We start from the raw sequence: 72,089 nt of genomic DNA, 5'->3' as shown, positions 1-72,089 counted from the left end.
CTTCAGTCCTCAAGGGGGCGCTCTATGGAGAAGTGGAGGCTCCAATGTGGACCAAAGAGTTCCAGTGTGGAGGCAATGAGTCTGCTCTTCTGGACTGTAGAAGCTCAGGCTCAGCTAGAAACACCTGCTCACCTGGAAAAGCTGTTGGACTCACCTGCTCAGGTAGAAGAGGAGCTGGAGCTCTGATTAGTTCGTTTCTGTTCTGATGAAACTCACTTTATTATTTTACTGATGACTCTCTTTTTTATGTTCAGAGTCTGTCAGGTTGGTGGGAGGAGGCAGTCGCTGTGCAGGAACACTGGAGCTGAAATATCAGGGAGACTGGAGACCAGCGATTGGCTCTGGCTGGACCCTGAAGGAAGCAGCTGATGTCTGCAGAGGACTGGACTGTGGCTCTGCTGTTTCTGTAGAACAGAGAGAGTCATCAGACAGACCTGTATGGGATATGTGGTCTTACTGTGTTCAGTCTGGATCTGCTCTGAGGGACTGCATAACATCAGGGTCCTCTTCCTACATCCTGGATCTCACCTGTTCAGGTAATCCTATCAGTGACATCATGAGTGACATACACTAAACAAAATTATAACTCAACACTTTTATTTTTGCCCCCATTTATCATGAGTTGAACTCAAAGATCTAAGACTTTCTCTATGTACACAAAAGGCCTATTTCTCTCAAAAATTGTTCACAAATCTGTCAAAATCTGTGATAGTGAGCACTTCTCCTTTGCCGAGATAATCCATCCACCTCACAGGTGTGGCATATCAAGATGCTGATCAAACAGCATGGATATTACACAGGTGTGCCTTAGGCATGCTGACTGCAGGAATGTCCACCAGAGCTGTTGCCCGTGAATTGAATGTTCATTTCTCTACCATAAGCTGTCTCCAAAGGTGTTTCAGAGAATTTGGCAGTACATCCAACCGGCCTCACAACCAGAGACCAAGTGTAACCACACCAGCCCAGGACCTCCACATCCAGCATCTTCACCTCCAAGATCGTCTGAGACCAGCCACCCGGACAGCTGCTGCAACAATTGGTTTGCATAACCAAAGAATTTCTGCACAAACTGTCAGGAACGGTCTCAGGGAAGCTCATCTGTATACTCGTCGTCCTCAATGGGGTCTCAACCTGACTGCAGTTCATTGTCGTAACTGACTTGAGTGGGTAAATGCTCACATTTAATGACGTCTGGCACTTTGGAGAGGTGTTCTCATCACGGACGAATCCCGGTTTTCACTGTACAGGGCAGATGGCAGACAGCGTGTATGGCGTCGTGTGGGTGAGCGGTTTGCTGATGTCAAGGTTGTGGATTGAGTGGCCCATGGTGGCAGTGGGGTTATGGTATGGACAGGCATGTGTTATGGACAACGAACACTGGGGCATTTTATTGATGGCATTTTGAATGCACAGAGATATTGTGACGAGATCCTGAGGCCCATTGTTGCGCCATTCATCCACGACCATCACCTCATGTTGCAGCATGATAATGCACGGCCCCATGTTGCAAGGATCTGTACACAATTCCTGGAAGCTGAAAACATCCCAGTTTTTGCATGGCCAGCATACTCACCGGACATGTCACCCATTGAGCATGTTTGGGATGCTCTGGTCCTGCCAATATCCAGCAACTTCGCACAACCATTGAAGAGGAGTGGACCAACATCGCACAGTCCACAATCAACAACCTGATCAACTCTATGCGAAGGAGATGTGTTGCACTGCGTGAGGCAAATGGTGGTCACACCAGATACTGACTGGTTTGCGGACGCCCCCCAGACCCTCCCAATACGGTGAAACTGCACATTTTCACGTGGCCTTTTATTGTGGCCAGCATATGGCACACCTGTGCAATACCCATGCTGTCTGATCAGCATCTTGATATGCCCCACCTGTGAGGTGGATGGATGATTATATATTATACTCACAAACACAGATTTTAACAGATTTGTGAACAATATTTGAGAAAAATAGGCCTTTTGCATTCATAGAGAAAGTCTCAGATCTTTGAGTTCAGCTCATGATGAAAACAAGTGATGCTTTTATAATTTTGTTTAGTGTAATATGACAGTAATGTACTTGTGCTGACACACACACACACACACACACACACACACACACACACACACACAGAGAGACTGAGATTCCTGTGAGACTCTATCAATGTAAAATCGTTTGAATCCTCAATTTTAAACTTAACCCTAATACAAACTAAGTTGAACAGTCTACACCAGCAATCATTATTCTGGGTCTACTGGTTCACTAGATCAGATCTTCACATTGCCATGACAACCGATATTGAAAGTGTCTTATAATGGAGATGAAACTGTTTCTCAGACAAGTGTAAAGCAGTAGCTCTGTCTCTTCAAAGTTGAATATTTTCAATTTAAATTAGAATTTTTCCCCATTCACGTCACCCGGTGTAAATTCACTTCTATTTGCGTCTTTGCATTGACACTGTATGCAGTCTACTCATGGGAATAATTGTATTTGTGTTTGGTGGGAATTCACCATTAAGGACTCACTAGCATTGAACACAAAGGGAAAAAAAAAAATGCTGTTATGTCTCTCCAGGCCTGCAGGGGGCAGAAGCCGGGCATTGAGCTGGATGATAACCTGGGTGTTCCTGCAGCTGGAGGAGGGCCGACTGAAGAGGAAGGTGCTCAGGGAGCAGAGTAGGACCTCCAAGGAGCTCCTCTCACATGGATTTCACAGCTGACTGACAACCATCAGCTCAGTCGAGGATTTTACATTTTTATACTCATGTCTGAAATTATTATATAACATTATATCTGTATTACTCTGAAGATGAAAAGACCAAAAACAACAACATGTTACCCTGTCTCTCAATACTTTCTGACTTCCTGTCTGTGGCTCTCAGCTCCAACCCTGTTTGTTCCTACTGAAGACGTAAATCTTAAAAAACCTCACAAATATAGTTTCATTAGAAAACTAGACTTGAAAGCAGGAATACTGAGATCCAAATACCACCAACCATCAAAACCAAAGACACACTGACCCAGGCTGGCTGGGAATTTGGGAGTGTTGGTAATTGTGGAACAATGTTGGCCAAGTAATGTTAAATATTAAATTAAAATAAAAGTGAAATGAAGTCAAATCCACTTAATCTGGTGTTACAATACTCGATCAAATTAAGTGACATTTGAACAATTGAATCCTGAGATAAGAGGAAAAACTTCAGGACGACCTGCTGTCGTATTTGTAGATCTGGAGCACAGCCAGGGTTGGTGCAACAAATCTGCTTCCCTTTTTCTGAATCTGTTTAAAAAGATTGCAGTGAATGATGTAAGTCATGTAGTTAGCAGACAAAGTACAATGTCAGAAAGTCAGCAGCTGTTTGACACCAATGTCGCCTTGTTAGTGAGATGTGAACTTTATAACTTTATTTAGATCACTGTAATGATGTATCACTGCCATCTACTATGTTAAAAAATAAATAAAAGCAGTTTCATAAACATTTGCTTATTTCATATGAATTTTGCTTACTTTTTGTTGGAGAAAGAAGGTAAAAGCAGTTTATTAAACTACAAAACTGTAAATTAACTGATTTTAGTGCTTCACAAGAATTTCTTGGTTTTTTTCTCTTAGTTGGGAAAATGTTTGATTTGTGTGTAGTACGTTGATCAGTAGTCAGGTGGTTTGATTTCATGATTCAAATGGATTCATTCTATTTGGTCAGAGTTTTGAATCCCAGTTTTAAGTAAGTTCCTTTCTATTCATAAAATTGGGGGGTCTAGGGACGAATAAAATTTTGTTTTTGTAGTGTATTGTGCTTTCAGTCAAAGTTTAAATTCCCTTTATTAAATTTTAAAGTTAAATTAAATACTTATTTGTTTGGATGTTTGTAACTAAAAATTTTTTTGAAAATAAATTAAGAATTTTTAAAAAAAAAATTTAAACTTGGTTTCTGTAATACATGATTTTTTGATTTAAAGAATAAAATTGAGTTTTGAGGTTTGTAGGTTTAGATAAAAATTGAATTTTATATAATTGAATTTTATCTAAAGTTTTTTTAAAAAATCTTTAAATTTTTTTTTATGTATAAATTTTTTTTAAAAAAAGTTTTGTTTTTTTTTTTGAATTTGTGTGTTATTCTTTTTTTTTAAAAATTAATTTTTTGTTTTTATTAAAAAATAAATTTTGTAATTAATAAATATTTAATTTAATAATTAAATAATAATTAGTTAAACTATTTACTTTTTTGTTAGAGGCCAAAAAATATTAATTATGTGGTAAAAATAAAATTTTTTTGTTTATTATTATATTGTATGGTTTTTTTTTTCGTTTCTAAATTTTTTTTTTTTTATTATTTTTCTTATTATTTTGGATGTTTTAAAATTTTTTTTTTTTTATAATAATTATTTAATTTCTACTTTTTTTTTCTCCCCCCCCCAAATGGTAATTGTTTATTTTCATTAAAATTTTTTTTATTAAAACTTTTTTTAGTTAATTTTTCATTTTTAAATAATTTTTTTTTTAACTTTTTTTACAAAAATTAATATTTTTATTTTAATTGTTTTTTGTAATTTTTTATGTTATTTGGGGTTTTTTTTTTTTACTTATAAATGTTCCTTTAGTGTATTTCCTTAAATGGAATTTTTTTTTTTTTCCCCCCTATTCTTAACTATACCGGTCCTTCCCCCTCTCTATTTAGGAATTTACCTTTTCTTTACACCAATTAATTTTTTTATATTTAAATTTGAGTCGTGGTTTTTAATATGTTTGTGAGTATTTTATTTTGTTGTTTGGTGAATTTGATTAGGAGAGGAGTTTCCGGCCCCCCTTCTAATCTTCTTCTTACCTCTATAAACTTTTTTGGTGTTCGTCCCCCAGTTTCTTATTTTTACCACGTACGTGGCGTTTTAAAAAGGTATGTGGTAGGTTTTTTTAAAAAATGTTTGAATTTTTTAAAAGCCAACTGTTTTTTTTCTCTAAAAAAGATTCAGAAGAAAATTTGGTTAACTTTTTGTTTTTTTTAGCTCTTTTAATAATTTTACCAAATTTCTCCCCACCCTTTAAATGAGGAAGAAAATTATAATTGTGTTGGTTGTGTAATAATAAATATTTTTTTTTTTTTTTCAATATTTATTTTTTTATGGGTTAAAAGATGTTGATATTTAAAATTTTATTTTTATTGTTTTTTTTTAATATGGCCCCGGTTTTTTGTTTGAAAAAACAACCCTACATTTAAATCAAAAACATTATCTATTACTAAATTATTTTTTTTATTAGTTTATTCTTATTTATTTTTTTTTTTTTAAAAGATATAAAATTTTTTATTAAAAAAATTTTTTTTTATTTATTTACCATCATTTTTTAGGGCTTAATATTAGGGAAAAAAAAATTTTATCCTATATATACTTTTTTTTTCTCTATTATGATGTTTATCCCCCCAAACAATGCTTCTTTTAAAAAACACTCTATTTTTTGTTATTAAAATACTCTTTTTTAAAATCTTCCCTCAAAACATATTTCGTTAATATTATGTAAACTTTTTTTTTTAATTGATATCTTTATTTCTGGTTCCCCAAAGATGGTTTTTTTTTGGCCCCCTCTCCCCCCCCCCCCGCCCTAATTGCCCCCCAGTTGTTCGCCCTCACCCTGGGTGGGAACGACCACGAATGGTGTGTAATGTGCGTTGGCCTTTGTGTAGTTTGAGGTTTCATCCCCCCACTCCCCCGGCCTTCCCGGTCCTTGCCGCCCCCCCGCGGCCCCCAAAAGACAAACCCCCCCCCCCGCTTGGTTTTGGCCCCCCCCCCGGGGTTTTAAAACCGGGGGGGGCAAACAAACGGGTTGGGGGGGGATCTGTCGGATTGTTGTAAAAAGGGGGGTAAGCGGGGGGGACTTAGTTGTGGGGTTACCGTGAATTTAAAATAGAGGGGTTTATATGGGGGGTTATTTTTAGTATTTTATATTTTTTCCCGCCGCCCCGCCAAGGTTTAAAGAAAGGGGGGTTGTGTTTTTCTTTAAAAAGGCGTTGAGAGGAGGGGGTTTTTGGGGGGAGCCGAAAGGATGTTGTGTTATGGGTGTTTTTTTGGGAATTTGTGGGTGTTTAAGGTCCTTTGGGGGGCCCCCCCCCCACGTCCCCCTTCAAAAGGGGGCGGGCTGGCGGGGGTAGGGTTCCTTTAGGTGCGGGTAGGGGTCGGGGGGGGGGGGGTTGGGTTATTTCTTTTTTTGGGGTAGCTTTTAGGGGGGGGTCAGCCACGTGGTGGGGGGGGGGCCAGGGCCGGTGGGGTGGGGGAAGGTGGGGGGCCCCCGGTGGGGGGGGGCGCCCCCCTCCTGTTTGTACGCTTGGGGGGGGGGGGGGGGGGTGTTTTTTTATAACTGGGAGGGGGGGTCTGGTTATGTGGGCCTCTCCTCTGTTAGGGGGCCCGGGTTGGGGCGGGTTGGGGAGGGGCCTAGGGGGGGGTTTTAAACGCCCCCGGGGGAGGGGGGTAGGCCCGGGAACGCCCCCCCCCCCCAACCCGGGATTAAGGGCCCGCCGGCGGGGGGCCGCCGCCCCTTTGAAACGGCGTGGTGTTTTGGGGGCCGGAAAACGGCCCCGAGGATAAGGGCCCCCGGGGGCGCCCCCGCATTCCCGGCAGCCCCCCCCCCCAACCCCCTTCCACAACCGGGCCCGTGTAAGGGTGGGGCGGTGGGGGTTGTACCCCGGCCCACCCCCGCTAACCGTGGTGTACCGTTTCAGGTGCGGTTTTTGGGCGGCGGTGCCCGCCCCCAGCCCCGCCCCCCCCCCCCCCAACAACACTTGGTTTTTGTTGTTAATAAAGTTTGAGGGGGGGGGGTTGCCGCCTACCAACCCGGCCCACCCCCCCCCCGGGGGCCAACCCTCTTTAGTCTTGGGTTTTTCCCTTGGCCCCATGGTAAACCTGGATGCCGACCCCCCCCCCCCTCCCTGGGGGGCGTTATGGGCCTCTCCGGGCCCCGCCTGCCCCCCCGCTGAACGGGGGCGGGGTGTTTTGGGGGGCGCCAACGCTGGGAGGCTGGGGGCCCCGGGCCCCCTGGACCCCCCTCTTGGCCTCGGCGCCCACCCCCCGGTTCTCCCCGGGGGGAGGGGGGGGGTCCCCCGGGGGCGGGGGGGTCCCGGGGGGACCGCGGGGGGGGGGGGTGGGGGGGAGTGGGGGATGGCCCGCCCCCGCCTAGCCAGAATCTTTCCCGCCCCGGGGGTGTTTGTGCACCCCCCGTAGGGGGGGGGGGGGGGGCCCCCCCCCACCCGGCCGTCGGGGGTTGAAGCGGTGTGTTTTAAGTTGTTTGTTTTGGGGGTTGGGGGCCGCCCCCCCCCCCCCCCCCCCACCCCCCCCCCCCGCCCCGGCCTCTTGCCCCCCCCCAGGTGGTTAGGTTTGTTTTGTCGTTTTTTTTTCTTCTCTGCTTGGTTTGGGCGTGGTTGTGTGGACCCGGGCTTTTTTCCCCTCCCAACGCGGGTTCTTTTAGGGCCCCCCCCCTGTCTCCCGACATACCCGCCCCGCCAGGGTATTTTCTTTTTATTTTTTTCCTCTATTGCCCTTTACCCCGGGTTCCTTCTGTTACCAAAATAGTTGGATTGAAGGGAGGGGGGTGGGTAACCCCGCTTTACCCCCCCCCCAAAAATATATTTTCCCCTCCATGATTGGTTAAAAACCCCCCCCCCCCCTACTCCCGGCGGGGCCCCCTCTGCCCCTATAAGAGGGGGGGGTTGGGATTGTTTCTTTCGTTTTACTTTCGGCTCAAAAAAAAAAAACCCTATTGTATAGTTATTCCAAAAAACCAACCCGTAACCGGCGGGTGTTTAAATATATTTTTTTTAAAATACAACCTTTAACTTTTTTGTCTTTTTGTGGGGCAACCCCGCCCTACATTATGTTATGTTCAACGAGACCTAAAATTAACCTCCTCTTTTTTTTTATTTTTTTTTTTTTTAATAGGGTAAGTAAAGTATCCTTTCTTCAAACTGGGGTAGTTGACTAAACCCCTCCTACGGTTTTAGGTTAACTTTTATTTCGTTTTTTTTTGTTTTTTTTTTGTTTTTGTATTTTTTTTAAAAAGGTTGAGTATTTTTTTATAAAAATTTGTTCTTTCAGGTTAATCTATTATAATAATAAAATTTAAATTTTTTTTTATGTTTTTTTTTTTTTTTTAATTATTAAAATTAATTTAAAAATTTGTATTTTTATAATATATTTTTTTCTAAAAGTAAATTTTTATTTTTTAATTTAAATTTTTTTTTTTTATTCTGATTGTTATTTTATCTTAATTTTATAATTTAAAATTTATTTTTGTTTATTTTATATTTTTTAGTTTATAAAAATATTTATTTTTAATTTGTTTTGAATTATTATATACAATGTAATTCTTTATGGGGGTACGAGGCAAAGTATATTTTTTTTTTTTATTTTATTTCCTTTATTTTTTTTTATTTATATATTAAATCGATTTAGGTTAAATTTAAACAATTTCAAAAGCCAAATTTAACCGCAAAATTTTCTCCTTTTTTTTCCCCCTCTTTTAATCTTTTTTTTTTATATTTGTAAGGTTGTAAAAGTTTGATTTTTACATTTTTCTTCATCCCCTTATTCCCTTCATTTTTTTTAAATTTATAGTCTTTTTTTTTTAATGTTTTTATTTAAATTTTTAATATTTCCTTTGTTTTAATATTATTTAATAAAATTATATTTAATTTTTTTTAGGGATTTGTTTTTTGTTGTAGAATATTTAATTGTTTTTAAATGTGTTGAAGAAGAAATTATAACAACTATTAACCAACTACATTTTTTTATTTTTATTTTTTTTTAAGTTCTCTATTGTGTTTTTTTTAATTTTAATTTTTTATTAAAATATTCAATATTTATATTTTGAAAGAGGGTAAAAAATTTTTTTTTTTTTTTATTTATTTTTTTTTGTGTTTTTTGTTTATTTATTAAGTTTTTTTTTTTTTATTTAACTCTAAAGTTTTTTTGGTTGTTGGGGGAGAAGGTATTGGTTTTTAGAAATTTATAAATTTGTAATGTTTTCTCCAATAATTTTTTTTTTATGAATTTTATTGTTATGTTTTGGGTTTAAAAATTTAATTGTTTTGGTATGTTTTATTTTAATTTTCAACCTTTATTTACTTCTAGTTTTTTTTGATTTATATTGTATAGGGTTCAAATATTTAAAATTTATCTTTAGAAATCTTGTGATGTTTTAAATTTATTTCTTCTAGCTTTTTTTTTCTTTTTTTTTTGTTTAAATTGGGTTTGTTTTTTTTTCATGAGTTCTTGGTCAAATTTTTAATTAGCTTTGATATTTAGTTTTTTTTTTTTATCTCCTAATTTTTTTTTATTGGGTTGATGTGTTTTTTATTTGTTAAAGAAGTTTTTTTTATTATTTTAAAGGATAAAAAAACATTTTTTTAATAACTTCCTCCTCTTATAAATGTTTTTTATTTTTTGTCCCATGGTACCCTTCTTTTTTTTTTTTTTTAAATGTGTTTTTTTATATTTGTATATATTTTTTATTTTTATTAAATCTATTTTTTTTGTTATGGCGGTTGGGGGCCCTTTAAGGATTTGGTTAAACTTAATTTTTATATTTTTTTGTGTTTTTTTTTTAAGGGAGTGGGGGGCAGGGGTAGTCCCCCGGGGAGGGAGGGGGGAGGCAAGGGCAAGGCCGGTAAAGGGGTTTGGCCGAGGGGGTGGGGGTAGGGGAGGCCGGCCCGAGAAAGGCGGGGGGAGGAGCGGGCAAAGGGCAGGGAAAGGGATGGGGTGGAAAGGGTTTGGGGGGGTGGTAGGTTGGGGGGATTAGGAAGGGGGGGGGCATGGAATAGGTTCTTCCTTGGTTCCGTGTGTGGTAAAGGCCAGGAAAAAACCTTAATAGGAGGGATTTGGAATTGCGCCCTTCGGGTAATGTTAATTTCCCCCAACCCGGGTACTTCTTTACCCCCCCCGGGACCTTGAGGGGGGGGGGGTTGAGTGCCCTTCTTATCCGAGTGGGGGGGCCGGGCCCGTGGGCCTTGAGGAGGAGAGGGGGAGGGGACAGGGAGAAAAAAGGGGCCCCCGGTTTTTGGGCTTCTTTGGGGGGGGGAAAGGGGGGAGGGGGGGAAGATGGGCCGGGGCATGGTCCCGTTGTTTCGGGGGATATGAGTGTGGAAAAGGGAGGGAACGGAAGGTTTTTATTGATGGCTTTTACGAACCCCGGGAGTTGTTGTTTGGGTTCCCCCTGGAAAGGTGTGTTTTAAAGGGGTTTGGTTCCCCTGGGCGGAGAGGATTAATGTGGGTAATAAGGGAGGGGGGGTAATATTGCGGTCCCCTGGGGGGAGGATGAGGGGGGTTGGAGGGCCCGGGTGTAGTATTGGTGCTTGGTTCCGGGGGGCCCCCGGGAGGTTTGTTTGGCGGGGACTGGGGAGTTGGGGGGGGTGGGGGGCCCCCCGGAACCTTGTGTTTGAATTTAAAGGGGGCCCGGGGTTGGGGGGAAGGTAGAAGGAAAGGGGGGCCAACCCAGGAAGGCAGGGGGGGGGGGGGGGGTGTGTGTGGGGAGGTGCTTGGGCCCCGCGGGGGGTCCGGGGGGGGTGGTTGTGGTGTTGAGTGGTGGTGTTGTTGTGGGGGGGTGGAGGGGTTCCCGTTGGCTTCTTCGGTTTTAAGCCCTCCTGGTGTTTTTTAGGTTTTGTGTTTTGAGGGTTCGGGGTTATGTCCAGGGCTCCCAATATGGGGGGGGCCCGTGGGTTGTGGGGGTTGGGTGGGTTTTCTAGTTTTTTTTTTTTGGATTGTTTTTTTTTTTTTTTTTTTAAAAAATTTTAATTTTTTTTTTTTCTTTTTCTAAATTTTATTTTTTTTTTTTTTTTTTTTTTTTTTTTTATTTTTTTTTTTTTTTTTTTTTTTTTTTTTTTTTTTAAAATTTTTTATTTATATTTTTTTTTTTTTTTTTTTTTTTTTTTTTTTTTTTTTTTTTTTAAGTTTTTTTTTTTTTTTTTTTTTGTTTTTTTTTTTTTTTTATTTTTTTTTTTTTTTTTAACCCCTTTTTCCCAGGTTTTGGGTATGTGGGGGTTTTTCTCGCGTTTTTTTTTTCTTTAGTTTTTTTTTTCTTTTTTTCCTTTTTTTGGGGGTTGGGCATTAATAAGTTTTTTTTTTTTTTTTTTGGGTTTTTTTTTTTTTTTTTTTTTTTTTGGGGGGGGGGGGGGGAGGGGGGGGGGGGGGGGGGGGGGGGGGGGGGTGGGGGGGAATTCAAAGGAAAGCCCAAGGGGTTGGGTTGGGGGGGGGGGGGTGGGCAAGCCCCAATTATTGTTAAACTCCCCTACCCAAAAGAATATAAACCATTACTTATCGCCGGTAGAATTAACGCAAATATTTTAATGATTTTTTTTTATTTTTAATGGGGGTATAACGTTTCTTTTCCCCCCGGTTTTTTTTTTGAGTTTTTGTATTTTTTTTTTTTTTTTTTTTGTGGGGGAGAAAGTGTCCTTCTTCGTTTAGTTTTTTTTTTTTGAGTTGGGTTTTTGGTCCGTTTTTTTTTTTGTGTTTGTGGTGTTTTGTTTTTTGTGGTTGTTTTGTTGGGTTTTTTGATTTTTTTTGGGGTTTTGTTTAGTAAAAGTTTTGGAGGAAAGAATATTTTCTTTTCCACCTTCTTTTTTATATTAAGTTGTTTTTTTAAATAAAATTTTTTATATAAAATTTTTTGAAATATTTTTATAATCTTTTACCCCCCCTTCTTCATATAAAAAAAATATTTTTTTATGTTTGGAAAAACCCCCTTTTTTTGAATTATTTTGGTTTTATTTAAACAAAGGCAAGCCCTTTATTTATTTTACTAGGTTACCTGGTTCATATCCCCATCTCCTGCTTTCTTGCCTTTAAACCCACAAAACCACCAACCCCCCCTTTTTTTTCCTACCGTTTTTAACCAATTCCCTTTCCTTCCCTTTTGCCCTTAAAAATTTTTATAATTTTTCGGATTTTTTTTTTATTAATTTTTTAAAGAAACTTTTTTTTTTTGTTGATTCTTCTTAACGTTGAGAAGTTCCCCAATAATTAAACCAAAAAAAACACCACCATTTTTTAATCATATTTTTCTTAAAGGCCCCCAAAAAATCTCAGTTAAAAAGGTAGAAGGTTAGGGCCGCCCCCCCCGCCTCCAGGCCCCCCGGGGGTCCCCCCGCGCCAAGGGGGGAATGGGGAAGGTCAAAAACCCCCTTCTTAATACTGTGTTTTGGTCCCCTTCCAGTTTTTTTATTAACGAACAAAAATCTTCTTTAAATTAAATTTTTTTTTAAATTTTTTTTATTTTTTTTTTTTTTTTTATTTTTTTTTAATATAAAGTTTTTTTTTTTTTTTTTTTTTTTTTTTTTTTTTTTTTTTTTTTTTTTTTTTAACGAATTTTTTTTTTTTTTTTTTTTTTTTTTTTTAAAAAAAAAAAACCTTTTTTTTTTTTTTTTTTTTGGCTTTTATTAAAAAAAATAAAATTTAAAAAAATTTCTTTTAATTTTTTTTTTTTTTTTTTTTCCCCCAAATATTTATTTAAAATTTTTTTATTTTTTTTTTTTTTTTTTTTATATTATTTTTATTTTTTTTTTTTTTTTTTTATTTATTTTTTTTTTTTTTTTTTTTTTTTTTTTTTTTATTTTTAAATTTTTTTTTTTATTTTTTTTTTAATTTTAGTTTTACCATAATTTTTTTTTAAACATGGTTTTTTTTTTTTTTTTCAATAAATAATTTTTTTTTTAATTTTTTTTTAAAAAAATTTTTTTAATATTTTTAATTTTTTTATTATTTTTTTTTTTTTTTTTTTTTAAATATTTTTCCTTAAACTTTTTTTGGCACCTCCCCCCTTTTTATACCTTATTGGTTTTCCCTTATTTTTTTTTAACTTAAAACCAACCCAACTCTTCCTTATTAATCTGCTGTTAGCCCCCGTGGTGGGGCACCCCACCGCCCCCGGAACCGAAACCCTTCCTTTTTATAGTTTCTTACCCAGGACCCGGGAAAGGGGGGCAGTTTTTTTGTTAGGGGGGCCCCCGCCCGAAGAGTGGAAAAGGGGCCCGAGGAAGGGTACCAAATTTTTTTATAAAAAGGAACCTGTTTTTTATTTTTAATAGGCGAATGTGGTAAAGTTTTTTTTTAAATTTAAAAAAATTATTTTTTTTATTAAAAAACCCCAAACCAATTTTTTGGTTTTTTTAATTAATTTTTAAAAAAAAATTTCTTTTTTAATTAATAAAACCCTAATCAAAATTAGGTTATAAAACCCCTTTGGCAATATCTTCTAACCCCCCTCTTTCCTTAAATTCTTTTTAAAACTAAAGTTATACCCCCCCCAAATTAAATTTATTTAAACTCTCTTTGCCAAAAAAAATTTTTAAACCAAAGCCTTTATAATTTTTCGTGTTTTTATTTTTTTTTTTATTAGTTATTTTAAGGTTTTAAAAATTAAATTTTGGTGGGTTTTGGGTGTGTTGTTGCTGGTTAAACCCCAGTTTTTCCCCCCTTGTTAGCAAAGGGGGAGGGGGGACTTTGGGGGTGTAGTTGCGTTAAAAACCCCCTTTTTCGCCTTTTTTTTTGTTGGGGAAACTTAGGCCCACAAACATCTTAAAAAACCCTTCTCTATCCCCGGTCTTGCACCCAAAACTCTTTTTTTCCCCGGTGCTTTTAAAAAAAAAAAACCTTCTAAGTTAATTTTTTTTTTTTTTTTTTATTTTTTTATTTTTAAAAAAAAACCCTTAAAAAGTTTTTTTTTTTTTTCGGTGTCCAAGGGTGTTGTGTAAGGTATTTTAAAGATTTTTTTATTTTTTTGTTTGGGAAAAAGGAAGGGGTATGAGGTAATAGGGAATATGTTTGTTTTTTTCTTTTTCAACCCCCACAGAGAACCCCCTCGTACGGGGTTTTCCTTCCCCCTTGGTTTTGGTTTTTTTGGGTGTTTTTCGGGGTGGGTCGTCCCTTGGTCTTTCTTTTTTAGGGGGGGGGAAGCCCCTCCCACAACAAGGAGGGAAAGCCCTGTTGGGTGGGAAGCCCCGGCCAAAAAAGAAGAAGCTTTAATTAGAAAAAAAATTAGGAGAAAAAGGTTTTGTTTTTTTTTTTTTTAAAAAAATTTTTTTATCTAAAAATTTCCTCTTAATTTTTTTTTTTTTTTTTTTTTTTTAAAATTTTTTTTAAAAAAAAAAAAAAATCTTTTTAGATTTTAAAAAAATTTTTTTTATTATTAAAATCCTTTTACTTTTTTTTTACGTTTTTTTCTTTCTTTTTTTCTTTTTTTTTTTCCCTCCCTTTTTCCCCCCCTCTCTCTCTTCCTTCCTTTTTTCTCCCCCCCCCCCCTTTCTTTCTCTTTTTCTTTTTTTTCCCCCCCACCCCACCTCTTTTCGTTCTCTTTCTGGGTTTGTCCTTCCAATGGGGTTTTTTTTGGCTTTTTTTTTAATTTTTTTTTTTTTTTTTTTTTTTTTAAAGTTTCTTTATTTTTTTTTTTTTTTTTTTTTTAATTATATTATTTTAAGTTAAGTTTTATTTTTTTTTGGTTCTTTTTAACTTTTTTGACTCCCCACCCTTTTTTCTCCCTTCTTCTTCTTTTTTTTTCCCCAATTTTTTTTTTTTTTTTTTTTTTTTTTTTACTATTTTTTTTTTTTTTGTTTTTTTTTTTTAATATTAAATGGTTTTTTTTTTATTTTTTTTTTATTAATTTTATAAAAAATTTTTTAATATTTTTTTTTTTTTAAATTTTTTTTTTTTTATATATAAAATTTTTTTTTTTATTTGATTTATATTTTTATTTTAATAATTAAATATTTTTCCCACCAACCTTCTTGTTGGCTTTTTTAAAAATTTTTTAAAATTGGTTATAGGTTTTTTTAAAAAATGTTTTTAATTTAATAAACCTTTTTTAAAAAAAAAAATTTTTAATTTTAGGTTTAAATTAAAATTAAAGGGCCGGAAGCGGGGGGGGTTTTTTTTTTTTAAGGGCCGGAAAGAAGGTTTTCTTCTGTTTTTTTTTGGGCCCGGGGTGCGGGGCTCCTTTGGGGGTCTCCCCCCCCCCCCAAAGGGTGTTTTTGTAACCCCCCAACCCCCCAAGGGTTAGTTCCTGGAAGGAGGAAGGAAGGGTTTTAGAAGGGGGGGGGGGGGGTGGAAGAAATTTTATTATTTTTTTTTTTTTTAAAAAATCATATTTTTTTTTTTTTTTTTAAAAAATTTTATTTTTTATTTTTGGAGGTATTTTTTTTTTTTTAAATTTTTTAATTTTTTTATTAAATTTTAAAAAAAATATTTTTTAAAAATAAATAAATAAATATATAAAATATAAATAAAAATAAAAAAAAAAATTAAAAAAAAAATTAAAATTTATATGTAATTTATAATATTATAATATTTTATATTTTTTTTATTATAAAATTTTTTTCAATGTTTTTAATTAAAAAAAGTATATTATTTTTTCTCCTTCCCACATTTAAAATAATATTACCCCCCCCCCCTTTTAAAAAATATGTTAGGGTTTTTTCTTTTGGTATAACTTTTCGTTTGGTTGGTGGGGTTTGCGGCCAACCCTCTCTTGGTTTTTTTCTATCCCTCCCCTCTGGTCCCCTTCCCCCCCCTTTTTCCCTCATCCTTTCTTCCCCCCTTCCTTTCGCAACCCTTTTTTCCCCTTTTTTAAAGGGGGGTGTTTTTTTTTTTATTTTTTTTTTTATATATTCTTTTTTATAATTATTAAAAAAACCCCTGAAAGTTTTTAAAAAAAAAATTTTTTAAAGTTTTTTTAAAAATTTTGTTTTTATTGAATTTTTAAGTTATGTTTTTTTAAAATTTTTAATATTTTTTTTTTTTTTTTTTTTTTTTTTTTTTTTTTTAAATTTTTTTTTTATTTTATTTTTTTTTTTTAATTTTTTTTTTTTTTTTTTTTTTTTTTTTTTTTTATTTTTATTTTTTTTTTTTTTGATTTTTTTTAAGTTTATTAATTTAAAAATATTATATAATTTAAAAATTATTTTTATTTAAATTTTATTTTTTTTATTTTTTATTTTTTATTTATTTTTAATAAAAATTAAAATTTTTTATTTTTTTTAAAAATAAATTAAATAATTAGTAATTTTAGGCTTTTTTTTTTTATTTTTTATTTTTTTTTATATCTTAAAAAAAAAAAACCCCCCCCCCCCCCCCCCCCGGTGGGCAACCCCCCCCCAAAAATTTTTTTTTTTACAACAAAAAAAAACCCCACCAGGAGATAAAAAAAAATTATATTTTTTAGGTTTGGCCTTAAGAAAAGGAAGGGACGGCCCGGCGCGCAACCCAAGCGCAACCAAAAATTTTTTTTTGTTTATATAAATGTTTGTTTGGTTCCCTCGGCCACTTCCCACTCTATATATTTTATATTTTTTTTATAAAAATTTTATTTATTCTAAACCTCCTTAATTAAAAAATTTTTTTTTTTTCCAAAACCCTAAAACTATTTATTTTTTTTCCTTTTTCCCTTCCCTATTAATTTGGGTTTTTTATAAATGTTGTAAAAGTTTTAAACCCTCTTTTTTTTTTTTTCCTCCTCCCCCCCCCCGTTGGGGGGTGGTTGTTTTTGTTTTTTTTTTTTTTTTTTTTTTTTTTTTTTTTTTTTTTTTTTTTTTTTTGTGTTTTTGTGTTTTGTTTTTTTTGGTGGGGGGGGGGGGGCCCCCCCCTGGGTGTGGGGGGGGGGCCCGCCGCCGCCGGGACCGGGGCAAATCCCTGTCCCGCTTTCCCCCTCCCCATTGTTCTTGTTCTTATTGGTATGGCCTTCGGCTGGCCCCGCCCCGAGGGAGATAAAAAGTTATTGTTTTTTTTTTTTTTTTTCTTTTTTCCCCCCCCCTGTTTTTTTTAACTTAGAATCTCAAAATAAAAAATTTTTTTTTTAACCCCTTTCCTGACTTAGCCGTTTGTTAAAAACCCCAAAAGAATTTAAAATTTATAATATTTTAAGGGTTAAGTGTTTTTTGTTTTTTGTGGTTATAAGGGTAAAGCGCCTAATGTTAAAAAGAAAGGAGGGGAGGTGAAGTTAGTTCTACTAGTCCACCTAGTTTTTATATTTTAATTTTTAATTGAATCTACCCACTATTCCCTCGTTTCCTGGAGGGGGGTTTTGTGCGAGGGGGCCCCCGTGGGTTTGGGCCCAGGGCCGTTAGGTTTTGTTTTTATATTCTCGTTTGGTTTACGTTCTAACAAAAACAACCCCAAACCATTGGTTTCGTTATGCTTATTTTTACTCAAAGGGCTTTGTTTAAGATAAAAAAAAATAAAAAATATAAATTAAATTGTGTATAGATAAAAGAAAGAAAAGGGGGCGGGGGGTATGTGCTAAAAGGGGTTTTGGGTGTGGGGGATAAGGAAAACGACCAAACTTGGGCAAAAAAAAAACAGGAAAAAAACCCCCCCCCCCCCCCCCCCAGAGCATTAATCACTCCATATAAATGCTGCAGTTCAGGAATTATCAACAGGTCAGACCCTTATGATGGAGAATTACTGACATTTGTGTTATTCAGTTTTCTTCTTGACAATATGAAAGTATTTGAGTGCATTTAGTATTTACATTTTTCAAAATAAATGAAAAACATGTTACTGTCTACATTTGGTACAAGGTACATACCAAACTGTGAATTTTGTGTATTGTTAGACCTCTACTTGATGCAATGATCAGAGTCACAAAAGAGACACAAAAGGCTTTATACAACTGTTTTCACATTTGCTATTTCTATTGTTTACAACTTCCAGAACACATGAATTGTACAGTTTTTATTCAACCAGGAGTGCTTTGTTACTTTGTTGCACCTGGACATTTTATTCAAACAAACTGTAATCATAATTTTTTTCTGGAATCAGACTGTCCAAAATGAAAGCAGCAAAAAGTGTGTGTGCACATGCATGCTCACCATAAACGTATTTATTGTCAAGCTTGTTGACTGCATCCCTGGACCACGGTAGCTCACCATCACAGCCATCTGGCATACCATTGTGACCAATGCCAACTATCTTATTCTCCTTGTTCACTATACATGCCCCCACCTGCAGAGAGGGAGAGGAGTTCCACATTTCTTTCAGCTGTAAATCTTTAAAAATATCAAACAATCCAGTACAATGGTACCAAACTTGTTTCCTTAAGGGACCCATTACATACATACTTAAAATGCTTCTTTTTTATGACAAATTCAGTGTTTTCTTAACATTGTTCCATTAGTTCTTTGGCTGTTGAGTACATACTGCAAAATAACAATTGAATTTTCTTTTCTTCACATAAATGAACAAAATGCAGAACAGCCTGGAGACTGCAGGGGTTAACCAACTAAACATTTACTCAGCTCCAAACTTATGGACACAATGTCAGATAACCAACAAATATTTCTACATCTGTCCCCAGTCTCAGACGACAGAAAAGCTGTGTGGTTAAAGTTTATGTTTGATTGCAACGTGTGTGCATTTTACTATAGACTGCTACGGAGCAATCACAGGCTAACAAGGGAGGTTCAAGCTCAGTGATGGATTGATAACATTACTTTTGATACATGATTTTTGTGGACATGCAGCACTTTATACTGCTTTAGCTTTATTGCGTAAATAGAACATCTTGGTTGTCTAAGCCCTACTAATAATATACCCATGCAAACACACACACACACACGCACACACGCACACACACCTGTGTGCTTGGGTCTTGCTCCTTTTGGCTGACAGACAGGCTAAAGCCATAAAATAGTCTGGGTCTCTCAGGTAGTCCTCTCTCCCCTCGGTTGTGCCACTACAGAGAAACACAGAAAAAGACAGAAAGAGGATGAAAAGTTTTGTGAGCCAAGAGAAAAAATAATTATTTGTTTAATATTTCCTTTGCTTTCATTTACTGAAATCACAGCTCATGTGTGAGCAGTAATCCCTTCTGTTTACACATCTATCCAGACTCTTTTTTCCACTTGTATTACCTGATCTACATACACAGTAAACTGGTAATCATTTGCAACAAGATTATTACCATAAACACCACAGAATACCACAGTCATCTTTTGAGAAGAACCCTAAAGTGCATAATCTTCAGTAAAAGAAATATGCTGATCTTTGGCGATGCAGTCGCGACGTTTTAAAGCTGTGCCTGGTGGAAGTAAGAGTTTGGGTCTGTGTTTTTGTCAGCTCAACCAAGAGCCATGTAGCCATGCTACTATTTTATCATACATGATTTTTGGAATTTCCCCATTGTGGGACAAATAAAGCAATATCTATCTATCGAATATCTATGAAGAAAACAGAGGCCGAAACTTCACTGTCGAGTTCAAGGGCAAAAAGAAAAACGGGAGCTCCGCAACAGGTATCCATTCAAAACAGGTACACAAGTTCAACAAACAACACACGTTGTTAGGTGTTGTCTGTTGTTCACATTCAGTACCATAGTTATCCCCACTGGGACAGACTGCCAAAACAATTATGACCCTGATCATTTACAGTCCTGGTTTGGGGTTTTGAAAATATGTTGATTCAGTTTGTGTTATGTTAAATGTGGACAAAAAGCTCAAACTACTGACCTGTTTGGACCAAGACTCTCTGGCTGATTTTCTGCCATAGTCTTCCAGATATTGGATTTCTTCTGTTGGAGCTGATCTCAGTGGCTGTATGAGCTTGATGTGAGAGTCAGCCTGTTTTTATTGGCAGAGCGCAAAGACTTCTGAAGTCAAATAGGGGTGGGTGGAGCCAATACATCAAACATCATGGTTCAATGTTTTATCCTCTTTATGTGTGGGCTGACCATCTGAACATCCTGCTGTGGACAGGTTTTACTTGTTTCCTTATTTATAGTCAGCACTGTGTCGTGCAGCATGACAGTCCAGAGCCACGTCTAGATAGACAGATAGATAGATAGATAGACTTTATTAATCCCCAAAGGGAAATTGGGTCGTCATAGCAGCAGGTACATTAAAATACAATAAAATACAACAATAGAATAAAATACTTGGATAGAAAAGATGAAAAAAACATAAATAGGTAGGTAAGGTGCAAAGAGTTGTAGTTGCAAGATGGTGGTAATAGTACTGATGACATGATGGTCGTGTTATTGTTAATAACAGTATATAATAATAACAGTGTATAATGATAATATTAATAATATTTATAAAAATAATATGTATATATAATATGATGACTGAATAGATATACATGTATACACATAGTCTCCAATCCTGACAAAAAGTTTGTCTGAGGTGAGCTGATTTCATTGCAAGCAAGTACTTTCATTCATGAGCTTTTATGAGGAGGGAAACCACATGACTTCTTCTGGGGAGTCTCAAAGTAAATGGTAAATGGACCTGTACTTGTATAGCGCCTTCCTAGTTTTCCAACCACTCAAAGTGCTTTAACACTACGTGACACATTCACCCATTCACACACACATTCTCTCAGTGATGGCAAAGCCCATCAAACAGAAACTAACTCATTCATACAATCGGATCGAACCAACAACCTTCCAAATAGTGGATGGCCCACTCTTCCTCTGAGCCACAGCTGCCTAAAAGTACATTCAACAAATGTGTAAAATGACATATAATCAATGTATATGTTATATATGCTGTATATGTTGTTGTTGTACGTAATGGACTACATTCTTAAATTGTTTAAAACTGTAAACTGATAATCCCTAGGTATAATGTTCGGACTTGGACCAGAATCCTTACAAAAGTACGCCACGTACCACCGCCAAATTGAAGAAGTGGCTGATATCGAGAAGACCTACCAATGGCTGGAAAAGGCTGGACTCAGAGACAGCACAGAGGCACTGATCATGGCAGCACAAGAACAGGCCCTAGGCACAAGAGCCATAGAGGCCAAGATCTACAAGAGTAGCTCTGACCCAAGGTACAGACGATGCAAAGATGCCCCTGAGACAGTCCAGCACATAGTAGCAGGGTGTAAGATGCTAGCCGGGTCAGCGTACATGGAGAGACACAACCAAGTGGCTGGAATAGTGTACAGGAACATCTGTACCCAGTATGGAATAGAAGTACCAAAATCCCGATGGGCCGCGCCACAGAAGGTGGCTGAGAACAGCAGGGCCAAGGTGCTGTGGGACTTCAGCTTCCAGACTGACAAACAGGTCCTGGCCAACCAACCAGACATAGTGGTGGTAGACAAGGAGCAGAAGAAAGTGGTGGTGATAGATGTGGCCATACCAGCAGATGCCATCTGAAAGAAAGAACACGAAAAGGTTGAAAGGTACCAAGGGTTGAAAGAACAGCTGAAGCAGATGTGGAAGGTCAAGACGAGCATGATCCCCGTGGTAGTAGGAGCACTCGGGGCAGTGACCCTCAAACTGGGGGAGTGGCTCCAACATATCCCAGGAACAACATCAGAAGCCTCAGTCCAGAAGAGCGCAGTCCTAGGAACAGCTAAGATACTGCGCAGAACCCTCAAACTCCCAGGCCTCTGGTAGAGGACCCGAGCTTAAAGATGACACAGATACCACCCCAAGAGGGTGAGAGGGAAGTTTATATATATATATATATATATATATATATATATATAGCAGACCACAGCAACCTCCCAGAACAAGAACCAGTAACCATCTCAATAGCAGACATCCAAGAAAGAGTGTCAAAGATAAAAAGCTGGACAGCACCAGGCCCCGATATGATGATGCCTACTGGCTGAAGAAGCTAACGGCACTCCATGAATGCCTAGCAGAACAGATGAACCAGCTGCTAAGGGATGGGTCTTTCTTCTTTCTCTTCTTCTTTCGGTCACGACCCATCTCTCATGACCACAGGTGAGGGTAGGAACAAAGATTGACCGGTAGATCGAGAGTTTCGCCTTTCGGCTCAACTCTCTTTTCGTGACAACAGTGCGATACAGGGACCGCAATACCACCCTGCTGCCCCGATTCTCCGGCCAATCTCCTGCTCCATTCTACCCTCACTGTGAACAAAACCCTGAGGTACTTGAACTCCCTTCACTTGGGGTAAGGACTCACTCCCTACCCGGAGTAGACAATCCACCGGTTTCCTGCTGAGAACCATGGCCTCCGATTTAGAGGTGCTGATCCTCATCCCAGCCGCTTGACACTCAGCTGTGAACCGATCCAGTGAGTGCTGAAGGTCACAGGCCGATGATGCCATCAGGACTACATAATCCGCAAAAAGCAACAATGCAATCCTCAGCCCACCGAACTGCAACTGCTCCTCCCCACGACTACGCCTGATATCCTGTCCATGAAAGTCACAAACAGGATTGGTGACAAAGCGCAGCCCTGGTGGAGGCCAACACCCACTGGCAACGAGTCCGACTTACGACCAAGAATCCGGACACAACTCTCGCTTTGGAAACACAGGGCTTGGATGGCCCTGAGAAGTGACCCCCTCACCCCATACTCCCGCAGCACTTCCCACAGGATATCCTGAGGAACCCGGTCATATGCCTTCTCCAAATCCACAAAGCACATGTAGACCGGATGGGCATACTCCCAGGCCCCTTCCAAGACACCTGAGAGAGTAAAGAGTTGGTCTGTTGTTCCACAACCAGGACGAAACCCGCACTGTTCTTCTTCAATCAGAGGTACGACAATCATCCGGACCCTCCTTTCCAGCACCTTAGAGTAAACTTTCCCAGGGAGGCTGAGTAGTGTGATGCCTCTGTAATTTGCATACACCCTCTGGTCCCCCTTTTTAAATAGGGGAACCACCACCCCAGTCCGCCACTCCTTCGGTGCTGTCCCTGACTTCCACGCAATGTTGAAAAGGCGTGTCAACCAAGACAGCCCCTCAACACCCATAGCCTTCAGCATTTCTGGACGAATCTCATCAGTCCCCGGGGCTTTGCCACTGTGGAGTTGTTTGACTACCTCAGTGACTTCCCGCAGGGAAATTGATGTGGATCCCCTATCACACTCCAGCTCTGCCTCTATCACAGAGGGCGGGTTTGTTGGTCTAGTCGGGTTCAGGAGTTCCCCAAAGTGTTCCTTCAACCGCCCAATTACCTCCTCAGTTGAGGTCAGCAGTGTCCCATCCCCACTCTACACAGCTTGAATGGTTTCCCGCTTCCCCCTCCTGAGGTGTCGGACGGTTTTCCAGAAGTGCCTGGGTGCCGTCTGAAAGTCCTTCTCCATGACTTCTACAAACCCCTCCCACACCCGCTGTTTTGCTTCCCCTCACAGCTGCAGCTGCAGTCCTTTGGGCCTGCCGGTACCCTGCAACTGCCTCAGGAGTCCCCCTGGGGATAACATATCCCAGAAGGCTTCCTTCTTCAGTTGGACGGTTTCCCGGACCACCGGTGTCCACCACCGTGTTCGAGGGTTACCGCCCCTTGAGGCACCCAAAACCTTAAGAACACAGCTCACAGCCGCAGCTTCAGCAATAGAAGCTTTGAACATCAACCACTCCGGTTCGATGTCCCCCCGCCTCCACAGGAATGTAGGAGAAGTTCCCCCGGAGGTGGGAGTTGAAAGTCTCTCGGACAGGGGCCTCCTCCAGACGTTCCTAGTTCACCCGTACTACACGTTTGGGTTTACCAGGTCTGTCCAGTGGCTTCCCCTGCCACCTGACCCAACTCACCACCAGATGGTGATGAGTTGATAGCTCCGCCCCTCTCTTTACCCGAGTGTCCAATACATGTGGCCTCAGGTCTGATGATACAATCACAAAATCGATCATAGACCTTTGGCCTAGGGTGCTCTGGTACCACGTACACTTATGAGCATCCCTATGTACGAACATGGTGTTCGTTATGGACAATCCATGACTAGCACAGAAGTCCAGCAACAAAACACCACTCTGGTTTAAATCAGGGAGGCCGTTCCTCCCAATCACGCCCCTCCAAGTATCTCCATCATTGCCCACATGTGCGTTGAAGTCTCCCAGGAGAACGACGGAGTCCCCTACTGGAGCCCTATACAGGACTTCATTCAGGGTCTCCAAGAAGGCAGGATATTCTGCACTGCTGTTTGGTGCATAAGCACAAACAGCGGTCATAGTTCCACCCCCCACAGATTGTAGGCGTAGGGAGGCGACCCCCTCTTCCGCCGGGGTGAACTCCAACGTAGAGGTGCTCAGCTGGGGGCTAGTTAGTATCCCCACACCAGCCCGGCACCTCACACCTTGGGCAACTCCAGAGAAGAATAAAGTCCAACCCCTATCCAGGAGTAAGGATCCAGAGTCTCGACTGTGCGTAGAAGTAAGCCCCACCAGGTCTAATCGATAGCGCTCCACCTCCCACACCAGTTCCGGCTGCTTCCCCCCAGCAAAGTGACATTCCACGTCCTCAAAGCCAGCTTTTGCTGCCCGGGTCTGGTCTGTCTAGGCCCCCCTTCCTTTACTGCCACCCATTTGGCATCGTACCAGACCCCAATGATTTCTCCCGTGAGTGGTGGGCCCCCAGAACTCAATGGGAATGTGGAAGACAAACCCTAGAGGCCGACTCAAAGCCAATTGCCCAGGTCAACATCAAATGCGGCATATACCAAGTAGATGTGCTATCACCACTGCTGTTCTGCATAGACCTGAACCCTCTCAGTCAGATCATTACAAAGAGTGGTTACGGGTACCAATTCCGAGGTGGAGCAACAATTAGCCACCTGCTCTACATGGATGACATCAAGCTGTTGGGACAATGTTAAAGAGTTCGGTCTAGACCTGCTCTATTTGAAAAGTGTCCTGAGATAACTTCTGTTATGAATTGGCGCTATACAAATAAAATTGAATTGAATTGAATTGAAGCTGTACGCCAGGAATGAGCGAGAAATCGACTCACTGATAACTGAAAAGTAACAAGGGTTGAAAGAACAGCTGGAGCAGATGTGGAAGGTCAAGGCGAGCGTGGTCCTCATGGTAGTAGGAGCACTCGGGGTAGTGACCCCCAAACTGTGGGAGTGGCTCCAACAGATCCCAGGAACAACATCAGAAGCCTCAGTCCAGAAGAGCGCAGTCCTAGGAACAGCTAAGATACTGCGCAGAACCCTCAAACTCCCAGGCCTCTGGCAGAGAACCCGAGCTTAAGGATGACACAGATACCACCCCAAGAGGGTGAGAGGGAAGTTTTATAAGTGATAAGTAAGAAGTGTCACTGTCAGTATACTGTACAGGAGGGGCAGAACATGGGAAGATTGTCACTATTTATTTGATATGGGATATTAATGAGGGTGGGTCTTAAAGGTTGGACTTAATATGGCAAGTAAGTAAAGTAAATTTAATTTATAAAGCACATTTAAACACAGCATAAACTGACCAAAGTGCTGTACAGTGGATAACTAAAAAGACAAATAATACAGAAAAAACACATTCCACCAATAGTCATAGCACATGCAGAAGCCCTTTATTTGAGGATCTCAGGGACCTTTGAACAGAGTGGGGCTGTACAAGGTCAGTGATGTATATTGGGGCCAGCCCATTAAGTGCCTTAAAAACAAATAATACAACTTTGAATCTGAATCCTAAAAAGAACTGGGAGCCAGAACTGGGATGAACTGATGCCCTGACTTGGCATTGAAGAAACATTTGCATGTCTCCATGCCAACTGGACTGGTTGTCATACACACATAGCTTTCCAGATTTCCATGGATATTTGTCTACCAAATTAAGCATTCTCCTTCAGGGGGTCACAGAGTAGCAGGTCACAGAGGACAGCTTGTCCCATGAAACCAGTTCAGTTTGTGCTCTCTTTGAGCCCGCTGGCCTCATAAAGCCGTATTCTGAAGATCCTTGATAACCACAAAGCCATTAGGCTCTTCCAGCTAAAGATTTTGCAATCCAGCTATGAGAATGAGCACTTGAAAATAGCCAGTCAGAAGCCACATAGACAGATGACACTACTTTATAGATGAGGATTTAAAACAAAAAAACCTTCTATGAGAAAATGAAACATACCCATGATTATAATATTCCATTTCTGCCAATAGATCCTCTTAAATTTTACACAGTGGAGCTTTAAGTATATTTTACTAATTATGTTTATTAGGGACCGAGCCAGTTCACTGAACTGGAAGGTCTCTATTGTTTTTGCTATGTTTATTATTAGGGACCGAGCCAGTATGAACTGGAAGGTCTCTATTGTTTTTCCTTCGTTTATTATTATTATTATTATTATTATTATTATTATTATTATTTTTAGGATCTTTGAGCGCATTTTTCACCCCCTAATCATTTAAAATATTGGCATTTTATTTGGCACATTTGTCAAGCCTCATTTAAATTGGAGATTCTATGCGTCACATGCAGGTCAGCCACTAGGAAGGCCACTAGGTGGCGCTGTTTGTAGGCCAATTTCGTTACGCTAATAACTCCCGCATAGTTTGTCTCACATTCAAAAACCTTATATCCACGCGTTCGGTGAATGGAGCTGAACCTCCCCATATAGGCCACGCCCACTTCCGCCTAGATTTTTTTTTTTCTAGAGCGCAAAATGTCCATAAATCACTTTTTCGTGTTCCTCCTACACACTTTGTGTGATGCGCACAAAACTTTGCACGTTTCATCTGTGGACCGTCCTGACAACAAAAGTAATTTGAACATTTTGATATTTTAAAAAAATAAGGAAGTTATAACATTAGCACTTCCTGTTGATTTTTCATCAAAAAAGGAAGTGGGGTATTTCTCCACATTGGTATGTCGGATTTACACCAACCTTGGGTCAATAGTTCCAAATGTCTTCATTATGCATCGTGCACAATTTCAGGTCATCACCACTAGGTGGCGCTCTTTAAAATGAAGGAGTTTATATCTCTACAACGGTATGTGTGATTAAGATGAAACTTGGTACGCTGCTTCCCCATGGCTCCCTGAGGCTCACCTAAAAAGGACAAAAAAAATACGCCACTAGGTGGTGCTCTTTAGGCATGGTAAATCACTCGTAATAGTTATGAATATGAAATTCACAGGGCATGTGTAGAGTGGTGCCTGAAGCTCACATACAAAAAATCCTGTTTGTCCTGCTTGTAGCGCCCCCTACAGGATAAAAACACATCAGCCCCAGCGCCACGTTTCACCGATATGTACGAAACTCAATAGGCATGTATAATGTGCCGAGGCGTACAAAAAAGCCTCTTGGACCCATATCCCATATCCCACAGGAAGTCGGCTATTTCAATTTAAAATTTTCACTCTTGGCAGCCATTTTGTGGTCATTTTGACTCTTTGGGCTTGTATGTGAACGAATTCCTCCTAGGGAATTTATCGGATCTGCTTCAAAATTGGTCAGTACAGTCAAAACATGGTGCTGAATGAACGCTGCTCATTTTGTGACTGTACGTTGAAGGGCGTGTCCGTGGAGTGCCCTCAAAGTTGGCCACTTTGAACAAATGTCACACTGTGATGTCATTTTTGGCATTTCAGGGCTTCTATTTGAACTAACTCCTCATACAGGTGTTATTGGATCTACTTCAAAATTGGTCTGTACAGATAGAAAATGTAGCTGATTAAAATTTGTGCTATTTGTGCTAGTATGTTAAAGGGTGTGTCCGTGGCGTCCCGTCAAATTCAGCCACGTTGAATTTAGCAGCCATTTTCTGCGATTTTTTGCATTGTATTTGAACTCCTCCTCCTAGGGAATTCATCTAATCTACTTCAAAATTAGTCTGTACAGATAGAAAATGTTGCTGATTAAAAGTTGTCCTATTTGTGCGCCCCCCCTCCCCCAACAGTTTCAACAGGCCAGGTACACAGAGCACTGAGGAGGATTAATCCCCGGAAGGCAGGAGGACCAGACCACATAAAATGCCACACTCTGAACAGTTGACAGGAGCCACATCAATGAACCACCTTGTCATCTTACACCTGTACTTCTGTTTACAAGTGCGCTCTTGCACAACTGTTTTGCACATCCCATGGTATTCATTGCACACTGCACATCAGACACTTTTAAAATTGTAATACTTATTGTAATATTGTGTTTTTTGTTACTTATTGTATTCTACTATTGTACTTAATGCGTCTGTATCAGGGTGGATAGCACAGCAAAGAAATAATTTCATTGCACAGAGGAAAACTGAGAATGAGGCCTTCATGTCTACAGAGCCCACCATGTTGCACTGCCATGAGAGGGAGAAGTAAAATGCAACAATATTAAAAGCTAAAAGTTTACTGTACAGAAATAACCCTAACAGTAACATAACATAATATTGCATAAAGAAAACTAAAACTAAACTATCAAAATGCATGCGGTATGTGTATATATATATATATATATTATCACAAATGCAAAACACCGTGCAGCCTGAGCAGAGTCTCCGTGGACCTTCACATTAACCGTCCTCTGGCTTGTTTGTTTTACTTTGTGTTGACTGGCTGAAAGTAGCGGGTATCCCATCTGTTACAGATGGGATTTATGGCTCTTTGAAGGGAGCCGGATCTTGAGAAGCCGTTCAAAAGACTGGCTCATTTTTATATTTATTCATTTTTAAGAAGCTAGCCTAGGGGTAACCTGTTTATCTGGGAAATAATCACTGGGAGGAATGATAGGGTAAGGTTTGGATCAGAATCATTAAAACTTAGACATATTGGTGGGATATCTGAGTTTGAATTATTTTGAAATATTGATTACATTTTCAATTGACATATAATTTTGACAGATTTGCTTTGCCGTTTTTTTCGTCCAAAAAGTGCATCCAAATCGGCTCATTGTAGCTGCAGTACTGACACTCCGCACACACTATGTCGGACAACTCAGATGAAATCATGCGACATTTGCATATCAAATTAGCACCACACGTGTACTCTGATGCGCTCCTCCCCTTGTACTGCATGCTCTCTGTCTCAGTGGAGTAGCAAAGGAGGAGCTTGTGTGCGCAATGCTGTGTGCGTGACAGCGATAAAAAAAAAGAAAAACGGCTCTCAACTCGGGTCCCATCGTTCATGTTAAAGAGCTGTTCAATAGATTCGGTTCGTTCGTGAACATCACAACTCTACCGTCTGTCCAAATGAGCATGTGCAGAGTCAAACACACGCTACACTTTTAGATTAAATTTTACTCAGTGTTTTCAGGTTTATGTGCAGTAATGATAAATCATTTAAATAGCATGAGTAAATCTGTAATAAAAGTTACTACTCTTACACAGTTCATCTATTATATGAATAAAATTCAAATATTTAGTTAAGAAATTCTAGTTCTCACTGAATCTTAATTTTACAATGTAAAAATGATGACTGTTAATTTAATATATGTTACTATACCAAAAAGTCAGTTTTTTAAGTGTACACTTGGCTACTTCGATCACGAAAGGTGACACTACTCTATAGGGTATATAGGCTACAGTATAGTATGGTGTTGAGTATAGTATATAGTTTATATACAGTATACTGTATATAATATAGTTCAGAGAATATTATAGATCCAAGACAAAACTGACAGAAGGGCAAGACTGAGAAAAAGGAACAAATCTGTCGTCTAGTTCAGCCCCACAGACAGCTTCCTTGATGTATCAAAACACAGCACAGGCTGCTGATATTTCAGAGCCATGGTCGGGGCCATAGATTGTAGCTTGCACAAACCGATAAAGGATCAATGTGTCCACCTGACTAGACTAATATATTCAATCAAACAATTCTTTCTCCTATTTGGGGATAGATAGTGGGAAAAGATGAGAATGACTAACAAGGGGGGTGCATTTTTAGCATTTTTCAGCATCCCCCATATTCCCTTGAAAGTCTCCAACTGTCTATGTGTCTTTCCTTTACAAACTTGCCCACACCACTGCGCACTATTCCAGTTGAGTTTTGAATGCATTTCATCTAATGTATTTGGATATTTCTGCACAGTGGAGTTCCTAAACAGTATGGGAATGACATTATACTTGATATGGTTGGAGAGCTGAGACTCTTGTGTATCCAATGAGCGCAATTGTATTCATGTGTGATGATGAAGCAATAGTAGCCATTTCATTGTAGTGAGAACATTTTTTGAAACTTGACTTCACTTTATAAAATGAGCTATTGTGACCTCTAGGATAATCAAAGCCTCATGAAACTGTACAATCACAAATTACAGACAAGTCTGGTTACCCAGCTTCATTTTACTGTTATTCAGTATTAACCAGGGGGCTCTCAGCAAGTCTATGAGTTAAGTTTAATTTTGTCATTTGATACTCAAAAGTTGTCTCTTGACAGAAGAGGGGGAAAAAATAGATTGCTGTCTGTAAATGTATAATTTTGTAATGTTGCGTGCAATTAGAAGCATGTTCACAGAGTGACCAACTGGCAAAGGATGCTTGTGAGTTCTTTAAACAAGCCAGATAGAAGATGTTAGAACATATTTTAACTGTCATAATTTCTCCACATACAAGTGTAGATTTCTATGAATACAATTGGAAAATTCTGGGCTGATGCAAATATTTAAAATATGCCTTGATTATCCTTGAGCAAGATACTGAACCCCAAATTGCTCCCAATGCTGTGTCATCGGTGTACGAATGTGTAAAATGGAATGGGATCATGTAGGCTGACTTCATGCGTGAAAATCATCTGATTGCTGATGCATTTATGTTTTTCTTCAAGAGCTCCTAGTTTCTCTTCCTCTTCGATAAAGCTCGGGTTGTAATTTCTTCAAGAGAACTGAAGCCAATAAAGTTTAATGGCTAAAGATAAAGCAGTTTTTGAATTACTCTGCTCAAAAATATTGTTGAATTGGACTGAAGTCGCTCATGTCACTGGAATCAAGACTGTTTTTTTTGTTTTCAGAAGAGGATTCACCAAGGCCACATGATCACAACATGGCAGCACATCAAAAACTACTTGCTTATTCCTTAGCCCATTGCTGACCCTTCCACCAAATTTCATTAAAATCTGAATTTTTTATATTTGTATATATTGTCTATTTTTATTGATTCTATTTTTATCGGAAGTGGAAGGCCAGCGGAGCTCTGAGGGAAGTGGAGGAGTGCTTACAACATGCAGACATCATGGGCACGGTGACCCAGGGGAGGCTGGGCCTAGGAGTCATCACCCGAGCAAGCTGGAAGGAGGCAAGGGCAAAGGACCGGAAAGGGATGGTGTAGAAGGAGATTCGGGCTGTGGAGGAAGAGAGCAGACAAGCCAGGGCAGTAGCCATGAAACAGCAAGGCAGCTGGACTCGGTGGGAAAGTGTCCGAGGAAGATCCCTCAGTTGGAAGGACATTTGGAACATGGAGGGCCGTCGGATAAAGTTCCTCCTCAGCTCCGTGTACGATGTACTGCCAACACCAACAAACCTCCAAAGATGGAGACTGACAGAAGATCCTTCCTGTGCGCAGTGCAAGAGACCAGCAAACCTGGAGCACATTCTGTCGTCCTGTCGGGCAGGCCTGACCGAGGGGAGGTTCAGGTGGCGCCATGATCAGGTGCTGGGGCAACTGGCCGATGGACTGGAGAAGGAGAGGAAGCGGAAAAGAACCAAGGCCCAAGACAAAGGCCCCCGCTTCATTGGCTTCCTCAGGCCTGGGGAAAAGGCAGGCAAGGAGGACAGATGTTCAGGGATCCTTGGTAAAGCAGTGGACTGGGAGATGAGAGTTGACCTCGGAAGGCAACTCAAGTTTCCAGAGGAGATTGCTGTCACCAGCCTCCGACCAGATATTGTGCTCTGGTCCCAAGTAACAAGGCAGGTGGCCCTAATAGAGCTGACGGTACCCTGGGAGGAAAGGATTGAGGAGGCACATGAATGCAAGCTGGGGAAGTATCAGTCCCTCATCTCCGAGAGCGAGCAGAGGGGTTGGAGAGCCTCGAATCTACCAGTGGAGGTGGGTTGCAGGGGGTTCCCGGGACAGTCACTTTGGAGAGCACTGGGGATGCTTGGGGTCAAAGGGGCAACCCGCAAGAACCTGGTGAACAACTTTTAAAAGCAGGCAGAGACAGCATCCAGATGGCTGTGGCTAAAGAGAAGCAAGCGGTGGCTAAACCAGGCTGGCAGAGAGGGTGTGGGTCAGAGCTGAGTGGTGAGGTCCTGAATGGCCGAGGGAGCAGGTCCAGGACGCTGGTTCTGCTGTCAAGCCCCACTGAGGTGTTGTGGGATAGTTGATGAGACACCGGTGAAGTCAACAGGTCCGAATCATGCAGCTCTGCTCTCAGTTGAAGACGTTTGAGGGGAGCGACTTCTGTGCTGGCCACCCCACATAGGGAGCAGGACGTGGCTCCTGCCAAGTGCGGTGGCTGCGATAGACCCTATCGTTTAAAGACATATTTTCATTTGTTTGTTTAACAATGTTTAATTGTTATGTACCATCTTGCCAAGACAAATTCCTTGTATGTGAACATACTTGGCTGTAAACCTAATTCTGATTCTGATTTGTAGCTGTCCTATTACCCCGTCTAGTAACTGTAAGTATGTCATTTAAATTGAAGTAACATCCTAAAACACATTTTCAAGAATAATGGTAAATGTTGAATGGACTGTACTTATATAGCGCCTTTCTAGTCTTTCGACCACTACATGCCCAGTGATGGGAATAACGGCGTTACTAACGGCGTTACTTTTTTCAGCAAAGACTTTTTTACTGTTTTTCCTTGGTTAGTGGGCAGTGCAAGAGACAAGTGCATAAATGCTGACGATTGGCTGAGGTTGAGTAAAATTTCATGGTAAGCCAATCAGAGGTAGAGTTGGGCGGGCGGGCGTACGAAAGCACGCATAGTCGGACACACAACAAACAACACAAGTGAGTCAGTCAACAAGAGACCGGTATGGCTAGCCCAAATAATCTAAAAGTAGCCTTCTCTAAATGGAAGTATAGCCATTACTTTTCCCTCCAAGAATTAAAGGAACTAATGTAATGGTGAAATGCACATTATGCACTGGGCAAAAGTGCCTATCCACGTCGGTGTCAGTTTTCAGTTAGATTGAAAGCACCTCATATTGTTACTGTTTGTGAGGGAAGGACTAATGCTAGCTCGTTTAGGTTTATACAGCAGAGATGCGGTGTCGGTCAGGACACAGGAATGAGGACAGGATGTCTTCTTTGCCAGCAGATCTGATGACTGCAGTGATTTATTGAACACTCAATGTTGTCACAGTTCTGGAAATAATAATAATAATCACATTATACACCTTCATCTCCATAATAACAAATGTGCTTACATGAGCAGAAAAATACAGACATATGTGCAACAATAATAATGACATTTACACCAACAGAAATACACATTAACCATAATAATAGGTTAACTGGTCCAATAGCTCCATCTACTGGCTGAACTGGGTGTTAAATAAACAATGGCACATGGCGCACATGTCATTAACCACCTGAACTACGTCAAGTTACCGACTGCTAGCTCACTGGACCCTCAAACCACTCAAACATCAGCATTCACATTATACTCATAAACAGTGTTAAACAACGGACATCCGTTACCTGTCGGCGTTAAACACACGTGAGAGTTAACGAGGTGCGTCGTCATTAACACAATATAGAAACGATACTTACTTCTTGCTTCCACTTAACACTCAGAGTAACACAATAAAACTCACTCCAAACAACAACAACCTTAGTTAAAGGCCAAATATACTAAACGTCCCCACAGGTGTGTCCAGGTGTAAAGGTAGAAAAGGAAAAGGTCCGTCGCCTCGGCTGCAGGCTGTGTGCGGGTCACCGCGCCACGGGGCGTGATTGCGTCACTTTCTCTAAATGCACCTTCACAATAAAAGCCTTTCGTACAGTTACACTGTTCTACTTTTTCGAGGAAGAATATACTTGAAGTACAGTTTATCTACCAATTGTCTGAAGTTTTTTTTTTTTTATTTATTTATTTGCACTACAAAGATTGTATATATTTGTTATTTATTTTTTGGTATAACAGGCATAATTTAATTTTGCCCAGTTGTGGCCTGTTGAGGGGCAATAAATGTCAAAAGTTCCAAAACATCTATTGTGTTATTTGCATCGATCCACTATATAAATATAATATCTACATACATGGCATTTGATTGGAGGCTAGTCTCACTTTGTCCCACAGCAACATTAAAATAGTTTAGACTTGTGTACATTGTTTCTGTTTATAATGTAGTAAGTGTCCATTTCATTATAATATTCAGATTTATCATAAATAATTGAACATGCTCATGTATTTTAAGTTCCGTTAAAGAGGGGTGGAGGTGGGGTCACATTTAAAAATTTACTTGAAAGCAACGCAATAGTTACTTTCTGCAGAAACTAGTGATTTTTATAATTTGTAACTGAATAACTAATTTAATTACTTTTTGGAGAAGTAACTAGTAACTGTAACTAATTACTTTTTAAAAGTAACTTGCCCAACACTGTACATGCCATACTCACCCCATTCACACACTGATGGTTACACACTGTGCCAACTGCTAACCAGAACAGAAACTACTCATTCATATACACTCATACTCCGATGCACAGCGTCGAGAGCAATTTGGGGTTCAAGGACACTTCGACATGACAGATGATGAAGACAGAACTGAGAAGTGGTTCCAAGTCATTTAATAGGAAGGCACACATGCGAAGACTGTGGCAAATGAGCACAAAGTAGGAAAACGATGGCAATCTAAAAAATAAACTGTGTTTTGAGTGATAATTAGACATTTTTTAATTAAAAAACCCTAACCCACACATTGCAATTACAAAAAAAATTGTAGCAACACCTTTCAGAACACATTGCTTAAATGATATTAAAAACCCCATATGCACACAGTAATATATAAATAGTGTGTTGAGATAAGGAAACTTTGTATTGTGGTTGGATGGTAAGATGCTCAGTGACAATGAGCAGCTCCCAGTATTCACTGATTTACTGGGCAGCAACCACTGTCAAATTACCATAATATTAAGGTGTGTCTGTATTAGTCTGGAACCTTGTTTCTAGGAGGAAAATGCTGATTTCGGGTTTTACCTGGTCTGAGAGCAATGAGAAGAATCACAAAACAAAAGATTTTAAAATCAAACACTGAAGAGTGTTCAGTGTGCTCGTGAATTCCTAAACCCAAAGGTAGTTTTTAAGGTAAAGGAAAACATAGGATTTAGTGGAATCTAGCGATGTAGTTGCAGGTTGCAACTCACTTGTTTCACCCTTCCTTTCCAAGTGTGAGGGGAAAACTATGGTGGCCAAGAAACATGTGAAAAACAGCCTTATTTGGAGCCAGTGTTTGTTCTGGGCTACTATAGAAACAACCTGCAGCATCTGGAGACAACATCATTCTAATGTAACGCAAACACAACAATTCTTTTTCTCAGGTGATTATACACTAATAAAAACATACATATGAATATTATATTCCATTTCTGATCTTCCTAAATGTTACACACTGGACCTTAAAAAGGAAATAAATGTGGGAGCATGCACAAGGGGCAAAGTGTCAGGTAAACTCGAGATATGTTTGAGTTTTCCTTTAAGCAAAGCAAGCGGCAAGAAGACATAGAGAAAAGAGGCATCAAAGTCTCTTTCAATCTCAGCAGTCTTCCACCTCATTCGGGGTTTGCGTGTTGCCATGGTCATGCTGTTTAAGGGTCGTAGAAGGATCTGAAGGCAATAGGAATCTCAGCCCTCTGGGGTTGGAACTCCCTGCCACAACACACAGAGGAAAACAACAGTATGTACATAATTACAGGGCAAACAGGTATGAGGACACACATGGAAAAAAAACATGGATGACAAAGAGAGTTTCCTCTTCATTGTCTTTTGAAATCATACTTTCATCTCATCTGCTCAAACATCAAAACTAAAGTGCTATTTTAGAGGTTAAAATAAATGTTATAAAATGTGAAAATAACCATAAAGCCTATTACTGCAGTTACTATTATTAATATACTCACTGCTCATTGTCCACCACCTTGTGCACCTCTGTCTGTCTGTCTGTCTGTCTCTCTCTCTCTGTCTTCCTCCCACCCACCTAGCGTCGGGGTCTGTCCGAGGTTTCTGCCTCTAAAATGAAAGGTTTTCCTTGCCGCTGTCGCTAAGTGCTTGCTCATGGTGGGAGCTGTTGGGTCTCTGTAAATAATTTTATGACCTGCTCTATTTGAAAAGTGTCCTGAGATAACTTCTGTTATGAATTGGTGCTATACAAATAAAACTGAAGTGAAAGCCTTTGACATACCTTGCAGCACTATGGACTGCCCTCAAACATTTTGTCAACCTTATTGCCTTGTTATTGCCCATTGTTGTTTTCTGGTGTATTGTTGTGATGAATAACTGGTCAAATGTGGATGACTTAGACTGATATATCAACCGATATTCTATAATAATGTTTGGTTAAGTTACTATAGAAGTACATCAATGATAACTCTGTTTTAAATGGATTATATTTAAAATGTAAGCATTAGGTGTCATATTCCACCAGACACACTGTTGACCTAAATGAACAAAATGTACAAGCACATTCTCATAGGCTTGTTGAAAAGTATTCTGAAGTTGGGAAAACCTTGGTGCAACAAAACAGGTTAATAGAAATTAACCCATCACAAGATAACAGAGCCTGATTATCAGGATGAAATTTCACTTTAAGGCAAGAAAGCAACACTATTTCTGTTTTTTCCTGTGTGCCAGAGAAAAGCAGTTACTCACTCGAATTGTATGCCTGCTGTCCTGAGCAGCCTTCTGGAAGCTTCCGTCTCCACAAGGGTATGGTACTTATCAGAAAGAAAGACCACATCCCTAATACCTGGACAGAGGAAGGAAGGGGTAATGAAGGATGGCAGGAGTGTTGAGTAAATATCATTATTAGTCTTCTTAACAAACAAATCACAAATACTTTATTGATCTTTGGGGGAAAATTTGTTTGTTACAATTGTTCAAGGTGCATGTTAAAGAATAAAAATAATACTTATATTACAATATCTAACACAATATATATAGAATATAAATGTATATAGAGCATACATAAAAGTATGCAAAATTCAAATGGAAATAGAAATATAATGAGAGTCTATGTACCTTATAGTAATACAATATATACAATATTGCTAATAGTACAATGTATGTCACTGTATGTGACTGACAGAAATGAAATGAGTAACACCCTCACCACATTTAAGAGTAGGCTTAAGACATTCCTCTTTGATAAAGCTTATAGTTAGGGCTGGATCAGGTGAGTCCTGAACCATCCCTTAGTTATGCTGCTATAGGCCTAGACTATCGGGGGATTTCCCATGATGCACTGAGCTCCTCTCTTCCTCTCTCTTTCTGCACTCATTCACGTCCCCTTTTCCATGAGGGAACCTTTTTCTATCATTGAGTAAACGGATGAGCAACTAAGTGACATATTTTATGGATATTTCATAATATATACCTGATAACAGTTCAATTCAATTCAATTCAATTTTATTTGTATAGCGCCAATTCATAACAGAAGTTATCTCAGGACACTTTTCAAATAGAGCAGGTCTAGACCGAACTCTTTAAAACATTAATTACAGAGACCCAACAGTACCACCATGAGCAAGACCTTGGAGACAAGGGCAAGGAAAAACTGCCTGTTAAAAGGCAGAAACCTAGGACAGATCCTCCGGCTCTAGGTGGGTGGTCGTCTGTCTCGACCAGTTGGGGTGGGTGGGTGAGTGAGAGAGAGAGAGAGAGAGAGAGAGAGAGAGAGAGAGAGAGAGAGAGAGAGAGAGAGAGAGAGACAGACAGACAGACAGACAGACAGACAGACAGACAGACAGACAGACAGACAGACAGACAGGTGCACAGCAACAACAGTATTGGCAATGGCAGTCAAGCACCTTAAAATTAAGAAGTCCTCGTGACCTCACAACCCCCTGGTTGGGAACCACTGACCTAAATTTTGTCGTTCACATCACAAAGTCAATCCAGCAAGAGGTAATAAAAATGTTATATATATTAGGGCTTTCCACAAGGATATGAAGTGGCCAACCGGTGCCCAAAAGTAGCCCAGAGAAACATTTGGATTGTGAAAGTCCAAGTTTAGTGGCCTCTGGCACATTCTCATGCCACTATATATACTATATATGCCATATAGCAATATATTAATTCCAAATACACCTGATCAACTGAAATCTGTTGATTTCCACTACACTCACACTCAAAACATTTATTACTTCTTCCTTTTCCTCTCAATTGCGGTGGATTAAATGAAAATGATGAAAAGCTTGAACAGCATCTTCATTTTCTTCCTAATCATTCACAGCGTTGTCCGGCAGGAAGATATTGTTATTGTACAGTGTGTGTGTGTGTGTATGTGTGTGTGTGTGTGTGTGTGTGTGTGTGTGTGTGTGTGTGTGTGTGTGTGTGTGTGTGTGTGTGTGTGTGTGTGGGTGGTCAACACACCTGCCTGGATGATGAGCTTGGCACACTCGTTGCAGGGGAACAAAGTCACATACATGGTGCAGCCTTTCACATCAGCACTGTTCTTGTTCATAATGGCATTCAGCTCTGCATGGCACACTGTCGAGAGACGTTGCAAGTTATTTTTTTTTTTCACTACTGCCTTCCCTTCTGTGTCTGGACCTGGGTTCTCTAGATTACCAACACATAACAGATGATGTGTTTTCTGACACAGGCACTGACTGTTTATGTTTTTTAACGCATTTATGCGCTCCAGTGACTGAATCCTGTTAACTTAACATTTTTTAGAGATTGAAGAGATTCACTTCTGTTATGATAGTAGTGGCTAATAGCCTAAAGCTGCTAATCTCAAACAGAAAGGAGGAGTAAGTTACAGTCGTCTAACTAAGGTAGCTAATTTTTATATTCAAACTTGTAGTCTTCAGATCTAACCAACAGTTGCCTCGAGTGATGTAACTTGAGGCTATGGCCATAAGGGGCCCCCTATGTGAGGGCCCCAAACAGTTTGGTTTAGTATGTGACTATCTCGGTTTGGTACACCGTGTGACCAAAACAATTGCTGTCCATATAGCCTAGTTATGTCTACTACTTGCTCAAAGGGCAGTGATTAGTATCAAACTGAATTAACATTGTTCATTTATAAATGTGAAGATCAGACAAATGCAAATGTGGGCCGTGCCAATGTACTAACTACTGCTACTGAGTGTTTATTGCTACGGATATGTATACGACCATACTTGGTCAAAGAAAATACAGGATTTAAGCCACCACCACAATCCGCCTTCACATGAGCATTAATCACTCCATATAAATGCTGCAGTTCAGGAATTATCAACAGGTCAGACCCTTATGATGGAGAATTACTGACATTTGTGTTATTCAGTTTTCTTCTTGACAATATGAAAGTATTTGAGTGCATTTAGTATTTACATTTTTCAAAATAAATGAAAAACATGTTACTGTCTACATTTGGTACAAGGTACATACCAAACTGTGAATTTTGTGTATTGTTAGACCTCTACTTGACGCAATGATCAGAGAGTCACAAAAGAGTCACAAAAGGCTTTATACAACTGTTTCCATATTTGCTATTTGTATTGTTTACAACTTCCAGAACACATGAATTGTACAGTTTTTATTCAACCAGGAGTGCTTTGTTACTTTGTTGCACCTGGACATTTTATTCAAACAAACTGTAATCATAATTTTTTTCTGGAATCAGACTGTCCAAAATGAAAGCAGCAAAAAGTGTGTGTGCACATGCATGCTCACCATAAAAGTATTTATTGTCAAGCTTGTTGACTGCATCCCTGGACCACGGTAGCTTACCATCACAGCCATTTGGCATACCATTGTGACCAATGCCAACTATCTTATTCTCCTGGTTCACTATACATGCCCCCACCTGCAGAGAGGGAGAGGAGTTCCACATTTCTTTCAGCTGTAAATCTTATAAATCTTAAATATATCAACAATCCAGTACAGTGGTACCAAACTTGTTTCCTTAAGGGACCCATTACATACATACTTAAAATGCTTCTTTTTTATGACAAATTCAGTGTTTTCTTAACATTGTTCCATTAGTTCTTTGGCTGTTGAGTACATACTGCAAAATAACAATTGAATTTTCTTTTCTTTACATATATGAACAAAATGCAGAACAGCCTGGAGACTGCAGGGGTTAACCAACTAAACATTTACTCAGCTCCAAACTTATGGACACAATGTCAGATAACCAACAAAGATTTCTACATCTGTCCCCAGTCTCAGATGACAGAAAAGCTGTGTGGTTAAAGTTTATGTTTGATTGCAACGTGTGTGCATTTTACTATAGACTGCTACGGAGCAATCACAGGCTAACAAGGGAGGTTCAAGCTCAGTGATGGATTGATAACATTACTTTTGATACATGATTTTTGTGGACATGCAGCACTTTATAATGCTTTAGCTTTAAAATAGGTAAATAGGTACTATCAACCAAGATTTTCTTTGGTTGTCTAAGACCTACTAATAATATACCCATGCAAACGCACACGCACACACGCACACACACCTGTGTGTTAGGGTCTTTGCTCCTTTTGGCTGACAGACAGGCTAAAGCCATAAAGTAGTCTTCGTTGCTCAGGTAGTCGGTTGTGCCACTACAGAGAAAAACAGAAAAAGACAGAAAGAGGATGTAAAGTTTTGTGAGCCAAGAGAAAAAATAATTATTTTTTTAATATTTCCTTTGCTTTCATTTACTGAAATCACAGCTCATGTGTGAGCAGTAATCCCTTCTGTTTACACATCTATCCAGACTCTACACTATGTTTGAATTCAACCTGTATTCTTCTACATACACAGTAAACTGGTAGTCATTTGCAACAAGATTATTACCATAAACACCACAGAATACCACAGTCATCTTTTGAGAAGAACCCTAAAGTGTATAATCTTCAGTAAAAGAAATATGCTGAACTTTAGCGATGCAGTCGCGACGTTTTAAAGCTGTGCCTGGTGGAAGTAAGAGTTTGGGTCTGTGTTTTTGTCTGCTCAACCAAGAACCATGTAGCCATGCTACTATTTCATCATACATGAACTAAACAGAGGCCGAAAACTTTACGGTCGAGTTCAAGGGCAAAAAGAAAAACAGGAGCTCCGCAAGAGATATTCATCCCAACAGGTACACAGACAACACCTAACAACACACGTTGTTAGGTGTTGTCTGATGTTCACATACAGTACCATGGTTAGCCCCACTGGGACAGACTGCCAAAACAATTATGACCCTGATGGTTTACAGTCCTGGTTTGGGATTTTGAAAATATGTTGATTCAAATTGTGCCTCTATGTTAAATGTAGACAAAAGGCTCAAACTACTGACCTGTTTGGACCAGGACTCTGTGGCTGATTTTCTGCCATAGTCTTCCAGATATTGGATTTCCTCTGTTGGAGTTGATCTCAGTGGCTGTACGAGCTTGATGTGAGAGTCAGTCTCTGTATTTATCGGCGGAGTGCAACGACTTCTGACGTCAAAAAGGGTTGGGTGGATCCAATAGGCTAATTATTTATTATTAACAGTGATGAAGAGACCAGTTCTTCAAGTAACTCGAAACTTGTTAATATAAACTACATGGTTGGAAAATATTATAGATCCAAGACGAAACTGAGGAGGGCAGGACTGAGAGAGCAGGTGCAATTACAGTTCAAAATGCTATGTCATTATGTATTCAGTGACATTATATTGAAGCAGCCTATCTGTATTAAGTCAACACCTGACTGTCAAATCAATGAATTGAAGTGCAATTCAATAATATTTCAACAATATTAACTGAATTTTAACACTGATCAAATGCTCTCATTTCAAGCAAAATAATACATGATAAATACCGACAAATATCTATAGAACACTAAAATGTGCCGGTTTCAACATTCACTACCCACCAAGCCGGTGGCTGCTGTGTGTTGATGCCACACCCCCTAAAGTCACTGTCCTTTGCAGGTCTCTGATGCATTTTTTAAATTTGTTGAGAGGGAGGGAGCAAATAGAATTGAAGGGTGTAACTGCACTTTAATTCACTGAAACCTGTTCTTTGGGTTTGTCAACACGCCTCACTAAGAAATATGTGTTGACTTAACTTCAGCTGGGCACGGCTTTGGCAACATGTCCAGTGGCTCTTTGACTTCTGGCTTATCTGAAAGTGGAAACCCTGTATCAACACAGTCTTCTCAAAGACCTAAAGGAAAAGTCATTGCTCTATATTTGTGCTGATGAAACTACCTGATGTAGGTATAAATATATGGATGATGTAATGGGGACTGCATGTATTGGTGTAAAAATCAAACGGAAATATAAATCAATATAATACAAGATGTAATAAGAGTAATAGTGAGAGAAAGTGAGACTTGACTCATTTACAGCAGGTCAAGGGCCAGATGGCCAGTTACTTTTCGCTGTACTGTATCAAGGTGTCATCCTGTTTCCTGTATCCCACCTGTGCCACTCTTTGATGATGTTTCCTTTGATTATTCCTTTTGCTTCAAATTTACTGACTAAAATATTCATGCTCTCCTCTTGTTTCAGAGCCTCTTTTGCTAATGCATCCATCCTGTTCTTGATGTATCCTGAAGTTCATCAGAGTTTCTTCTGTCCTGTCAAGTTTATAACTACAGTTTTTACTTTACCTGCTTAAATATTTTTGCTGCAGTGACTTTAATGCAGGCATGGAAATGTTTAAAATAACAGAAAGTGGAGGCCACTAAAACTAGACAAATAAATTGTTCTCTATCAGTTAAATAATTATTAAGCCACTTGAGAGGAACATACTGCACACTCTGTTTATTAAGATTGGAAATTAGAGTATTGTGATAAAATATATTTAATTCATTTTTGTTTTCTGATGTCATTACATTTTGAAAAATATTAAATCTAGAATCAATGATGGGGTGCATGTTGTGGGGACTGTTGACAGTTTTAAAATACATGTTCTCCATCTTCTTGTTCAGTTGAGAATATTATATATACATTTTTTAAACTGAATTGAATTGAATTTTATTTGTATAGCGCCAATTCATAACAGAAGTTATCTCAGGACACTTTTCAAATAGAGCAGGTCTAGACCGAACTCCTTATAACATTATTTACATAGACCCAACAGTACCACCATGAGCAAGACCTTGGCGACAAGGGCAAGGAAAAACTGCCTGTTAAAAGGCAGAAACCTAGGACAGACCACGACTCTAGGCAGGAGAGAGAGAGAGAGAGAGAGACACAGAGAGACAGAGAGACAGAGACACAGGTAACGTAATAGTAGTGACCGATGGTGATGATGATGATAAGATAAGCAAATGTTCTCATTTCAAACTAAATAATACATGAAAAAATAAAATACATAACAGGGAGCTTTACAAGATTAAGTGCTTGATTTTTTAAAAATGTAATAAAAGAGTGTAGCTTGTTCCTATTTTAAATTTTTTGTTGGTTCAATTTCTGAGAGTAAATCAGCTGGGTTTACCAAGTACCGACAAATATCTATAGAACAAATGTGCCGGTTTCAACATTCACTACCCACCAAGCCGGTGGCTGCTGTGTGTTGATGTCACACCCCCTAAAGTCACTGTCCTTTGCAGGTCTCTGATGCGTTTCCTCAGTCTCCCTCTCAAATTTGTTGAGAGGGAGGGAGCAAATAGAATTGAAGGGTGTAACTGCACTTTAATTCACTGAAACCTGTTCTTTGGGTTTGTCAACACGCCTCACTAAGAAATATGTGTACACTTAACTTCAGCTGGGCACGGCTTTGGCAACATGTTGGTACATGGCTCTTTGACTTCTGGCTTATCTGAAAGCAGAAATCCTGTAACCACACAGAGTCTTCTTAAAGACCTAAAGGAAAAGTCATTGCTCTATATTTGTGCTGATGAAACTACCTGATGTAGGTATAAATATATGGATGATGTAATGGGGACTGCATGTATTGGTGTAAAAATCAAACGGAAATATAAATCAATATAATACAAGATGTAATAAGAGTAATAGTGAGAGAAAGTGAGACTTGACTCATTTACAGCAGGTCAAGGGCCAGATGGCCAGTTACTTTTCGCTGTACTGTATCAAGGTGTCATCCTGTTTCCTGTATCCCACCTGTGCCACTCTTTGATGATGTTTCCTTTGATTATTCCTTTTGCTTCAAATTTACTGACTAAAAAAAAGCAGCCCCACATATTTGATATCCTATCAGAGGCTCTCTGCTGGATTCTTTTAAATAACTGCAACTGCTTTTGTGCTCCATCTCATAGACGATTTTCTGTTAGTTGACTACCAATTCAAAAAATCAGACCATGCATTTTTGCTCTTAAATATACCTTTAAACATTAGGTCTTCCGCTATCCAAGGAGAAACATCAGGCCCTGTAAGGCTAGAGTTCTAGGCTTCACTCTAGATAGTGTACTGATGAAAAATTGCATCAGCAGGCAGTAGTTATTTCCAAAAGAGAACTGCTCTCCTTGCTTAGACATCTTAAATTGGCATGTGTGTTATTCCCCAGGGAAGTTCCCTTATATCCAGGCTTCTGGACCTCTCCGATTTATAGAGAACTCCATGATATGGTGAGCTTGGATGAGGGCTGCAGATCCGAGCCCCAGTCCTGATCTCTCCTGTGTGATAAATGGTATGGCATCTCCTTCTTTTACAATGAGCAGCTAGATCATCATTTGCCATTAATTATGAAAAGACGCAGCATATTGAGTACATATAAATGAATCGAACACTGTGTGCCAGTTCACCCTGGGAGCTTTATGTCAACAGCAAGGTCTAATAGTGTGACTGCTATGATCTACTAGATCACTAATGAACATCTTTGCTGAGCTTAGAAGACAGGGAGCAGACATGAGGGGCATTTAGGGAAGAGCAATGGATCCACAAGTTTTTCAGTGTTGTGTACAGAATAATGGAGATATAATTATTTCAAACATACAGTAGAAGTGGCATGATGGACCTGTATGACAACCGCCCTTCCGTAGGTTTTAGGGGGGTATTTTAATAATCCGTGGTTTGCAGACATATGGCTAAAATACTGTCGTCCTTGCAGCTAATGCCTCTTCTACCTTTTTAATGAATGTACCCAATTGTTGTTTCATGTTTCTGTGGGGAAAAGACTGGTCAAGGAAACAATCATGTTTTTGTGACAATGAGGCAACTGCCAACATCATTTACAAGGGCGTTCTTCAGTTCCATTCATTTATAGATTTGTAAGGCGCCTCACTTGGTAATCTATGTTGGGTAAATTCATTATTAGAGCATCTCATATTCCATGCTTGGATAACAATTGCTGATTTTGTCCCGGTTTGAATTGCAGAATTTTGCCAGCTGTGCCCGGAGGCAGCGCCATCCAGCCTGACTTGCCCCCCATTTTCTCAAACCGTGTTAGAGTAAACACAACCATGCAATCCTACAGGCTATCTACTGCTCAGTATATGCGATCTGGCTTAGCTAATCTACATTGAAATAACTCCTCATTCAATTCGCATAGGAGCAGCAACAAATGCAGCATCCGTAGCTCCTGTCTCGACGCTAAGGCTATGGGTAAATGTTCATTATCTGCTTACGAACGATACCTCCTGCCTGAGGCCAAGCAATTCTTGATGCTAGTAAAGCAATGAGTGCCCTGTAATTTCCGGCTTAAATTCATTAATGTATAGCAAATTTCTGGGGATATCTCTAGTATACTTAGCCATGTACTTCAACTAGTCTGCTTAGACGTATTGGTTTATAGTCCTGCTGGCTCCTCTTACTGGCACTTCCATGTAGCTCATGGAAGGGAGGTTGCCTGGTGTGGTTCTTTGGGGGTCTCTGCTGCCGCTCTCCTTGTCTCAAACTTTTCCATGTATGCACATGGAAGGGCAGGGAGATGTGCTCTCCCTGCCTTAAGGTTTTCCACGTAGGCATGTGGAAGGACAAGGAGGTCCCATACAGAGCCACACCACTAAATATAACACTCTGTTCAGGAAATATGTTTTTGCTGGCTTAATCTAAATACACTTCTAGCATAACTTCTTAGGGATCTCTTTATTAATCTTCAGCCAAGTTACTTAAACTAGTATCCGCATAAATTATTGGCTTTATTACTGTTATTTATTTCTTACAAAAAATTGCGCTGCTGGCTCCTCTTAATGGCACTTCCATGTAGCTCATGGAAGGGAGGTTGCCTGGTATGGTTCTTTGGGGGTCTCTGCTGCCGCTCTCCTTGTCTTAAACTTTTCCATGTAGGCACATGGAAGGGCAGGGAGGTGTGCTCTCCCTGCCTTAAGGTTTTCCACGTAGGCACGCGGAAGGACAAGGAGGTCCCAGAACAGAGCCATACCGCCAAATGTAATTCTGCTTGGGATATAAAATATTTTGACGAAAGTGGTCCTGACTGAAATTGAGCATAGCGTTAGTTCAGGCAGGGCACGAAGTCAGGCTTAGCTTTCAGTTACAGCTATATCATACGATTACAGCTAGTCATAAACATACATCAGCTGATTCCTCTAAGCTTCCCATTGGATACCATACACAGTCAAATGACAGCTCACCGGATTTCCTCAAGCATCCAATTGGCAAACATCATGCATGGCGCCTTATTTAAGCTGCTTTAGCCTGCCTGCCTATCTCTGCTGCTGCTCTACAAGCCTTTTGCACCCACCTCCACCCCAGCTCCTCCTTTTTATGTTGTTCCTAATTAATCAATGTCATTTTCTGATTGCCATTGATGCTTTCTCTGTTCTGTACCCTGGGGGGTCTCTGCTGCCGCTCTCCTTGTCTTAAACTTTTCCATGTAGGCACATGGAAGGGCAGGGAGGTGTGCTCTCCCTGTCTTTAGGTTTTCCACGTAGGCACGCGGAAGGACAAGGAGGTCCCAGAACAGAGCCATACCGCCAAATGTAAATTCTGCTTGGGATATAAAATATTTTGACGAAAGTGGTCCTGACTGAACTTTAATAAGTGCAGCGGTAACAGCCAATCAGAGTGATTCTAGCGCCGCTTGCTGGAGAGAGAGAAAAAACAGAGTGAGAGCAGTAGACATTGAGAAGTAAAACAACAGAGAAGTCCGAAAACCGAGTGAGGAGAGACTGAGATAAAAGAGTAAAAAAGGACTGTAAAACCTAAATTCTTTTCCATATTTTGGAGGATTCTTTGTTGCTTTTTGGTCCACATTGCTGGATTCTATTTTTGTTGCTTTGAAAAAGGATTTGGTGGGTGGAAACTACTGTTTATAACGTGTAAATTAGCATGCATTTCCTTGTTGTTTTTTTTGAGCTGAATGTAACGTTACGCCTAACGTGCCAGCAGCTAAACTAAGGAAGTGTTTATTTGTGTAAGAAAATTGAAAAGCTAATGTTACGTGCAATAGGCATGGTCAAGTTGAGCCTTGTCGTTGAATGGAGACGAACGCCGCCGCCATTTTATGGTGCGGTTCTGATTTAATTTAACATTTAGCCTGTGTTTAGGTGTTAGTCCTCCTCAGGTAATTTTTGTTGAATATATAAAAGACAAAACTGTGTAAATGTGTATTGCCCTGTTGTGAAACTGGCCAGGTTTTTTGTCGAGAGGAGCTGCTTGGTGTTTATGCACGTGGAGCGGGGAAAGAAGATGGCGAGCCACCCATAGGAGAAACTGCGTCGGATACGGATCTGTTTCCACAAGACCAACATATATTCCAGGGACACTGATTCATTCACCTGAATCGTGGTAGGACTGAAACTTTATTATTTTGCTGCAGTGTGCAGTGAAGCTCATCTGGACTCTTAAAGGACTTAACAAAGGGACTAATTTAGAGTTGTGAGATTGAGTTGTAGATCATGGCTGATTTGTGAAGTTGAGTTCCCAATCTGAATTTTGTGGTATTGTAATTTTCATTATTTTGCCGAATTGGTGATGCAAATGTTTTTCTTTTCTTTTTTTTTTTTTAAACTAAAAAAAACAAAAACCTATTGGTTAAGTGAACTAAAGAGAAGGTGAGACAAAAACTCTTAAGATAGGCCTTACTGAGATAAAATGGGAACTGAGTTAACTCAATGAGAAAACGAGGGACTAAATAACAACTTAAAGGACCCTAAGTTGAAAATTATTTTCAACTCAACTAGATTTAACGGAAACCAAAGATAGGTAAAAATAGGAGGAATAACCCGTCTCCTGAGAGCTGGACATTATTAATGTGAAATATTTCCAAGAAACTGAGCGTATGTTTCTTTTTCTTTTCGTGTATGTGTGTGATTTGGTGCCAACTGTGTATGTCCACTACTAACTGTTCTATATAAATAAGCCGGCAGTTAAAACTTACTTCTTGGTCTGTAGTCTGTTATTACTGAGGTCTAGTTACAAACTGCTCCTCCAAACCTAGACTCAGGTCCAAGCAATCACTAATATCTACAGTGTTACATGAAGTTAAGTGGAGATTGGACATTGCACACTGAAGTTATGAGTACTCTACAACTTTTCATCTGGCCAATTTTGAAATTGATCCGATATATTCCTTAGGAGGAGTTTGTTCAAATACAATGCAATACACATACGTACCAATTTTGATACATGTCAGTCTTACGTGTCTTGGGGGCTGATTCTGGAGGGGCATGGCTAAACCATTATGCGACGCCCATCCACGGGACCAAGACAGTACCTTTAGCGTTTTGCAAAGTTTCATGAATTTTCGGGCATGTTTAGCCCCCCAAAAGGTGTTCAAATGTTATCAAAAAGGCAGATTTTCGCCACGTTGTCACAGCAACGTGGTCCTACGAAAGTGCTTAAGATTCATAGAATGTCATCGTCATTGTCCTAAAGGACTACTTACAGAATTTCCGCTGGATCTGGTCTATCTTCTAGGAGATATACATAAAAGAAAAAAATAAATTTCCTTTCACCACTAGGTGGTGCTCTCACTATTACTGAATATTATCACATCGACATGTTCAGGGCGGGACTCTTATCAGACAAGTGAAGTTTGGAGCCGAATGGACTATGTACACTCAAGTTTTAGCAAACTCGTGTTTTGTGGCGGTACATCAAAATGACATGCCAGGCCACAGACACGCCCACTCACCACATTCATCACATATCATCAACAATGTGTTTTGCATTTTATAAGTAAATTTCAGGTGGATCTGATCATCTTACTAGGAGTAGTTTGAAAGTACATGAAAGTATAAAACGTGATACTTCCTGTTGCCACTAGGTGGTGCTCTCACTATTACTGAATATTATCACATAGACGTGTTCAGGGTGGGACTCTTATCAAACATGTGAAGTTTCATTGAGATCGGATCATGTACGCAGAAGTTATGACAACTTCCTGTTTCATGGCGAAGGTTCCATTTATTGAACTAGTGTAGAGAACAAAAACATTAAAGATCTCTGCTCATAGAAAGACACATCTCATCTCATCTTCATCCGCTTATCCGGGATCGGGTCACGGGGGCAGCAAGTCCAGTAGAGGACCCCAAACTTCCCTTTCCCTGGCCACATCGGCCAACTCTGACTGGGGGATCCCGAGGCGTTCCCAGGCCAGTGTTGAGATATAATCTCTCCACCTGGTCCTCGGTCTGGCCCATGGCCTCCTCCCAGCTGGACGTCCCAGGAACACCTCCCTCGGGAGGCGCCCTGGAGGCATCCTCATCAGATGCCCGAACCATCTAAGCTGGCTCCTTTCGATGCAAAGGAGAAGCAGGTTAACTCCGAGTCCCTCGCTTCTCACCCTATCCCTAAGGGAAACGCCAGTCACCCTCCTGAGGAAACCCATTTCGGCCGCTCGTTGTTTCGGTCACGACCCATCTCTCATGACCATAGGTGAGGGTAGGAACAAAGATCAACCGGTAGATCTTTCGGCTCAACTCTCTCTTTGTGACAACTGTTTTATAAAGGGATCGCAAAATTGCCCCTGCTGCCACAATTCTCCGGCCAATCTCCTGCTCCATTCTATTCACTCACTCGTGAACAAAACCCTGAGGTACTTGAACTCCTTCACTTGGGGTAAGGACTCACTCCCTACCCGGAGCAGACAATCCACTGGTTTCCTGCTGAGAACCATGGCCTCCGATTTAGAGGTGCTGATCCTCATCCCAGTGACACTCAGCTGCGAACCGATCCAGTGAATGCTGAAGGTCACAGGCCGATGATGCCATCAGGACCACATCATCTGCAAAAAACAATGATGCAATCCTCAGTCCACCAAACTGCAACCCCTGCCCCCCACGACTACGCCTCGATATCCTGTCCATGAAAGTCACAAACAGGATTGGCGACAAAGCGTAGCCCTGGCGGAGGCCAACACCCATTGGAAACGAGTCTGACTTACGACCAAGAATCCAGACACTACTCTCGCTTTGGAAATACAGTGCTTGGATGGCCCTGAGAAGTGGCCCCCTCACCCCATACTCCCACAGCACTTCCCACAGGATATCCTGGGGAACCTGGTCATATGCCTTCTCCAAATCCACAAAGCACATGTAGACCGGATGGGCATATTCCCAGGCCCCTTCCAGGACACCTGAGAGAGAGAGAGAGTAGAGAGTTGGTCTGTTGTTCCACGACCAGGACGGAACCCGCACTGTTCTTCTTCAATCAAAGGTTAAACAATCGACCGGACCCTCCTTTCCAGCACCTTAGAGTAAACTATCCCAGGGAGGCTGAGTAGTGTGATGTTTATGAGTGCAATCCAGGGAATATCAATCAAACTGCTGTTGGTTGATTCAGTTGAAGAATGTTTTTATCTGTTGTTGCAAATCAACTTTCACACACACACACACACACACACACACACACACACACACATATCAAAGCATCAAAGGGAGAAAATCAGAAACACTCAACTATTTTCATAAAATTAAACCCAGTTTTTGATTCTATTTTTACTAAATTATTAGTTCTTCTACAACAGTGACTTTCGGACGATCAGCACCGCTCCCTCCAAGGCTGCATTCTTTCTCCTCTGCTCTTCTCTCTCTACACCAACAGCTGCACCTCCATTCACCAGTCCGTCAGGCTCCCTCATTGGGCTCATTTCTGATGGAGATGAGTCCGCCTACAGATGGGAGATTGACCATCTGGTGACCTTGCGCAGCCAGCCGCTGCTGCCACCGCCAAGGACAACGTCAGACTGCAGCGAATCAATTGATCCGCTGAGAAGGTGATCGGCTGCAATCTGCCATCCCTCCAGGACCTTTACGTCTCTAGGACCCTGAGGCGTGCAGGCAAGATTGTGGCTGACCCCTCCCACCCCGGACACAAACTCTTTGAAACACTTCCCTCTGGCAGGAGGCTGTGGTCCATCAGGACCAAAACCTCACACCACAATAACAGTTTCTTTCTGTCGGCAGCTGGTCTCATTAACAAGGCCCGGATCCCCAACTGACACCGACTCTTATACCCACCCTGTATATATGCATTACATTAATGCACTCCCGTCTTCTGTACAGTCTTCTTTTCTTCTTTTTCTTATCTTTATTTATTTATATTTTAAACAATTTACTTTATTTTTCTGTGTGATTTTTATGCACAACGCACCTAGACAAATTCCTTGTACGTGTAAAAACTTACTTGGCAATAAACCCGATTCTGATTTTGATTCTGCACCGCAAATATACGAGGTCTTTTTGCTCACAACGTCATCAGAAGTCTCTTAAGCAACAATGCCTGAGAAGAATGCCTAAAACTTCTGCACACCTGAAATTGCTTGTAAAAATAATAACATTTTAATGACAATTATTTTGCATACGTTTCAACCCAACAAGAAAACACAAGGGCTGTACACCAACCAGGACCTCCAGAGTCAACTCCATTTGCACTTTAGGCCGCTGCCTTGAACACTGACCATGTGACATTAAAAGTCCTGTCACTACTGCCTCCGACCCCAATGTCTCCCATCAAACACAGCAGTCTTCACAACAAAATGAAACAGTTCACTGTTGTCTGTTGGAAGTGCATTGAAAGCTGATGTTTCTATGGCAGCCAAAGATGTTTGTTAGGATGAGTGGAACAGGGGCAAGCACTTAAACAGAAATAACACAATTTATTCCTTGAGCAGATCACTTCAGGATGAAATAGAGTAGACACCACACAAAGATAAATTATTTAAATGTATTTCTAAATTTATATCAAACAAAGGAAACTGTAATTAAATGCTTTTCATAGACCTATGTACAGTGATAAATATCAGTGTTGTATATACAATTCATATATCAGTGCTGTAAATGCAGGTCAGACTGCTGTACTGTTATTTTGATTCATATAATAGTAACAGAAAGGATATATTAACTTTATTTCATAAGTTTTAGTGAAGTCCAATAAGTTGACACTAATTTCTTTCAGAGAGAGTTAATAAAGATTTGATTGAGTCCATTTGACAACATTTACAGAGGTCAGTGCTGTAGATACAGGGCAGATATAAGTGCTGTAGATACAGGGCAGATGTCAGTGCTGTGTTCAAATGCTACCAGAATCCATACAGACATTCTTTGAATAATATATATCACACACCATATTTTCTATTTCACAAAATATTTTTTCACAGATCACTAAAATAAAATAATGCACCCTACACCAGCAGAATGATGACCTGTGCCTCAACATTATTTGAAATACTCCACATCCTGAGTGTTCTTTGAACATTATATTAAATCATTTTTGTTAAACCATACTTAGAACTTGCAGAAAATGTTAGCTAACATTGTGGGAACATTCCTTGCTATCTGGGATGGCTGATAGAAAAAGCTGAACATGTGACAGAAAGTCAGTCAGATATATTCCAGTAAAGCTCCACCTCTTCCTGTAAGCAGACAGACACTGAGGACAGCACATGTGATTACCAGATCAGAGACCAGACAGACGGGCAGAGAGACGCTGTACCTGGACATGGATCACCTGGTGCTTTTGCTGTTGCTGTTGAGCTCAGGTAGGACTCTGCTTTAAAGATGATGAGTTAAATATTTGTGTTGGATATTGGAGGAACATACGAAGGCTTCATCTACAGAAACGGATATCTCAATTTTCATTGAATTTAAATCAATGTTATGAGTGAATATCAATCAAACTGCTGTTGGTTGATTCAGTTGAAAGAATCTTTTTTTATCTGTTTTTCACACACACACACACACACACACACACACACACACACACCAAAGCATCAAAGGGATAAAAATTGTTCACATTAAGTTTGAATACTTCAGATTTTCATCAAATCAAACCAAGTTTTTTATTCTATTTTTACCCAATAATTAGTTTGCAACCACCACTTAATGTATTTATATACATTCTATAAATAAAACCAAAACTTCCCTCTCACCCTCTTGGGGTGGTATCTGTGTCATCCTCAAGCTTGGGTCCTCTACCAGAGGCCTGGGAGTTTGAGGGTTCTGCGCAGTATCTTAGCTGTTCCTAGGACTGCGCTCTTCTGGACTGAGGCTTCTGATGTTGTTCCTGGGATCTGTTGGAGCCACTCCCCCAGTTTGGGGGTCCTACTACCACGGGGAACACGTTCGCCTTGATCTTCCACATCTGCTCCAGCTGTTCTTTCAACCCTTGGTACTTTTCAACCTTTTCGTGTTCCTTCTTTCTGATGTTGGCGTCTGCTGGTATGGCCACATCTATCACCACCCCTTTCTTCTGCTCCTTGTCTACCACCACTATGTCTGGTTGGTTGGCCAGGACCTGTTTGTCAGTCTGGAAGCTGAAGTCCCACAGCACCTTGGCCGTGTTGTTCTCAGCCACCTTCTGTGGTGCGGCCCATTGGGATTTGGGTACTTCTATTTCATACTGGGTACAGATGTTCCTGTTCACTATTCCAGCCACTTGGTTGTGTCTCTCCATGTATGCTGACCCGGCTAGCATCTTACATCCTGCTACTATGTGCTGGACTGTCTCAGGGGCATCTTTGCATCGTCTGTACCTTGGGTCAGATCTACTCTTGTAGATCTTGGCCTCTATGGCTCTTGTACCTAGGGCCTGTTCTTGTGCTGCCATGATCAGTGCCTCTGTGCTGTCTCTGAGTCCAGCCTTTTCCAGCCATTGGTAGGTCTTCTCGATATCAGCCACTTCTTCAATTTGGCGGTGGTACGTGCCATGTAGGGGCTTGTCCCTCCAGGTTGTCTGCTCCTCTTCCTCTGCACTCTTATCGGGCTTCTGTTGCCTGAGACATTCACTTAGCAGTTCATCCTTTGTGGCCTTTTTTCTGATGTACTCTTGGATTTTTGATGTTTCATCCTGGATAGTGGCCTTGATGCTCACTAGTCCTCGGCCTCCCTCTTTCCGCTTAGGATACAGTGTCAGGGTGCTGGATTTGGGGTGAAACCCTCCGTGCATGGTGAGGAGCTTTCTTGTCTTGATATCTGTGGCTTTTATCTCCTCCTTTGGCCAGCTTATGATCCCAGCAGGGTATCTGATGACTGGTAGTGCGTACATGTTGATGGCTTAGATCTTGTTCCTGCCATTCAGCTGACTTTTCAGGACCTGCCTAACTCTCTGGAGGTATTTGGTTGTGGTTGACTTCCTTGTGGCTTCCTCATGGTTTCCATTAGCCTGTGGGATACCAAGGTACTTGTAGCTGTCTTGGATATCACCTATGTTGCCCTATGGTAGGTCGACCCCTTCAGTTCTGATCATCTTGCCTCTCTTTGAGACCATCCGGCCGCACTTGTCCAATCCGAATGACGTGGGACTTGAACTTCCAGACTGACAAACAGGTCCTGGCCAACCAACTGGACATAGTGGTGTTTTTTTTTTATTATATATGTATAGTATTTATATTCAGTGATTATCTTTCTATGCTAGGGAGGTCCAATCTGATCTCAAAGGTTGGTATCTCCGGTATTGGGTTTTATTGATCTTTTGTTTTACATCAGCTGTCACACAGCTGTTTTTTACTCACAAGGCTTCCATGCAGGGTGCAGCCATTGTCAACTCTGTTGAACTCTGTGTGTGTAAGAGAGAGAAAGAGAGAGAGAGAGAGAGAAAACCGAGACAGTACACATCCGACACAACCACACTCAACACGCCACTGCAAGTGCAACAATAGCCTCATAAACAAAAAGTCCCTGAGATTAATTCATTCACATAATCCAAACAAAAAAATGAACAGTCAGCAGAATACAGTTCATTCAGGTAACTCAGTAAAGGCTGCACCAAACACTGGAGAGAGAAACTCCCTCAAACCAGAAACCAGAACTAGAATAACAGAGTTTTGGAAAAAGTGAAGAGAGAATAAGTACTTTATGTTCCCCTACAAATGAAAGTTGTTTTCTGACTGGTATGACTTTTTAAAGATTAGTATATGTGAATATGTCTCCACAGAGAGCGAGCAGTAGTTGAGGTTGAGGTAATAGCACAAGCAGAGGGGGAACTGATAAAAATTGTTCCACCAAAAATCATATGTTCAAAAAGAGACGAGGAGAGAGAGCCAAGAAATTACCATCACTTTGGCCAAACATCTTGAAACATCTGTAACACAAGCTTAGAAGGTGATAAAGATTAATGCTCTCTCCTGTATTTGTATTACTCTGTGGGAGTCCTTCTCCCTCCCCTGCTCAGAACATCTCAGTGTTACCAGGACTGAAGAGTTACACCACAATCTGGAGCTGTTTAAATCCAAACACAAACACATCTACACACTGTAGGAGCAAAACAACACTTCAGAGAGTGCTGTCGCTCCATGAGCATAATCTTCCTTTTTGGAGATAGAAATGGAATAAAATTTTTGTGAGATAAAAAGTAAACTGCATTTTGTGTGTTGACCTTTGACTCTGCTTTAGTGGCCTCTCCAACCATTGCTACACTAATAACACGTAGCTTTACTTCTCAGTTCAACCTAAAAACCTCAATAACCTGACTACCCTTCATGACTGTGTAGCCTCTGTTACAACCTGGATTTTAAATGTTCTCCACTCAACTCTGACAACTGAGGTCCTTGTAATCTGCCCTGCCTGTTTTTCTATGGAGGTCACTCATTGTTAGGGATGGTGATCAAGACCCGATTCTATAAGGAACCAGTTCCAACTTTCTCAAAACCCGAAAATCAGTAAGGTCCAAGCTTACTGACACTGCTATCGAGACTAGTGGGTCCTATAATATTATATCTTAAGTAGGGCTGAACCAATTCCTCTAAAAATCATCTATGCAAATTACTTGCACCAAGGCTTTGTTTAATCCATACAACTATATAACGCGTACTGTGTTTTCAACAGCTGATGACTACTGTTGGACATTGTGCTTCGGAGAGAGAAAAAGCGAGTGGCAAAGAGGAGAGACAGGCCAGAGAAACTGTTTGGGATCATTTCAAGCAGAAACAAAATGAAAACCTTTGTGTTCAGGGTATTCACATGTTCTTCTAACCTGTAGTAAACAGGTAAACTGACTGCAGTGTCCTCCAATCAAAATGCTGCTTTATACTTTTATACTTTATACATGTATATATGTTTTTCTCCTCAGGACTGCAGATAGAAGGAGAACAAAACACAGGTAAATACAGAAAGAAAAGAGAAATAAATAATTATAGTCACTTCTTATGCTGATGACTCTCTTGTTTCTGTTCAGAGACTGTCAGGTTGGTGGGAGGAGACAATCGCTGTGCAGGAACACTGGAGCTGAAACATCAGGGAGACTGGAGACCAGTAGGTGACTCTCTGGCTGGAGCCTGAAGGAAGCAGCTGTTGCCTGCAGAGAACTGGACTGTGGCTCTCCTGTTTCTGTACTACGGAGAGAGTCTGGAGGGTCAGGTCTAACTGTGTTCAGTCTGGATCTGCTCTCAGGGACAGTGTAACATCAGATTCCTCTTCCTACATCCTGGATCTCACCTGTTCAGGTAAGACCATCAGGTTATTTTAATAATCTGTGCTGTTATAAAGATGTGGTCTTTTGTGTACCACAGTCCTTTAAAGTAGCTGTAATTAAACCCCTTCTTAAAAAGCCCACTCTTGACCCAGGGGTTTTAGCCAACTATAGACCGATTTCTAACCTCCCCTTCCTCTCTAAGATTCTGGAGAAAGTAGTCGCAAAAGAGTTGTGTGACTAACAATAGTTTGTTTGAGGATTTTCAGTCAGGATTTAGAGTTCATCATAGCACAGAGACAGCTCTGGTTAAAGTTAATAATGACCTTCTGATTGCTTCTGACAATGGACTTGTCTCCGTACTTGTATTATTAGATCTTAGTGCTGATTTGACACCATTGACCATGATATTCTTTTACAGAGACTTGAGCATCAAATTGGCATTAAAGGAACCACACTAAGCTGGTTTAAGTCATATTTATCAGATCGCTCGCAGTTTGTACATGTTAACGATGAATCTTCAATAAATACTACAGTTAGTCATTGAGTTCCACAAGGTTCTGTACTTGGACCAATACTATTTACTTTATATATGCTCCCTTTAGGCAACATTATTAGGAATCACTCCATTAACTTTCACTGTTATGCAGATGATACGCAGTTATATCTATCAATCAAGCCCGATGAAATTAATCAATTATCTAAATTACAAACATGTCTTAAGGACATAAAATCCTGGATGAGCTGCAATTTTCTGATGTTAAACTCAGAAAAAAACGAAATTCTTGTTCTTGGCCCCAAAAACCTTAGAGACTCACTGTCTAAAGATATAGTTACTCTAGATGGCATTAACTTGGCCTCTAGCACCACTGTCAGGAATCTTGGAGTTCTTTGGTCAGGATTTGTCATTTAACTCCCACATAAAGCAGACCTCTAGGACTGCCTTCTTTCATTTACGTAATATTACAAAAATTAGACACATACTATCACAGACAGATGCAGAAAAACTAATCCATGCATTTGTTACTTCAAGGCTGGATTACTGCAACTCTTTATTATCAGGTTGCCCCAATAAGTCCATTGAAACGCTCCAATTAATTCAGAAAGCCTCAGCACGAGTACTGACAGGAACCAGAAAAAGAGTTCACATCTCTCCTGTACTAGCTTCTCTGCATTGGCTCCCTGTAAAATGTAGAATAGAATTTAAAATCCTCCTCCTCACCTATAAAGCTCTTCATGGTCAGGCCCCTTCATATCTTAAAGAGCTCATAGTACCCTATTACCCCACTAGAACACTACGTTCTCTGAATGCTGGGCTACTTGTGGTTCCTATAGTCTCTAAAAGTAGAACAGGAGCCAGAGCCTTCAGTTACCAAGCTCCTCTCCTGTGGAACCAGCTTCCAGTTGTGGTTCGGGAGGCAGACACCCTCACCACATTCAAGAGTAGGCTTAAGACATTCCTCTTTGATAAAGCTTATAGTTAGGGCTGGATCAGGTGAGTCCTGAACCATCCCTTAGTTATGCTGCTATAGGCCTAGACTATCGGGGGATTTCCCATGGTGCACTGAGCTCCTCCCTTCCTCTCTCTTTCTGCACTCATTCATGTTCCATTAATGCATGTTACTAACTTCACTTCTTCCCCGGAGTTCTTGTGCTTTCTCGACTCGCAGGTTCTTATCGATCCTGGTGGAGCCTCCTGCCATGGTCCTGCTAGATTGCCATTGCCAATACTGTTGTTGCTGTCTGTCTGTCTGTCTGTCTGTCTCTCTCTCTCTCTCTCCCCAACTGGTCGAGACAGACGACCACTCACCTAGAACCGGAGGATCTGTCCTAGGTTTCTGCCTTTTAACAGGCAGTTTTTCCTTGCCCTTGTCTCCAAGGTCTTGCTCATGGTGGTACTGTTGGGTCTCTGTAAATAATGTTATAAAGAGTTCAGTCTAGACCTGCTCTATTTGAAAAGTGTCCTGAGATAACTTCTGTTATGAATTGGCGCTATACAAATAAAATTTAATTGAATTGAATTTTGTTAATGATAGAGTCCAGTTTGAATCACTGGATTGGGGCGGGCGGCTGTGGCTCAGGATGAAGAGTGAGTTGTCCACGACTCGGAAGGTTGACAGTTCAATCCCCATCTCCTCCTGTTGTGAGTTGACGTGTCCTTGAGCAAGATACGGAACTGCAAATTGATTTGAGATATAATTATATATGTAGTGTATGGTGTATACATGTAGTGTATAGTGTAGTGGTCAGAAGACTACAAAGATGTCCATATACCAGTTGATGACATCTTTTTATTTTGTGTCTGCTGTCTATCTATCTGCTTTTATCTTTCTCTACTTTATCTTCTATTTTTTTTTTCTTTATCGACTAGTCTGTGCTCAGGCAGACTGGAGGTGAAGTCTGACCAGTCTAACCAGTGGTGGTCCTCAGTGTGTGAAGCTGACTTTGACCAGCAGGATGCAGAGGTGGTCTGTAGGGAGCTCGGCTGTGGGGCTCCTTCAGTCTTCAAGGGGGTGCTCTATGGAGAAGTGGAGGCTCCAATGTGGACCAAAGAGTTCCAGTGTGGAGGCCATGAGTCTGCTCTCCTGGACTGTAGAAGCTCGGGCTCAGCTAGAAACACCTGCTCACCTTGAAAAGCGGTTGGACTCACCTGCTCAGGTAGAAGAGGAACTGCAACTCTGATTGGTTCATTTCTGTTTTGATGAAACTCACTTTATTCTTTTACTGATGACTCTCTTGTTCCTGTTCAGAGCCTGTCAGGGTGGTGGGAGGAGACTGTCACTGTGCAGGAACACTGGAACTGAAACATAATGGTGAATGGAGACCAGTGATTGGCTCTGACTGGACCCTGAAGGAAGCAGCTGTTACCTGCAGAAGTCTGGACTGTGGCTCTGCTGTTTCTGTAGAACGGAGAAAAGAATAGTCTTACAGATCTGTCTGGATGATCAGCTATGACTGTGTTCAGTCCAGATTTGCTCTGAGGGACTGTGCAAAATCACGGTCCTCTTCTGACAGCCTTCATCTCACCTGTTCAGGTAATCCTATCAGTGACATCATCAATTACAGAGTTTCCAGTGTGTTGTGTCTAATGTTATCCAAGACAGTGACATCCTGAAGTGTAGAGTACTGGGCTTGATTCTGTCTGTCTGTCTGTGTGTTTGGAGGTCCCACACGGTGGATGTACTCACTCTGTTTATAGTTTGTCATCACTCTGGAAACCAAATTTTCTCTTTTGAACATCACTCACAATGTCACTTTAAGAGGTACACTCCAATCCCAGAGTGCAAGAGGCATGAGGCCCCTAACCCATCCGTAAGATATCTAAATCAATGTTCTATTAGGTTCAGATATACAAAATACTAAACAACTCAGGGGTTTGAACATATGTTGCCTGTGAGGGACTGGACGGATGTCTTGAGTAGCAAGGATGTTGATAAGGCATGGACATTTTTTAGCGGCACTTAATGCTGTTGCTCCAATAAAGGAGACTAAAATTAAACAAACTGGAGGACGACAGAGATTTTTTATTTTATTGCAGACCGAGATTTATATTTTAAGGTCTAAGAAGTCAAAATTGATATTATGATAAATATATATTTTTAGAAATCAATCAAGATATAAGAAATCAAAGTCATAAAGTAGATGCCACTGCTGAAAATTCACAACAGATCAAAAAATTATATAAAGTACACACGCAATGTGCAGTAAAATAAAAAATCTGGTTATTAAGGATAAGATTAATTTTAATAAAGGGGAGGTTTTTAGCTATTTTAATAATTTTTTAAACCTTTGCTGCTAGTTTGGTTGTTAAATTACCCTGTGGTTGAAAGAGATACAGTTTGTAATTTGTAAATATTTTGTTCCTGAGGAATTTCTGTCCTGTCTCAGTGGAAACAGTAAGGGAGAGTCAAACAAATCAAATGACTTACACCCAGTGTAATTTCTAATGTAGTTACTCATATAGTAAATGTATCTATAAGTCAGGGTAAATTTCCCTGTGAACTGAAGAAAAGTAGTAAATCATATGTTGGATATTACAGCCAGTATCAATCTTAACAACCATGTCCAAGGTTAGTAGGCAGAACTTCGTAAGGAAAAAATGTTGTATGAGTTTGTTATCAGCCTGGTTTCAGAGCAACATATTCACTGAAACCTGTTTTATTCACCTCTGTGACTTTATCAGACAAAACTTTGATGAAAGGAAATATGTTGGAATGATCTTGCTTGATTTGAAAAAAGCCTTTGACACAGTAAATCAAGTGTTGTCAAAGCTGCAATGCATGGGTTTAAGACATACTGCTGTAATAAATAAAATTCTTATCTTACTGCAAGAACGTCTGTGATGTTGATGGGGTTATATCAGAACCTCACAATATTATATGTGGAGTGCCCCAAGGTTCCGTTTTAGGGTCTCTTTTATTTCTTATGTATATAAATGATGTATGCTGATGACTCCACATTACTTTTAACTGGGAATGATAACAGAGGGACTGAGTACACTCTTAGAAATTAATTAGAATGTGTGCGAGAGTGGCTAATAGATAATAAGCTTTCAGGACATTTGGGTAAAACCGATATTGAAAGTGTCTTGTAATGGAGTCGAAACTGTTTCTCAGACAAGTGTAAAGCAGTAGCTCTGTCTCTTCGCTCAAAGTTGAATATTTTTCAATCTGAATTAGAATTTTGCCCCATTCACGTCACCCAGTGTAAATTCACTTCTTTGCATCTCTGCATTGACGTTGTATGCAGTCTACTCATGTGAGTAATTGTATTTGGGTTTGGTGGGAATTCACCATTAGAAAACTCATTAACATTGAACACAAAAGGGGGAAAAAAAGGAGTTCAGGGAATATCATGACCTCTCTACAGTTTGAAGAAAAATGCAGTCAGGATGTGTGATCAGATAGCAGCAGTTTACACCTAACACCTTCTGTGGTTGTCCTGTCACTGACTCTGTTGGTGACCACCGCCCTCTGCTTCTACTGTGAGGTACTGACACTGTCTGTTATTAAGAGGGCTGACTGAAATGAAGCACTCAGCGGACTCATGCTGTCATGTCTCTCCAGGCCTGCAGGGGGCAGAAGCCGGGCAGACAGGAGAACATTGAGCTGGATGATAACCTGGGTGTTCCTGCAGCTGGAGGAGGGCCGACTGAAGAGGAAGGTGCTCAGGGAGGTCCTCTCACATCCACATGGATTTCACAGCTGTCAGACAACCATCAGCTCAGTCGAGGATTTTACATTTTTATACTCATATCTGAAATTATTATATAACATTATATCTGTATTACTCTGAAGATGAAAAGACCAAAAACAACAACATGTTACCCTGTCTCTCAATACTTTCTGACTTCCTGTCTGTGGCTCTCAGCTCCAACCCTGTTTGTTCCTACTGAAGACGTAAATCTTAAAAAACCTCACAAATATAGTTTCATTAGAAAACTAGACTTGAAAGCAGGAATACTGAGATCCAAATACCACCAACCATCAAAACCAAAGACACACTGACCCAGGCTGGCTGGGAATTTGGGAGTGTTGGTAATTGTGGAACAATGTTGGCCAAGTAATGTTAAATATTAAATTAAAATAAAAGTGAAATGAAGTCATATCCACTTAATCTGGTGTTACAATACTCGATCAAATTAAGTGACATTTGAACAATTGAGATAAGAGGAAAAACTTCAGGACGACCTGCTGTCGAGTTTGGAATCCCAGTAATGGAAAGCTCAGTCAAAGTCAACGTCTCTTCAAATAATCAGGCAGCCCTATGATGGATGCCATTGTGTTCAGTAGTGCAGTGGTTACAGTGCTGGTCCATACACCCTCTGTGAACTGCAGAGACGTTCATTTGACTCCTCATTGCTCTGCTTTGAGTGTTTGTGGCAATTCATTTTAGGCAAAATAACTCATGAATCATTAAGAGTAGAAACTTTTTTTAACAATGGGTTCCTTGGAATACGTAAATATGACGGATATAGGCACCAATAAAACACCAGTTTTGATGGCTATGAACCCGTCAGACAAACATTGAATTGAATTGAATTGAATTTAAAACGAAAAGAAAAAGTATTTGTTGGGAAAATGGGTACTAAAAACATTTTTTGGATCTGTAATAGCAGATTCCTTACAAAACAAATACAAAGCTGATGAGTTCCAGTACTACCAGGATCACTGGCATGTGATGCCCAATATTGAACACTAGATGGTGGTGTAGGTGTGGCTGACAAATGAGACTTGAATGAATGCAAGTTCTCTTACAGCTGGATTAAATAAACAAACGCAGCACATTTACAGTTACGGATAGGAGATACAGATATAAAGAAACAGAAGCAAAGCTATTAGGGCTCATTGTTGAATTGATCTGCTGTTATTCTACTGTTTCTAAAAGTAATAATATTACTTTTTATTATACCCCAAATTATTGTAGGTAGGGAGTAAGTAATACTCCCTACCTACAATAATTAGTTACACTACTAACTACTTTTCTGCTACTCCCCACAAAACTGGTAATTGTGTCCTTTCAATTAAAATCCAGTTTTGATTATTAAAATCTAAGTAACGTGAATATTTGCAGATGCTGAATCTTCCAAACTAGTTTCTTCCACAATTACAAAGTTTTCAACTTGCTAGTTTTTGATCATAAGTAATGTAATATGCAGCTGTCCATGTTAGCACAGTACGCAACTGACTGAATGCTTAAGTAGCTGAAAAATAAAATGTATTCCACTAACCACTGTTCTTAACTGAAACCGTCATATTTAAACCATTTAAGGAGTTAACTGTCCTTTACACAAATGAATAGTTGTACATTTAAAGTGAATCGTGGAGGTTCATATGTTACTCAGGAATTAATTTTGCTGCTTCATGAAGTTCATTTAGAACAATGCACCGGACTGCAATCTTTACCTTGTTCCCACACAGACACACACACATACTGGAGAGTTAGCCTCTCTGAGCCGCTAGCTTAGCTTCAACACAGCCACTAGCTTAGCTATAAACAGGTAGCAGACAGAAACTTTTACAAACAATGTGAATGTGCTAAAAGCTCCAGTGGACCCTGAGCACAGACACAGAGAGTCTGACAGCAGCTGCTAATGGCCAGTTACCTCTGTTAGCTTTGTTAGCTCTGTTAGTGCTGACTACCAGCTTGCTGTTCCTGCTACGATGCCGTGGTCAGTCTGTCAATCACTGTGGTCGGTGTCGAGAGTAAATATGCTGGAAATTTTCATTTCAGCAACCATGTTTTTCTCTCTGAATTACATACAAGACATGAAAATGAAACAATTTGCCCTAAATGTTCGGTTTGTGTATGATCTCCAGACAAATGTTTGCAAATAGCACCCCAACCTTTAAATGAACAAGAACAATACAATGAGTATAAGCAGGGTAATGACTGACCAGTGTATAGATATTTCAATCTATAATGCTTTAAGGGCTCTAAACGTGTTGATGTTCTAAAGTTGCAATTTTTGCATGACCATCTCATAACATAGGAGGCCTGCTGTTCTCCCTGATGACACAAATGTTGAAACCCATCAATCTGTCCTCCCTCAACTGTCCTCAACTATCCACTGTATTGGCTCGTCCTAAGAAATGGGTCCCTCTGTAATTAACAGACACAATTTGTGATATTAAAACAATGATTTTTAAAATATTTACCCACAATTTTATATTGCATCAAGAATAGGGAAAAACAACATTATGTCATGCATACACAGATTTCTACTTACCTAAATGAGATGAATGTTGTACCACAGACCAGTCACTTCTTCTACTAAGCCCTCAATTTACACTGCAGTGGCTCCTCCAGCAGCATATCCTGGACCTGACACCACAACTCAGTGCTGTACTGTTCTGCTTCCTGTAAATTGAAACATATATTTATAGACTTAACAACAAAATACAGATGAAATTATATGCGTATGAGAAGAAATAACTTAACTGACAAGACTGGACTTGCATGAGAGGCTTTCTGTTCAATATTCAATCAAGTTAAATATACCAAGATATTTTTCTACCGGCGAGTCTCCTTTGCTTGCTGGCACTCCACACAGGCAGCAGCCCAGGCCCTGACGTCCCTCTGCAGGCCCGGCCAGACAAACTTGGCCCCCACCAGCTTGGTAGAGGCCTTCACCCCTGGGTGGGAAAGACCATGGATGGCGTCAAAAACGCGGTTGGCCAGTGGAGACGTCGCAGAGGAGTGTAAAGCGCCCAGTATACTCGACGCACTCGAGCTGTTGCGCGACAACGTGACGTCAAAATGACATAGATCTCGCTGGCGCGCCAGGATTTTGGCCCGGTTTTCAGCTGCACGCGACAAACCGGAAACAGGAAGATGGACGATCTGTACGATTCTTCAATAAAGGAGCACAGAGACGCCGGAATTCATGGCGAGAAATCGCCATGAATGTTGGAATAGAGGAGGACATATGCTGGAATATTTGGAAGAACTGATCGTCTGCGGACGCGCTGGCCACGAGAATGTCGTCCAAATAAACAAACAGGAACGGCATGTCCCGCAGCACCCTTGAGGCCGAAAGGCGTCCGTAGGAATTCGAAAAGGCCAAAGGGTGTGATGACTGCTGTCTTGGGGACATCCTGCGGGTGGACAGGCACCTGGTGGTAACCGCGCACCAGGTCCACCTTTGAAAAGATGGTGGCGCCGGCTAGGTGGGCGGAGAAGTCCTGTATGTACGGCACTGGGTACCGGTCGGGGGTGGTGGCGACGTAAATCACCACAGGGACGCCAACCGCCATCAGCCTTGGTCACCATGTGCAGGGGGGAGGCCCACGGGCTGTTGGAGCGGCGCACGATGCCGAGGTGCTCCATGGTGGCGAACTCCTCCCTGGCGATCGCAAGCTTGGCAGAGTGGAGGCGCCGGGCTCGTGCATAGACTGGGGGGCCAACCCTGGTGATGTAGTGCTCCACGCCATGCTTAGCCACCGCCGATGAAAACGTGGGCGTGGTGATGTCAGGGAACTCAGCAAGCAGGCGATGATACAGGTCCCCGGTGGCAAGCATGTTCGACAGACAAAGCGCCCCCACCCCTCTCAGCATGCAGGGGTACGAAGCAAAAGAGAGGGCGTCGAACTGGCGGCAGTTTGTAACATCCACCAACAGTCTGTAAGCGCAGAGGAAATCTGCTCCCAGGAGTGACGTAGACACGGCGGCCATGACGAAGTCCCAGCCGAAACGCCGCCCGCCGAAACACACTTCCACATACCTGGTGCCATAGGTACGAATGGGTGTGCCGTTGGCGGCGTCCATCGGGGGGGCCATGCCCGCCAGCCATGGTGTCCACAGGTTTCATCCTGCGGTTTTTTGTCCGCAGGATGCTGCACTGAGCCCCAGAATCGACCAGCAGCCGCCGGCCGGACAAGGTGTCAGTGATGAATAACAGCTTGCAGTCACGGCCGTTCCCATAGCTGCTAATGAGCGCCGGCCCAGGCTTTTCCCTGGGCGCCAAAACTGCAAGGCTGGTGGCACTGCTTGGCCTTGGCCCCAAACCTGGAATGGTAATAACACCACCCGTCCTCACGCTGTCGGCGGGCCGTCACAGCAGCTGCGGTGCCCGGGTCGTCCTCCGGGGGGGAAAGCGGGGCAGACGTGTGCTGGGGGGGCAGCAGCGCATGGACAAACTGCTGCCGGTTGGCAAGGAAAATCCTGTCTGCCTCCACAGCCAGCGCCCGGTAGTCTCTGGAGGAAGGGAGGGGGGAACTGGCCAGTGCGGTGCGCACGGGTGCTGGAAGCTGCCGCAGGAAAATGTGGGTGAAGAGGAATGAGGGATCCGCCGCGCCCAGCACAGCCAGCATCCTCTCCATTAACTCGGACGGCTTGCTATCACTAAGGCCGTTCAGGGACAGCAGGCGGTCTGCTTTCTCCAGCTCCGACAGTTCAAAGAGGCTCAACAGGAATGTTTTGAGTGCATTGTACTTGCCGTCAGCCGGAGGAGCCTCTTACAGCGCCATAGCCCTGGCTGTCGACGAGGCATCTAAGGCCGCTACCACGTGGAAATACTTTGTAATGTCCTGTGTTATTCCTCTCAGCTGGAACTGGGCCTCAATGTGTTGAAACCACGGCCGTGGGTTGTGCTACCAAAAGTCCGGTAACTTGATGGTAGCAGCGTAGATAGCACCGACATTAGCCGCGCCGCAGCAGCAGTATTTTCACCACCATCGTTGTGTGACATAATTATCATAGCCGTATCCAACTCGCGTCGGGGTCACCAATGTGGAGTGCAATAAGTGAGGAGACAAGAGACGGAGATGCGTCGAGTCAGCTTTACTCTCCACTTCAATATCATAACACACTGTACAGCGAGTGAGGTCAGAAACGGCCACACCACGTTAACCTGGACCGGGATCCCATCACACCTCTCCCTTAAAGGTACAGTCCCTTGGTGAATGTCTCTTTCAGTCTTACTTGTGGGTCACCACAACAGTAACATAATGTTATATTGCAAACAAGAACCAAAATCAGAATGCAGGCAGTGTGTATAAATATATATATTATCACAAATGCAAAACAGAAAATCAAAAACTTACGTTGACATTGTACCTGAGGTAACCCGACCATGCAGTCTGAGCAGGGTCTCCGTGGACCTTCACATTAACCGTCCTCTGGCTCGTTTGTTTTCCTTTGTGTTGATTGGCTGACAGTAGCAGGTATCCTGTCTGTCCAAATGTGCATGGGCAGAGTCAAACACACGCTACACTTTTAGATTAAATTTTACTCAGTGTTTTCAGGTTTATGTGCAGTAATGATAAATCATTTAAATAGCATGAGTAAATCTGTAATAAAAGTTACTACTCTTACACAGTTCATCTATTATATGAATAAAATTCAAATATTTAGTTAAGAAATTCTAGTTCTCACTGAATCTTAATTTTACAATGTAAAAATGATGACTGTTAATTTAATATATGTTACTATACCAAAAAGTCAGTTTTTTAAGTGTACACTTGGCTACTTCGATCACGAAAGGTGACACTACTCTATAGGGTATATAGGCTACAGTATAGTATGGTGTTGAGTATAGTATATAGTTTATATACAGTATACTGTATATAATATAGTTCAGAGAATATTATAGATCCAAGACAAAACTGACAGAAGGGCAAGACTGAGAAAAAGGAACAAATCTGTCGTCTAGTTCAGCCCTACAGACAGCTTCCTTGATGTATCAAAACACAGCACAGGCTGCAGGGTGCATTTTTAGCATTTTTCAGCATCCCCCATATTCCCTCAAATGTTTCCAACTGTCTATGTGTCTCTTTTGAATGCATTTCATCTAATGTATTTGGATATTTCTGGAGTTCCTAAACAGTATGGGAATGACATTATACTTGATATGGTTGGAGAGATGAGACTCTTGTGGATCCAATGAGCCCAATTGTATTCATGTGTGATGATGAAGAAATAGTAGCCATAACATTGTAGTGAGAACATTTTTTGAAACTTGACTTCACTTTATAAAATGAGCTATTGTGACCTCTAGGATAATCAAAGCCTCATGAAACTGTACAATCACAAATTACAGACAAGTCTGGTTACCCAGCTTCATTTTACTGTTATTCAGTATTAACCAGGGGGCTCTCAGCAAGTCTATGAGTTAAGTTTAATTTTGTCATTTGACACTCAAAAGTTGTCTCTTGACAGAAGAGGGGGAAAAAATAGATTGCTGTCTGCAAATGTATAATTTTGTAATGTTGCGTGCAATTAGAAGCATGTTCACATAGTGACTAACTGGCAAAGAATGCTTGTGAGTTCTTTAAACAGGCCAGATAGAAGATGTCAGAACATATTTTAACTGTCATGATTTCTCCACATACAAGTGTAGATTTCTATGAATACAATTGGAAAATTCTGGGCTGATGCAAATATTTAAAATATGCCTTGACTATCCTTGAGCATGATACTGAACCCCAAATTGCTCCTAATGCTGTGTCATCGGTGTATGAATGTGTAAAATGGAATGGGATCATGTAGGCTGACTTCATGCGTGAAAATCATCTGATAGCTTTGACATTTATGTTTTTCTTCAAGAGCTCCTAGTTTCTCTTCCTCTTCGATAAAGCTCGGGTTGTAATTTCTTCAAGAGAACTGAAGCCAATAAAGTTTAATGGCCAAAGATAAAGCAGTTTTTGAATTACTCTGCTCAAAAATATTGTTGAATTGGACTGAAGTCGCTCATGTCACTGGAATCAAGACTGTTTTTTTTTGTTTTCAGAAGAGGATTCACCAAGGCCACATGATCACAACATGGCAGCACATCAAAAACTACTTGCTTATTCCTTAGCCCATTGCTGACCCTTCCACCACATTTCATTAAAATCTGAATTTTTTATATTTGTATATATTGTCTATTTTTATTGATTCTATTTTTATCGGAAGTGGAAGGCCAGCGGAGCTCTGAGGGAAGTGGAGGAGCGCTTACAACATGCAGACATCATGGGCACGGTGACCCAGGGGAGGCTGGGCCTAGGAGTCATCACCCGAGCAAGCTGGAAGGAGGCAAGGGCAAAGGACCGGAAAGGGATGGTGTAGAAGGAGATTCGGGCTGTGGAGGAAGAGAGCAGACAAGCCAGGGCAGTAGCCATGAAACAGCAAGGCAGCTGGACTCGGTGGGAAAGTGTCCGAGGAAGATCCCTCAGTTGGAAGGACATTTGGAACATGGAGGGGCATCGGATAAAGTTCTTCCTCAGCTCCGTGTACGATGTACTGCCAACACCAACAAACCTCCAAAGATGGAGACTGACAGAAGATCCTTCCTGTGCGCAGTGCAAGAGACCAGCAAACCTGGAGCACATTCTGTCGTCCTGTCGGGCAGGCCTGACCGAGGGGAGGTTCAGGTGGCGCCATGATCAGGTGCTGGGGCAACTGGCCGATGGACTGGAGAAGGAGAGGAAGCGGAAAAGAACCAAGGCCCAAGACAAAGGCCCCCGCTTCATTGGCTTCCTCAGGCCTGGGGAAAAGGCAGGCAAGGAGGACAGATGTTCAGGGATCCTTGGTAAAGCAGTGGACTGGGAGATGAGAGTTGACCTCGGAAGGCAACTCAAGTTTCCAGAGGAGATTGCTGTCACCAGCCTCCGACCAGATATTGTGCTCTGGTCCCAAGTAACAAGGCAGGTGGCCCTAATAGAGCTGACGGTACCCTGGGAGGAAAGGATTGAGGAGGCACATGAATGCAAGCTGGGGAAGTATCAGTCCCTCATCTCCGAGAGCGAGCAGAGGGGTTGGAGAGCCTCGAATCTACCAGTGGAGGTGGGTTGCAGGGGGTTCCCGGGACAGTCACTTTGGAGAGCACTGGGGATGCTTGGGGTCAAAGGGGCAACCCGCAAGAACCTGGTGAACAACTTTTAAAAGCAGGCATCCAGATGGCTGTGGCTAAAGAGAAGCAAGCGGTGGCTAAACCAGGCTGGCAGAGAGGGTGGGGGTCAGAGCTGAGTGGTGAGGTCCTGAATGGCCGAGGGAGCAGTTCCAGTACGCTGGTTCTGCTGTCAAGCCCCACTGAGGTGTTGTGGGATAGTTGATGAGACACCGGTGAAGTCAACAGGTCTGAATCATGCAGCTCTGCCCTCAGTTGAAGACGTTTGAGGGGAGCGACTTCTGTGCTGGCCACCCCACATAGGGAGCAGGACGTGGCTCCTGCCAAGTGCGGTGGCTGCGATAGACCCTATCGTTTAGAGACATATTTTCGTTTGTTTGTTTAACAATGTTTAATTGTTATGTACCATCTTGCCAAGACAAATTCCTTGTATGTGAACATACTTGGCTGTAAACCTAATTCTGATTCTGATTTGTAGCTGTCCTATTACCCCGTCTAGTAACTGTAAGTATGTCATTTAAATTGAAGTAACATCCTAAAACACATTTTCAAGAATAATGGTAAATGTTGAATGGACTGTACTTATATAGCGCCTTTCTAGTCTTTCGACCACTACATGCCCAGTGATGGGAATATGGCGTTACTAACGGCGTTACTTTTTTTCAGCAAAGACTTTTTTACTGTTTTTCCTTGGTTAGTGGGCAGTGCACGAGACAAGTGCATAAATGCTGACGATTGGCTGAGGTTGAGTAAAATTTCATGGTAAGCCAATCAGAGGTAGAGTTGGGCGGGCGGGCGTACGAAAGCACGCATAGTCGGACACACAACAAACAACACAAGTGAGTCAGTCAACAAGAGACCGGTATGGCTAGCCCAAATAATCTAAAAGTAGCCTTCTCTAAATGGAAGTATAGCCATTACTTTTCCCTCCAAGAATTAAAGGAACTAATGTAATGGTGAAATGCACATTATGCACTGGGCAAAAGTGCCTATCCACGTCGGTGTCAGTTTTCAGTTAGATTGAAAGCACCTCATATTGTTACTGTTTGTGAGGGAAGGACTAATGCTAGCTCGTTTAGGTTTATACAGCAGAGATGCGGTGTCGGTCAGGACACAGGAATGAGGACAGGATGTCTTCTTTGCCAGCAGATCTGATGACTGCAGTGATTTATTGAACACTCAATGTTGTCACAGTTCTGGAAATAATAATAATAATCACATTATACACCTTCATCTCCATAATAACAAATGTGCTTACATGAGCAGAAAAATACAGACATATGTGCAACAATAATAATGACATTTACACCAACAGAAATACACATTAACCATAATAATAGGTTAACTGGTCCAATAGCTCCATCTACTGGCTTAACTGGGTGTTAAATAAACAATGGCACATGGCGCACATGTCATTAACCACCTGAACTACGTCAAGTTACCGACTGCTAGCTCACTGGACCCTCAAACCACTCAAACATCAGCATTCACATTATACTCATAAACAGTGTTAAACAACGGACATCCGTTACCTGTCGGCGTTAAACACACGTGAGAGTTAACGAGGTGCGTCGTCATTAACACAATATAGAAACGATACTTACTTCTTGCATCCACTTAACACTCAGAGTAACACAATAAAACTCACTCCAAACAACAACAACCTTAGTTAAAGGCCAAATATACTAAACGTCCCCACAGGTGTGTCCAGGTGTAAAGGTAGAAAAGGAAAAGGTCCGTCGCCTCGGCTGCAGGCTGTGTGCGGGTCACCGCGCCACGGGGCGTGATTGCGTCACTTTCCCTAAATGCACCTTCACAATAAAAGCCTTTCGTACAGTTACACTGTTCTACTTTTTCGAGGAAGAATATACTTGAAGTACAGTTTATCTACCAATTGTCTGAAGTTTTTTTTTGTTTGTTTTTTATTTATTTGCACTACAAAGATTGTATATATTTGTTATTTATTTTTTGGTATAACAGGCATAATTTAATTTTGCCCAGTTGTGGCCTGTTGAGGGGCAATGAATGTCAAAAGTTCCAAAACATCTATTGTGTTATTTGCATCGATCCACTATATAAATATAATATCTACATACATGGCATTTGATTGGAGGCTAGTCTCACTTTGTCCCACAGCAACATTAAAATAGTTTAGACTTGTGTACATTGTTTCTGTTAATAATGTAGTAAGTGTCCATTTCATTATAATATTCAGATTTATCATAAATAATTGAACATGCTCATGTATTTTAAGTTCCGTTAAAGAGGGGTGGAGGTGGGGTCACATTTAAAAATTTACTTGAAAGCAACGCAATAGTTACTTTCTGCAGTAACTAGTGATTTTTATAATTTGTAACTGA

At 40.7% G+C, this 72,089-nt stretch overlaps 2 protein-coding genes and 3 long non-coding RNA genes across 5 annotated transcripts in view; 3 read left to right on the top strand and 2 right to left on the bottom strand.

Annotated features, from left to right (window-relative positions):
- LOC127361207 (scavenger receptor cysteine-rich type 1 protein M130-like) overlaps positions 1–3,478 on the top strand; it is a 15,997-nt gene extending 12,519 nt beyond the window's left edge. The window contains exons 7-9 of the mRNA XM_051395622.1: positions 1–162; positions 255–536; positions 2,575–3,478. The exon at positions 1–162 is cut by the window's left edge and continues 153 nt beyond it. Of these exons, the coding sequence (XP_051251582.1) occupies positions 1–162; positions 255–536; positions 2,575–2,603 (473 nt within the window). The 3' untranslated portion in view covers positions 2,604–3,478. The remainder of the gene's footprint in view (positions 163–254; positions 537–2,574) is intronic.
- A 14,350-nt stretch (positions 3,479–17,828) lies between these two features.
- LOC127361288 (uncharacterized) lies at positions 17,829–19,629 on the bottom strand. The gene is made up of 3 exons (XR_007884163.1): positions 19,469–19,629; positions 18,598–18,696; positions 17,829–17,966 (listed from the first exon to the last, which is right to left on the bottom strand). It is a non-coding gene; the product is annotated as an uncharacterized LOC127361288 (long non-coding RNA).
- Positions 19,630–34,305: 14,676 nt separating this feature from the next.
- On the bottom strand, positions 34,306–41,151 carry LOC127361285 (deoxycytidylate deaminase-like). Its single transcript, XM_051395816.1, has 6 exons — positions 41,001–41,151; positions 40,191–40,278; positions 39,410–39,542; positions 38,120–38,236; positions 36,398–36,494; positions 34,306–35,398 (listed from the first exon to the last, which is right to left on the bottom strand). Exons 1-6 carry the CDS (start codon positions 41,036–41,038, stop codon positions 35,338–35,340), a joined length of 534 nt encoding a protein of 177 aa, XP_051251776.1. The 5' UTR covers positions 41,039–41,151; the 3' UTR covers positions 34,306–35,337.
- A 10,261-nt stretch (positions 41,152–51,412) lies between these two features.
- Positions 51,413–56,336, top strand: LOC127361295 (uncharacterized). The gene is made up of 4 exons (XR_007884178.1): positions 51,413–52,536; positions 55,820–55,980; positions 56,064–56,093; positions 56,169–56,336. It is a non-coding gene; the product is annotated as an uncharacterized LOC127361295 (long non-coding RNA).
- A 2,538-nt stretch (positions 56,337–58,874) lies between these two features.
- LOC127361297 (uncharacterized) lies at positions 58,875–64,696 on the top strand. The gene is made up of 3 exons (XR_007884180.1): positions 58,875–59,060; positions 59,153–59,437; positions 61,469–64,696. It is a non-coding gene; the product is annotated as an uncharacterized LOC127361297 (long non-coding RNA).
- The last annotated feature ends 7,393 nt before the right edge of the window (positions 64,697–72,089 follow it).

The sequence above is a fragment of the Dicentrarchus labrax genome, unplaced genomic scaffold, assembly GCF_905237075.1.
Source record: "Dicentrarchus labrax unplaced genomic scaffold, dlabrax2021, whole genome shotgun sequence".
Classification (NCBI taxonomy): Eukaryota; Metazoa; Chordata; class Actinopteri; family Moronidae; genus Dicentrarchus; species Dicentrarchus labrax.
This window is presented reverse-complemented; position numbering and strand designations above follow the sequence as displayed.

Excerpts from the sequence above, each read along its gene's own strand:
- LOC127361285 (XM_051395816.1), bottom strand. The coding sequence starts at position 41,038 with ATGGCAGAAAATCAGCCACAGAGTCCTGGTCCAAACAG. Across the intron at positions 39,543-40,190 it reads GCAAAGACCCTAACACACAG|GTGGGGGCATGTATAGTGAA; the intron begins GTGTGTGTGCGT and ends CCCTCTCTGCAG. Across the intron at positions 36,495-38,119 it reads CAAGCTCATCATCCAGGCAG|GTATTAGGGATGTGGTCTTT; the intron begins GTGTGTTGACCA and ends TCCTCTGTCCAG.